Source organism: Pristis pectinata, chromosome 5, assembly GCF_009764475.1.
Source record: "Pristis pectinata isolate sPriPec2 chromosome 5, sPriPec2.1.pri, whole genome shotgun sequence".
In the NCBI taxonomy this organism is placed as follows: domain Eukaryota; kingdom Metazoa; phylum Chordata; class Chondrichthyes; order Rhinopristiformes; family Pristidae; genus Pristis; species Pristis pectinata.
The window spans coordinates 66038984-66111072 of record NC_067409.1 but is presented as its reverse complement, the minus strand read 5'-3'; the positions used below and the strand labels follow the sequence as shown (position 1 = coordinate 66111072).

General features: G+C 40.5%; 1 protein-coding gene across 1 annotated transcript; it reads left to right on the top strand.

Annotated features, from left to right (window-relative positions):
- The first annotated feature begins 31507 nt into the window (after positions 1-31507).
- Positions 31508-59957, top strand: LOC127570969 (transmembrane protein 196). The gene is made up of 5 exons (XM_052016937.1): positions 31508-31651; positions 35868-35924; positions 41185-41436; positions 57896-58009; positions 59895-59957. The coding sequence occupies exons 1-5, from the start codon at positions 31508-31510 to the stop codon at positions 59955-59957; spliced, it is 630 nt and encodes a 209-aa protein (XP_051872897.1).
- The last annotated feature ends 12132 nt before the right edge of the window (positions 59958-72089 follow it).

The window sequence follows — 72089 nt, the reverse complement described above, 5'->3', positions numbered from 1 at the left end:
GAAACATTTCAAATGTTGAAAGGATTGGACAGAGTAGATGTGGCTAAGTTGTTTTCCCTTGATGGGTGAGTCCAGGACAAGAGGGCACAGTCTTAGAATTAGAGGGTACCCATTTAAAACAGATATGAGGTGAAATTACTTTAGCCAGAGGGTTGTGGATTTATGGAATTCGTTGCCACACACAGCTATGAGGGGCCCAATCATTGGGGGTGTTTAGGAGGAGAATGATAGGTATCTAATTAGTCAGGGTATCAAGGGATATGGGGAAAAGGCCTGGAATTGGTCCTAGATAGGAGAATAGTTTTAGCTCATGCCTTAGCAGACTTGAAGGGCCGAATGGCCTACTTCAGTTCCTTTGTCTTGTTGTCTTGTGATCTTGCGGTGGAGGGAGTGCACTCAGATTGGAGGGCTGTGACTAGCGGTGTCCCACAAGGATCGGTTCTGGGACCTCTGCTTTTCGTGATTTTTATTAATAACTTGGATGAGGGGGTAGAAGGGTGAGTTGGCAAGTCTGCAGATGACGCAAAGGTTGGTGATGTTGTGGATAGTGTAGAGGATTGTCTAGATTGCAGAGGGACATTAATAGGATGCAGAGCTGGACTGAGAAGTGGCAGATGGAGTTCAATCTGGAGCGGTGTGAGGTGGTACACTTTGGGAGGACAAACTCCAAGGCAGAATACAACGTTAATGGCAGGATTCTGAGTTGTGTGGAGGAGCAAAGGGATCTAGGGGTCTATATCCACAGATCCCTGAAAGTTGCCTCACAGGTGGATAGGGTAGTTAAGAAAGCTTATGGGGTGTTAGCTTTCATAAGTCGAGGGATCGAGATTAAGAGCCACGAGGTAATGATGCAGCTCTATAAAACTCTGATTAGACCACACTTAGAGTACTGTGTCCAGTTCTGGTCACCTCACTATAGGAAGGATTTGGAAGCGTTGGAAAGGGTGCAGAGGAGATATATCAGGATGCTGCCTGGTTTAGACAATATGCATTATGAGGAGAGAATAAGGGAGCTAGGGCTTTACTCTTTGGAGAGAAGGAGGATGACAGGAGACATGATAGAGGTGTACAAAATATTAAGAGGAATAGATAGAGTGGACAGCCAGCGCCTCTTTCCCAGAGCACCAATGCTCAATACATGAGGGCATGGCTTTAAAGTAATGGGTGGGAAGTTCAAGGGAGATATCAAAGGAAGGTTTTTTACCCAGAGAGTGGTTGTGGCATGGAATGCGCTGCCTGGGTCAATGCTGGAGGCAGGTACATTGGTCAAATTCAAGAGATTACTAGACGAGTATATGGAGGAATTTAAAATAGAGGGATATGTGGGAGGAAGGGTTTAGGTAGTCTCAGGTGAGGTTTAGAGGTTGGCACAACATTGTGGGCTGAAGGGCCTGTATTGTGCTGTAGTCTTCTATGTTCTATGATGTTTTGATCGTAAGTGCCATGTAGGAGGAAAATCTCTGAATACTTGCAGAGGTGGTCATGAAGTTTCTATTGGATTATTGGAATCTTCCTGTATCAATGAAGGAATTGACAAAATTAATGCAGAAGCATCCAGCACTAATGCAAGTAAATGTTTGTACTTTGATTGAATCAGACACATGTTTAGATGAAAATATAAAATCTTTCCATCACAGACTGTAAGAACAGGACTGCAGAATGGAGAAACTTCACTCAAAGCATTTGAGCACTGCAGATCACAGCCACTGAATGTGCCAACCCAAGCTTCAATTGAGCCATGAAATCATTCCAGTGTGTCTACATTGACTACCCTGAGAAAGTGTGACCAACTTCATATTGTTGATGGACAGCCATTCAAAATGGATTGAGATAATGCATTTGAGGAACAAATATCCTTGCAGGGAAATTTGCTAGTGCTACATGGGATGGTTTAAACTAGATTGGCAGGGGGGTGGGACTCTGAGCAGGAACAAGTCATGGGATACAGCAGTAACCAGCCAGAGCAAGTTTAGTAATCAGGATAGCCATTAAAGGCAGGGAAAGAAAAACTCAGTTAAACCACATTTATTTCAATGCACGAGGTTTAACAGGTAAGGCGGATGAACTCATAGCATGGATTGGATCTGAGGACTGGGATGTTACAGCCATAACAGAAACATGGCTGAGAGAAGGGCAGGACTGGCAGCTCAATGTTCCAGGATACAGATGCTACAGGTCTGACAGAGGTACAGGTGAGCGAGGAGGGGGTGTTGCCTTCTTGATAAGGGAGGATATAACACCAATACTTAGAGATGATGTTCTTGGGGGATTATCCAGTGAGGCCACATGGGACCTGGAAACAAGAAGGGGAGGATCAGTCTAGTGGGGCTGTATTATGGACCCTCCAATCGTCAGCTGGAATGCAAGGAGCAGGTGTACAGAGAAATTGCTCATAGTTTTAAGAATAATAGGTTTGTATTAGTGAGAGATTTTAATTTCCTCAGTATGGACTGGACTACCCAGAGTGTAAAGGGCCTGGATGGGGTGGAATTTGTGAAGTGTGTCCAGGAAAGTCTCCTGAGTCAAAATATAGAGGGCACTAATCGAGAGGATGCAATACTAGACCTTCTGTTAGGGAATGAGGTTAGGCAAGTAAATGAAGTGGCAGTCAGGGAGCACATTGGCTTCAGTGCCCATAATTTTATTAGTTTTAAGATAGTGATGGAAAAGGATAGGACAGGTCCACAGGTTAGGTTCTGAACTGGAACAGGGCTAATTTTGGGGGAATTAGGCAGGATCTAGCAGAGGTTCATTGGATGAGCCTGTTTGGAGGGAAAGGAACGAATAGCAAGTGGGAGGCATTTAAGATTGAGAGATCAAGAGTCCAGGAGCAGCATGTTCCTGTTGGGGTGAAGGGTAAACCTGGCAAGTTTAGGGAACCTTGGCTGATGAGGGATATTGAGGCTCTGGTCAAGAAAAAGAAGGAAGCATACGTTGGATTTAGGAGGCTGGGGACAAGTGAATCTATTGGTGACAATACAAAGATTAAGAATACTCTTAAAAGGGAAACTAGGAGGGAAAATAGAGGGTATGAGGTGGATCTGGCAAGTAAAGTTAAGGAAAATCCCAAGAGGTTCCATAGCTATATAAAGAGTAGAAACGTGGCTAGGGAAAGGGTAGTGCCCCTTAGAGATCAGCAGGGCCGCCTACGTCTCGAGCTGCAGGAGATGGGTGGGACTTTTAATGAATATTTCTCCTTGGTGTTTACTGAGTACAAAATCATAGTTGCTCGAGAGATAACAGAAACAAGTGGAGATATTTTGGAGGAATTTCCTATTTCCAGGGAGGAGGTATTTGCAGCCTTACAGTGCGTTAAGGAGGATAAATCCCCAGGGCCTGACCAAGTGCATCCTTGGACTTTGTGGGAGGCTAGAGAAGAAATTGAGGAGGTCCTTGCAGAAATATTTGTTTCATCTTTAGCCACTGGTGAAGTTCCCAAGGACTAGAAGGTGGCTAATGTTGTTTGTTGTTTAAGAAGGGTAGCAATGACAAGCCAGGGAACTACAGGCTAGTCAGCCTGACATCAGTTACTGGAGGGAATTCTGAGGGACAGGGTCTACCAGACTTTGGATAGACAGAGTCTGATTAGGAGGAGTCAGCATGGCTTTGTGCATGGAAAGTCATGCTTGACAAACAGTTTAGAGTTTTTTGAAAAGATAACCAAAAAGGTAGGACAATGGATGTTGTCTATCTGGATTTTAGCAAGGCCTTTGACAAGGGCCTACATGGTAGGCTGGTCTGGAAGGTTAGGTCCCATGGAATCCAGGGAGAGCTAGTTAGGTGGATTTAAAATTGGCTCGCAGGTAGGAAGCAGAGGGTGGTGGTTGAAGGTTGTTTCTTGGAATGGAGGCCGGTGACTAGTGGTGTGCCCCAGGAGTTGGGGCCCTTGTTATTCGTTATTTATATAAATGATTTGGATGCAAGTACACAAGGCTTGATCAGTAAGTTTGCAGATAACACAAAATTAGGAGGTGTTATTGATAGTGAAGAAGGTTATTGTAGATTACAGGGCTGTCTTGATGAGTTAGGGAAGTGGTCCAAGGAGTGGCAAATGAATTTCAATACAGTTAAGTGTGAGGTGATGCTCTTTGGAAAGACTTATACTATGAATGGGAGGGCACGAGGGAGTATAATGGAACAAAGGGACCCAGGAGTACAAGTGCGTAGTTCATTGAAAGCAGCGTCACAGGTAGACAGGGTGGTGAAAAAGGCATTTAGCACGGTGGCCTTCATCAGTCATGGCATTGAGTATAGGAGTTGGGACATTATGTTACAGTTGTGTAAGTTGTTGGTGAGGCTGCACTTGGAGTTCTGTGTGTAGTTTTGGTCACCCTGTTATGAGAAAGATGTGGTTAAACTGGAAAGAGTGTAGAAAAGATTTATGACGATGTTGCCAGGACTAGAGGGCCTGAACTATAGAGAAAGGTTGGCCAGGCTAGGTCTTTATTCCTTGGAATGTAGGAGAATGAGGGGCTATCTTATAGAAATGTTTAAAATTATGAGAGGCACACATTATGTGGATGGTAACAGTCTTTTAACCAGGGTAGGGTTGTCCAAAACTAAGGGGAATCGAGTTAGGGTGAGAGGGGAAAGATTTAAAAGGGACTTGAGGGGCAACTTTTTCACACAGAGGGTGGTGAGTATATGGAACGAGCTGCCAGAGGAAGTGGTTGAGGCAGGTACAACAGTATCATTTAAAAAGCACTTGGATAGGTATATGGGAGCAGGTGGGTGGGCTGCGGGGTGGGGGGGCGGAGGGAGGTGGGGCTTAGAGCGATATGGGCTGAACGCCGGAAATTGGGACTGGCTGAGTGGGCACTGTGGTCGGCATGGACTCGTTAGGCTGAAGGGCCTGTATCTGTGCTGTATTGCTCTATAACTCTATGCTCTGTGGGATCAATGCACCAGCTCGGAATGCACTACAGAAAAAGCCAGATCAATTTTTACAAAACATGTCCTTCCTGAGGAGATTGCATTGGATATCTGTAATTATGTTCATTTCAATTTGAATAATTTGTGAAATGAAATGCTTTCAAACTTTGATTCCCATCTCCTTATTGCTCTGCCTCAAGCAGAGAAGCTGAGAGATGAAAGAGGTGTTGGAGAAGCTTGTCTTGCAAGGACAAGATACACTCATGCAGAAATGCTGATGCAAAGAAGATTAGGACTTGTCTGCATCTGGTTCAGCCTAACTAGAAGGGAAATTAGAAGGAAGATGGTTGAAACAAACCAAACATCAGGATACATTCTACAAATATTAAGGTTACATGATAAAATTTGCATGGCGATGCCACCAGGCAGGTCAGAGATAAGAAAGTGAGTAATTGGAGAGGTTGTGGAGATATACAGTTCCACAAGTTATTTTGTAAGAGTAAGTAAGAGATTTAGAAAGGTTCACACAGACTACTTGATTGAGGAAGATTATGAATCTGATACTCCTTAAGTGAAGGCTTGGCACAGAACATGTCTGAACAGAGTCAAAACATGATACCTTCAATGAGTTCAGAAATGGATGTAGCATCAACGATATCTATTATTTCTACAATGAAACCAAGTAAACTAGTGATGAAATGACAGAAAATTACTGTGAAGAGATTTTGAAATACAATTAATTGATTAAGCTTGTAAATTAGAATTATTGTTATACTAGCTTCAATCTTTACTTTCTTTTAAAAGGATGAATGGTATAATCTATGGAAGTATGTAAGTATGATATGATGTATCCACTGAAGTATTATTGTACATGTATGCATAGTCTGAAAAAAATCACAAATAAACCAAACATACCTTTAAAAGATCTCCTGGATTTTGTGTACTACTCTTCACTATCTGCAAGCTCTATGCTATTTCACTTTGGAGTAAGAAGAAACAGGGGAAAATGCACTATAACACCAGAGAAGAGCTCAGGAAACAAGGCTGACACTTGTGCAGTACTCAGAGGTTGCTGCATTTTTGGTTGTTCATTCTTATAGATAAGATGTCAGCTCTCCTGGTTTCAGTTGAACCATTTTGAAGAAAAGCTGTGGAGATCCTTACTTCCAGCCAATATTTTTTCTTTACTCAGCAGAGATTATCTGATCAATTTCACATTGCTGTCTGTGTGCAAATTGGTTACTGCATTTCCTATAACAGTGACTGCAATTCAAAATTACCTCATAGGCTATAGGATGGTGTGAAAGGCACTATATTAGATGCAAGTTGTTTTGTTACAGCAAATTATTTCAGAAATTGAGGGTTCTTTTTGAAAAATGGAGTAATACTTTAGAAACATAGAAACATAGAAAAACTACAGCACAATTCAGGCCCTTCAGCCTACAAAGCTGTGCCGAACATGTCTCTACCCTAGAAATTACTAGGCTTACCCATAGCCCTCTATTTTACTCAGCTCCATGTACCTATCCAACAGTCTCTTAAAAGACCCTATCATATCTGCCTCCACCACCATTGCCGGCAGCACATTCTACGCACTCACCACTCTCTGAGTAAAAAACTTACCCCTGACATCTCCTCTATACCTACTCCCCAGCACCTTAAACCTATGTCCTCTTGTGGCCACCATTTCAGCCCTGGGGAAAAGCCTCTGACTATCTACCCGATCAATACCTCTCATCATGTTATATAACTCTATCAGGTCCCCCCTCATCCTCCGTCGGTCCAAGGAGAAAAGGCCGAGTTCCATCAACCTGCTTTCAAAAGGCATGCTTCGCATTCCAGGCAGCATCCTTGTAAATCTCCTTTGCACCCTTTCTATGGGTTCCACATCCTTCCTGTAGTGAGGTGACCAGAACTGAGCATAGTACTCTAAGTGGGGTCTGACCAGGGTCCTATATAGCTGCAACAATACCTCTCAGCTCCTAAATTCAATTCCCTGATTGATGAAGGACAATACACCATATGCCTCCTTAACCACAGAGTTAACCTGCGCAGCCGCTTTGAGGGTCCTATGGACTTGGACCCCAAGATCCCTCTGATCCTCCACACTGCCAAGAGTCCTACCATAAATACTATATTCTGCCATCATATTTGACCTACCAAGATGAACCACTTCACACTTATCTGGGTTGAACTGCATCTGCCACTTCTCAGCCCAACTTTGCATCCTATCTACGTCCCTCTGTAACCTCTGACAGTCCTCCAAACTATCCACAACATCCCCAACCTTTGCATCATCCGCAAACTTACTAACCCACCTCTCCACTTCCTCATCCAGGTCTTTTATAAAAATCACAATGAGCACCTTAAAAATATGGCAAACTTCATTATCCATGATATTCAGGATCGTAACTGTGTCAATTTTTTCTGACTTTGTACATATGGTGGCAGAATCTTGAATTAACCATGGCTTTGTCGGGCAGTGTTTGACAAATACAACTCAGTTAAATGACGCTTGATGATTTTAAATTGTATTTTTCTCAGCAATAAACATCCTATTAGTTTACTTGCTTTGTTATGTAGTCAGTTCTCTTAATGATAACAGTATTATCCTGTGATTGAGATAGTTGAACTAAATAAAATTGAAAAATATATTGTTAAGATATTGGTAACCATTTTACTCAGTGCACATTTTGCAAAGATTATAGTTTCATTTACATGACTGTATATTGTTATCATTGGGAATAATTTTAAGGGGAAAATGTGCCTTGAGGCATACACATCATCATGCTCAAATTCAGGTAAACGGAAGTGCAAACTCCAATAACTCTTCCTTGTACTTCAACCTTAAATGTAAATGACGATGTAGCAGGTTGACAATTAATGTTGGATCATTTACCCACACCAAATGGTGAAATGGATGCATGACTCTAATTCCAAGTTGTACAGAGGTGCAAGAGAGTGCACATGCTGGAGTCTGGGGCAAAAAGCAAACTGCTGGAAGAACTCAGCAGTTTGACCATCCCTTTTCCTCCATGGATGCTGCTTGATCCATTGAGTTCTTCCAGCAATTTAATTTTTGCTTAAAGTTGTATAATGTTGTGAGACAAAAAGGCACTGATTGTAAACCTCATTGATGGTTACATATTTATCTAATGATCAGAGGCATTTAGAAACAGCTGAGAAACATTTAATTAATTAAAACATTTGAAATAATAAATCAATTTATAATCATATTAAAATATGTACATAGAACATAGAACATTACAGCACAGTACAGGCCCTTCGGCCCACAATGCTGTGCCAACCTTTTCGCCTACTCTGAGATCAATCTAACCATTCCCTCCACATAGCCATTTTTCGATCATCATGTGCGTGTCTAAGAGTCTCTTAAATGTCCCTAATGTATATGCCTTTACCAGCACTCCTGGCAGCATATTACATGCACCCACCACTCTCTGTGTAAAAAACTTACGTCTGATATCCCCCTGTACTTTCATCCAATCACCTTAAAATTATGCCCCCTCATGTTAGCCATTTCCTCCCTGGGAAAAAGTCTCTGGCTGTCCACTCAATCTATGCCTCTTATAATCTTGTACACCTCTATCTGGTCACTTTTCATCCTTCTTCACTCCAGAGAGAAATGCCCTAGCTTGCTTATCCTATCCTCATAAGACATGCCCTCCAATCCAGGTAGCATCCTGGTAAATCTCCTCTGCACCCTTTCTAAAGCTTCCACATCCTTCCTATAGTGAAGTGACCAGAACCGAACACAATATTCTAAGTGTGGTCTAACCAGGGTTTTATAGAGCTGCAACATTGTCTCGAGGCTTGAACTCAATCCCCCGACTTAAGAAGGCCAACATGCCATATGCTTTCTTAAGCACCCTATCAACTTGAGCGACAACTTAGAAGTTAATTAAAACATTAATATTAATCAACTTAATGAAATCAAGCCACTTACCTTCACTTCTCTTTTTATTGAAGGACAATTACCCCATAGGAAGAGCAGGGCTTTGCTCGGTGTGTAAATCCTGGCCAGAAGAGCCAGATACAAATTAAGTTACAGAACTACCATTAGACTCAATGTAAGGTCAGATGCATCACAGTCGACCACATTCCAGTCATTTGTGTGGAACTTTTATCATGACTAGAGGTCAGAGGGAGAAGTGGATGGGGAAAAGTCAGATCTAACGTGTAGAGAGGCTTTGAGGAAGGAGAAGCAGAGTACAGGCTATAAAAGTAATAAGGTGGATGGGCTAAAGTGCATGTACTTAAATGCAAGAAGTATCAGGAATAAGGGTGATGAACTGAGAGCTTGGATAAGTACATGGGACTATGATATTGTGGCTCTTGCAGAGACTTGGCTGTCACCAAGGCAGGAATGGATATTGAATATTCCTGGATTTCAGTGTTTTAAAAGGGATAGGGACGGGGGGGAGAAGAGGAGGAGAGGTGGCGATACTGGTCAGGGATACTATTACAGCTGCAGAAAGGGTGGATAATGTAGAAGGATCCTCTCTAGAATCAGTATGGGTGGAAGTTAGGAACAAGAAAGGAGCAGTTACTCTACTGGGAGTATTCTATAGGCCCCCCGGTAGCAGCAGGGATACTGAGGAACAGATTGGGAGGCAGATTTTGGAAAGATGCAAGAATAACAAGGTTGTTATCATGGGAGACTTCAACTTCCCAAATATTGATTGGCACCTGCTTAGTACCAAAGGTTTAGACGGGGCAGAGTTTGTTAAGTGTGTCCTGTCACAGTATGCTGACAGGCCGACTAGAGGGAATGCCATATTAGATCTAGTATTAGGTAATGAACCAGATCAGGTGACAGATCTCTCAATGGGTGAGCATTTGGGGGACAGTGACCACTGCTCCATAACCTTTAACATTGTCATGGACAAGTATAGGAGCAAAGAGGACGGGATGATATTTAATTGGGGAAGGGCAAATTATGAGGCTGTAAGGCTAGAACTTGAGAGTGTAAATTGGGATGACATTTTTGAAGGGAAGTGTACTATGGAGATGTGGTCGATGTTCAGGGATCTTTTGCGGGATGTTAGGGATAAATTTGTCCCGGTGAGGCAGAGAAGGAATGGCAGAGTGAAGGAACCATGGGTAACAAGAAAGGTGGAACAACTAGTTAGGAAGAAGAAGGCAGCATACATAAGGTGTAAGCAGCAAGGATCAGATAGGGCTCATGAGGAATACAGAGTAGCAAGAAAGGAACTTAAGAAGCAGATGAGGAGAGTAAGAAGGGGACATGAAAAGGCTTTGGCAAGTAGGGTTAAGGAGAACCCCAAAGGTTTTTTCTAGTACGTGAAGAGCAGAAGGATGATGAGATCAAAGGTAGGTCCAATTAGAGACAAAGGTGGGAAGATGTGCCTGAAAGCTGTGGAAGTGGGTGAGGTTCTCAATGAATACTTCTCTTCAGTATTCACCAAGAAGAGGACCGTGTTGCTAAGGTTAATGTTCTGGAGCATGTAGATATCAGGAGAGAGGATGTGTTCAAGCTGTTAGAAAATATTAGGACAGGTAAGTCCCTGGGCCCTGATGGAATATTCCCCAGGCTGCTTCGTGAGGTGAGGGAGGAGATTGCTGAACCGTTGGCTAGGATCTTTGAGTCCTCTTTGGCCACGGGAATGGTACTGGAGGATTGGAGGGTGGCAAATGTTGTCCCCTTATTCAAAAAAGGTAGTAGGGATAGTCCAGGGAATTACAGACCAGTGAGCCTTACATCTGTGGTGGGCAAGTCATTAGAAAGGATTCTAAGAGATAGGATCTATGAACATATAGAGAATCATGGACTGATTAGGGACAGCCAGCAAGGCTTTGTGAAGGGAACATCTTGCCTCATAAGCCTGATAGGGTTCTTTGAGGAGGTGACCAGGAAGATTGATGAGGGTAGTGCAATAGATGTGGTCGACATGGATTTTAGTAAGGCGTTTGACAAGGTTCCACATGTTAGGTTTCTTCAGAAGGTCGGAGGACAAGGGATCTAGGGAGGCTTGGCCGTGTGGATTCAGAGTTGGCTTGCCTGTAGAAAGCAGAGGGTTGTGGTGGAGGGAGTGCATTCAGATTGGAGGGCTGTGACTAGTGGTGTCGTGCAAGGATCGGTTCTGGGACCTCTACTTTTTGTGATATTTATTAATGACTCGGATGAGGGGGTGGAAGGGTGGGTTAGCAAGTTTGCAGATGACACAAAGGTCGGTGGTGTTGTGGATAGTGTGGAGGGCTGTCGAAACTTGCAGAGGGATATTGATAGGATGCAGAGTTGGGCTGACAAGTGGCAGATGGAGTTCAATCCGGAGAAGTGTGAGGTGGTACACTTTGGAAGGCCAAACTCCAAGGTGGAGTACAAAGTTAATGGCAGGATTCTGAGTAGTGTGGAGGAGCAGAGGGATCTGGGGGTTCATATCCACAGATCACTGAAAGTTGCCTCACAGGTGGGTTGGGTAGTTAAGAAAGCTTATGGGATGTTAGCTTTCATAAGTTGTGGGATCGAGTTTAAGAGCCGCGAGGTAATGATGCAGCTCTACAAAACTATGGTTAGACCACACTTGGAGTACTGTGTCCAGTTCTGGTTGCCTCATTATAGGAAGGATGTGGAAGCGTTGGAAAGGGTGTAGAGGAGATTTACCAGGATGCTGCCTGGATTGGAGAGTATGGATTATGAGGAGAGACTAAGGGAGCTAGGTCTTTACTCATTGGAGAGAAGGAGGATGAGGGGAGACATGATAGAGGTATACAAAATATTAAGAGGAATAGATAGAGTGGACAGCCAGCGCCTCTTTCCCTGGGCACCAATGCTCAATACAAGAGGGCATGGCTCTAAGGTAATGGGTGGGACGTTCAAGGGTGATATCAGAGGGAGGTTTTTTACCCAGAGAGTGGTTGGTGCATGGATTGCGCTGCCTGGGGTGGTGGTGGAGGCAGGTACGTTGGTCGAGTTCAAGAGATTGTTAGATAAGCATATGGAGGAATTTAAAATAGGGGGATATGTGGGAGGAAGGGGTTAGTTAGTCTTAGGCATGGTTTAAAGTTTGGCCAACAAGGCCTGTATTGTGCTGTATTGTTCTATGGTTCTATGGTTCTATGGTTTATCCCAAAGGGAGAACAGAGTCACTCCACAGAAGTTCAGGATCATTGCATTTATCCATGCTCTTCAGCCCCGCTGTCTCCCAATGAAAGTATCAGAGTTCATTTGTGAAGACCAGGAATCATAACACGTAAATTTAGAAATTTGCAATTTTAGTCTGCCAATTTCCACCGGCAAGAATTAGTGTACTCAAACAATCCTAATAATCTGCCTATGTACATATCATTCGACTTGAAAATGCCTCATAAGGATATTTTATCTTGTCTTATTTAACACGGAAATTAAAGAGTTGGCTTGAAAATAAGTCTGAGTTTAGACAATACAAGCTAACACCTATTATTGACTGCATGGTTTTCGGTCGGTTTAAATCAACATGAAAGTAATATTTTTAACTGATGCAGTAAAGCTCTCTTAATCACAGCACTGTTTGACTGACTTTTCATAAGCTCCACAAACTGAAGTTCACCATCTTTCATCTTGGCTCTCTTTGCTATTTCACCAGTCCTGTTATTCTAAAACTCCTCGAAGTACAACTCCTTCAGAGTCCCAATTCATTACCAAAGACTTAGTCAACATACTTCTCCATGCCTTGCATTACCCAACCACAATTGATAAGTGGTCAACAGGCGATGAAGCATAGAGACTAAGGTTTCCAGGTGTGGGTGTGGAGGGTTGGAGGTGGGGTGCGCAGGGGTTGAATCGCAGGTTCACATTGCCAATTGGACTGTTGAGATGATGATGGGGGATTGGGTTTGTTGTGAGCAGGAGGATTGTCCAAGTTTGCATAACAAACTTGGAAGGCCAACATCCCTGCCTCCCCTGAACTAAGCATCAGATAGGGGGACATTGAAATAAACTTCACAGATGTTTTATCTTGCTGCCATCATCTTTTAAATTGCCTTTTTATGTAGCAGAAGACTCTTTTATCCTGTTATTGCATCGTATCTCTTGCTTGTTGAGATACTTTCTGGCTCCAGGCCCTATTTGGCAGCCACCCAACATGTACTTTCTGCTTAATTCCAGCCTTTGCAATATTTTATTGCCATATTTCTTCCCTGTCTTGCTCTGGAATATCTGGGGAAATTCTGAACAGTCTTACAAAGCCTGCACGTGTTTCAGTATGTAAATTATCTGCAAGTTATGGTGGAGTCAGTAGCATGTCAAAATGGCAGGCTTCCAGTAGTGAAATGGCACCATCAAAATGCCAGCCAACATTTCTAATGCAGAAAGTTGATGAACTATTCAATCACAGTAGCCCCTGACAACATAAACACATAACTCATGAATTGTTGTTTTATATACTACTAATTTTCACTGCCTGATATAAATAATCAACTGAAACATATTTATGCTTCTGGTGCATAGATGACACTATTGAGTGTTTAATTTTATTGTAAATATTACCTTGTTTTTTTTACTCTTTTCAGAGTTTTTACTACATCTGTTTTAATAATTAGTTTATCAGATGTCACCATAAATTCATCTCTTTTGATCATTAAGGCAATGACAGCACAGTAGCACAGCAGTACGTGTTGCTGGTGCACAGTTCCAGCATCATCCCAGGTTTGATCCTAATCTGGGTAATTTGCATATTCTCCCTGTAATTGTGTAGGTTTCCCTTAGGTGCTCTAGTTTCCTCCCACATGCCAAAGACATGTTGGTAAGTTAATTGGCTCATGTAAATTGCCCCTAGTTTATGTGACAAGAAATTGGGAGGGACTTGACGGTCAAGTGAGAGAGAATAAGCTACAGGAGGATAATTGGGGGAATAGGACTGATGGGTGTGCTCTGAGGGCTGCCATAGACAATAGGCCAAATGGTCTTCTGTGTTATAAAGAAAGATAAAAATAATGTAAACTTAAATCTTCAGATGGGATTAGATTCATAGCTTGGTATACACCAACCTGCACTCCACTGCAGCCAATTTTATTTTCTAGAATTTTGACCTCTTCTCATTCAGGTTGCAACTATGCATTTCTGTCCGAATGGAGATATCTTCCTTCTGTGCATTGCCAGGTCATCCAGCTCATTAGCATTAAAAAAGACTGCTTGCCTCTTATTCATCAGCTGATTCATTCTAATCAATGACTATTTTTCTCTCTCCTTATTGCCTTCCTATATGTTATTTCTTACAATTATGCTTACAATTTAAATCCAGAAGAAGTTCAAACCTATTGTATTCGTAGCACAATTAATTTCTTAAATGTCATTAACAAGGTCATTGCTATTTTCTCATGTCTTCAGAGAAAAAAGAAGCACATGACGGAATATTATTCCCCAAATCTTGGGACAGATTCGAGATTCTCAATAATAAAAATGCAATTTTTTTAACTAAGTCACTTTAAACCAGTAACCTTGATCAGAAGACTAGATTTATGGCTGTTTTTGCAATCTTGGTAAGGCACCTTTCAGATCTGTTTTTAAACTTTCTAGGTTAACTTGGATCCTGCAAAATATGATTTGGTATAAAGCCATTGAAGCATAAACTCGGAAAGGAAGATTGTGTTGGAGTTTTGTTGAGCATCATTGGATTGTTGGAAGAGAAGATGTGAAAGAGTTGGTGTTAGGCCTACTGCAGTAGCATGGGAATGTGAGAAGGGGAATGGGTATTCATTCATATGGATGCATTCTTCTACATTTTCTCCTGAGTTGCCATCAGCCACACTTGGTATATTAATCCTCGATTTTGGGAAAATCACAAACATTCCTTATGGCTTTACACCTACTGTGACTAAGAAGCACTATTCAAGATTCGTCTAAGTACTAGGGTGCTCATTCTGAAGTTCTTTGAAGTCCTGAAGCAATATGGAATCACATATGAGAGCCATTAACATGGAAGATGTACCAAGGATGGTAAGAGAGAAGCAAAAAGATTTGAAGACCTTGTTGAAATCTCATGGTGTTAATGCTAAAAGTCTTCCTGGTTGCTGTTACAATCCTAACAAAGCCCTACAAACTAATTGAAATAGTATGGTCCATACACTAGAACTGATGGCTAGCAAGTATTACCCATCAGTCAAAAACAACATTCCTTTGAAATGACACTCATTTAATTGCTTCAGATTGCTGACAAACAGTAAGTTACCTTGTTGTATGTAAAGGTTAATGTATGACTATCCCATCCAGGAATCCAAATGTAGATAAGCACTAACTATAAAGGAAGTGCTGAAGCCAATACACTTAGAAGGGGGAAGCAAAGAGCTTAAACTATGGTCATTTTAAAGGAACATCCCACCATCTGTTATGTGGAGAGTACTTATTATGATTATTTCACTCGCTCTGAATACCTCCTAGTCTAGAGGTGAAAAATCGGAGAAAGTTATTGATTCTGCAGCCAATAGGCTGCCAGATGAAGAAAGACTGTATCAGACTATGAATAACCCTGAAGTTGCAGGCTGATGATTTGATGTTGTTACTCTCCCCTGCAAGGATTCAGAGCAGTAGAAAGCAGTTACTTGTTCAGAAATCTTACAGTTATTTGCAGCACAATCACTTATCTTAGTCACTTACCTCCTTCCCAATTCTAATTTTGGAAATAAGGGAGGACAGAAATGTCATCACTAAAATAAAGGTTACAGTATTGATAACCAAAATAATTTAAAAGACATACTTCTCCCAATCACAATCTTCATAGATTACAAATTTTAATCCACAGCAGGAAATTAATATTGTATTCCATTCCCAGCAGCTTGAGATCTCATGATGAAAATCGGAGATAGAGTATATTGGAAGATAAAGGAATTAATAAAGAAGAAAAAGAATGCAGAAAGATACAGATCTGCACCAAGCAAGGAGATCAAGAGTGACAGATTTTATGTGATGGAATAAATCAATCCAAAAACAGGGGAAGAAATGCCATATAATAGCAAGAGTATATATTGGAAAATGCATCTTAGAACATATCTTAATGGAAGTGTGCAAATAGCAATGTGGATTTCTTCTGCTGATGAAGCACCATCCTCTCAAGTGCATGGAACTATTGGTTTACATTCAAAATGTAAAATAGTTACTAATTTTCACTAGATCTTATGGAAGATTGGATCACTTGATTTGTAAATTCATCGTATACTCTGCTGGTATAGCTGAAATATGAGAAATTTGGAACAGAATGTCATTTGTAAAAGAATCAGATTTTTAAGTGAACAAAATGTTAAAAAAAAGATCTAAATGAACTTGTCACAAGTATTCTCTTCTGGTGCTTAAGTGCATGTTTAGCAAAACTAGTCGTTTTGCATATAAGTAGTTACTTTGCAAAGTCTGAATAAGATAAGATATCTACATGTACATCGAAACACGCAGTGAAATACATCTTCTACGTAGGGTGCTCTGGGGGAAGCCCACAAGTGTCGCCACACTTCCGGTGTCAACATAGCATACCCACAACTTCCTAACCTGTACGTCTTTGGAATGTGGGAGGAAACTGGAGCACCCGGAGGCAACCCACGCAGAAACGGGGAGAACGTACAAACTCCTTACAGACAGTGGCTGGAATTGAACCCGGGTTGCTTGTGCTACCGTGCCTACCAATGAGGGATTGGTTCAATCTTGAATGTACACTGATAACACAAACTAAATGATTTTATCATTTACAGATTGAACATTTTCAGTGATTCTGAAATTAGTTTCAGTGAAGTAATTGCATAATGTGCAGTTCAACTTTGGAAGCTTGAAATACATAAGCTGAAGTTCATAATTGAAATACAGAATAGTTGGCAGAACAATCTTATTCTTATTATGAAAACAAATATTTAAGAAACAAAACAACACTGTGTTATAAGGCTTCTGAATTAGTATGGTTTACAAAATAAATTCCACAGAAATTGCTTCTTTGTGTGTTCTTCATGATGGTGTTTGGAGGACCAACGTTGGGGTGTTGGAGTTGGAGATACTGAGTCACAGTAGATGGCCTCAGGATGCTACAGTTATCCATCATTTTACAACACCTCTCTGGTATAGTGCGACATAGAGAATGATAATCTTTCCCAGCAGTAGAATTTGAAATCTATTGCTTCCACAAATAATCCACGGCTGGATGAGACTGAAGATGTCTGCAACAGGAATAACGTATCATGTTGCTGGTTTTCATAGAATCATAGAACAGTACAGCACAATACAGGCCCTGATTTGTGGGTTGTTCTTACAGTCTGTGATGGAAAGATTTTATATTTACATCAAAACATGTGCCTGATTCAATCACAGTACAAACATTTACTTGCATTAGTGTTAGATGCTTCTGCATTAATTTTGCCAATTCCTTCATTGATACAGGAAGATTCCAATAATCCAATAATATTATGCTGAGGAAACTTCATGACCACCTCTGCAAGCATTCAGAAATTTTCCTCCTACATGGCACTTACGATCAAAACATCATAGAACATTGAACATAGAAGACTACAGCACAATACAGGCCCTTCAGCCCACAATGTTGTGCTGACCTTTAAACCTCACCTGAGACTATCTAACCTCTTCTTCCCACATATCCCTCTATTTTAAATTCCTCCATATGCTTATCTAGCAATCTCTTGAATTTGACCAATGTACCTGCCTCCACCACCGCCCCAGGCAGTGCATTCCATGCCCCAACCACCCTCTGGGTAAAAAACCTCCCTCTAATATCTCCCTTGAACTCTCCATTACTTTAAAGCTATGCCCTCTTGTATTGACCATTGGTGCCCTGGGAAAGAGGTGCTGGCTGTCTACTCTATCTATTCCTCTTAATATTTTATACACTTCTATCATGTCTTCTCTCATCCTCCTTCTCTCCAAGGAGTAAAGCCCTAGCTCCCTTAGTCTCTCCTCATAATGCATATTCTCTAACCCAGGCAGCATCCTGGTAAATCTCCTCTGCACCCTTTCCAACGCTTCCACATCCTTCCTATAATGAGGCACCCAGAAATGGACACAATATTCTGAGTGTGGTCTAACCACAGTTTTGTAGAGCTGCATCATTGCCTCGCAGCTCTTAAACTCGATCCCACGACTTAGGAATGCTAACATCCTATAAGCTTTCTTAACTACCCAACCCACCTGTGAGGCGACTTTCAGTGATCTGTGGATATGAACCCCCAGATCCCTCTGCTCCTCCGCACTACCCAGGATCCTGCCATTAACTTTGTACTCCACCTTGGAGTTTGTCCTTCCAAAGTGTACAACCTCACTCTTCTCCGGATTGAACTCCATCTGCCACTTGTCAGCCCAGCTCTGCATCCTATCAATGATCCCTCTGCAATCTAGACAATCCTCCACACTATCCACAAAACCACCAATTTTTGTGTCATCTGCAAACTTGCCAACCCACCCTTATACCTCCTCATCCAAGTTATTAATAAAAATCAAGAAAAGCAGAGGTCCCAGAACTGATCCTTGTGGGACACTGCCAGTCACAGCCCTCCAATCTGAATGCACTCCCTCCACCACAACCCTCTGCTTTCTACAGGCAAGTCAATTCTGAATCCACACGTCCAATCTTCCCTGGATCCCATGCCCTCTGACCTTCTGAAGAAGCCTACGATGTGGAACCTTGTCAAATGCCTTACTAAAATCCATGTAGACCACATCTACTGCACTACCCTCATCAATCGGTCTGGTCACCTCCTCAAAGAACACTATCAGGTTTGTGAGACATGATCTGCCCTTCAGAAAGCCATACTGGCTGTCCCTGATCAGACTATGATTCTCTAAATGCCAATAGATCCTATCTCTAAGAATCCTTTCCAACAGCTTGCCCACCACAGGTGTAAGGCTCACTGGCCTATAATTCCCTGGACTATCCCTACTACCTTTTTTGAATAAGGGGACAACATTTGCCACCCTCCAATCCTCCAGTACCATTCCTGTGGACAACAAGAACTCAAAGATCCTATCCAAAGTTTCAGCAATCTCCTCCCTCACCTCACGGAGCAGCCTGGGGAATATTCCGTCAGGCCCCGGGGACTTATCTGTCCTAATATTTTCTAACAGCTCCAACACATCCTCTCTCTTGATATCTACATGTTCTAGAACATTAACCTTACCAACACTGTCCTTAGTATCATCAAGACCCGTCTCCTTGGTGGATACTGAAGAGAAATATTCATTGAGGACCTCACCCACTTCCAAAGCTTCCAGGCACATCTTCCCAGCTTTGTCTCTAATCGGTCCTACCTTTACTCCCGTCATCCTTCTGCTCTTCACATAAGTGTAAAATGCCTTGGGGTTTTCTTTAACACTACTTGCCAAGGCCTTTTCATATCCCCTCCTTGCTCTCCTCAGCCCCATCTTAAGTTCCTTCCCTGTTACCCTATAATCCTCAAGTGCCTCATCTGATCCCTGCTGCCTAAACCTTATGTATGCTGCCTTCTTCCTCCTAACTAGATGTTCCACCTCTCTTGTCATCCATGTTTCCTTTGCCCAGCTATTCTTTTTCTGCCTCACCAGGACAAATTTATCCCTAACATCCTGCAAGAGATCCCTGAACAACGACCGCATCTCCATAGTACATTTCTCTTTGAAAATGCCATCCATATTCACACGCGCAAGTTCTAGCCTTATAGCCTCATAATTTGCCCTTCCCCAATTAAATATCTTCCCATCCTCTTTGCTCCTATCCTTGTCCATGACAATGCTAAAGGTTAGGGAGCGGTGGTTACTGTCCCCCAAATGCTCACCCACTGAGAGAGCTGTCACCTGACCCGGTTCATTACCTAATACTAGATCTAATATGGCATTAACTTTGTGACAGGAGTCCATCCTGGACATACTTAACAAACTCTGCCCCATCTAAACCTTTGGTACTAAGCAGGTGCCAATCAATATTTGGGAAGTTGAAGTCCCCCATGATAACAACCCTGCTATTTTTGCATCTTTCCAAAATCTGCCTCCCAATCTGCTCCTCAGTATCCTTGCTGCCACCAGGAGGCCTAAAGAATACTCCCAGTAGAGTAACTGCTCCTTTCTTTTACTTAACTTCCACCCATACTGACTCTAGAGAGGATCCTGCTACATTATCCACCCTTTCTGCAGCTGTAATAGTATCCCTGACCAGTAAGGCCACCCCTCCTCCTCTTCTCCCCCCCTCCCCATCCCTTTTAAAACACTGAAATCCAGGAATATTCAGTATCCATTCCTGCCCTGGTGAAAGCCAAGTCTCTGCAAGAGCCACAATATCATAGTCCCATGTACTTATCCAAGCTCTCAGTTCATCACCCTTATTCCTGATGCTTCTTGTATTTAAGTAAATGCACTTTAGCCCATCCACCTTACTACTTTTATACCCTATACTCTGCTTCTCCTTCCTCAAAGCCTCTCTATACCTTAGATCTGGCTTTACTTCATGCACTTCTTCCTCTGACCTATTCCTCCTGTTCCCATCCCCCTTGCAAACTAATTTAAACCCTCCCGAACCACACTAGCAAACCTGCCTGCAAGGATATTGGTCCCCCTCGAGTTCAGGTGTAACCCATCCAATCTGTACAGGTCCCACTTTCCCCAGAAGAGATCCCAATGATCCAAAAATCTAAAACCCTGACCTCTGCACCAACTTCTCAGCCATTTCCTCCTATTCTTACCTTCACTATCACGTGGCACTGGCAGTAATCCTGAGTTTGCTACCCTTGAGGTCCTGTTCTTCAGCCTTCTGCCCAGCTCCCTAAACTCACTTTTCAGGACCTCATCCCCCTTACTACCTATTTCATTGGTACCAACATGTACCATGACTTCTGGCTGCTTTCCCTCCTGCTCAAGAATGCTGTGGACCCAATCAGAGACATCCTGGATGCTGGCACCTGGGAGGCAACATACCATCCAGGATTCTCGCTCATGTCCACAGAACCTCCTGTCTGTCTCCCTGACTATCGAGTCCCCTATCACTGCTTCTCTTCCCTTCCCTTCAGAGCAGCAGGACCAGTCCCAGTGCCAGAGACCTGGCTACTGCCGCTTGATCCCTGTAGGTCATCCCCCTCAACAGCATCCAAAGCGGAATATCTGTTTTTGAGGGGAACAGCCTCTGGGGTCCTCTGCACTGTCTGCATGTTCCCTTTCTCTTTCTCTCTCATGTCAGTTACCCACCTATCTGCCTCCTTGGACCCTAGAAGTACCTGCTCTAAGTGGGGTGACTGCCTCCCGATGCACAGCATCTACATATCTCTCTCCTTCCCTGATGCTTCGCAGTGTTTGAAGCTATGACTCCAGCTCATCAATTCTGAGCTGAAGTTCCTCCAGCCTCCAGCACTTACTGCAGATGTGGTCACTGCGCACCCCAGCAGGGTCCACTAGCTCCCACATCATGCAGCTGCAGCACATCACCTTGCCCTCCATCTGAAACTATGTTTCTTCCTACCTAGCTGTAGTCTACTTAAAAGGTAAGTAAACCTTACCTTTACTTACCAGCTACTCACCAGTGTTGTTGCAGATGGCCTCTGCCTCTTGATATTGAAGCCTGTTGTGTCAAAGCCAGTCACTCTGACTCTGTCCACTCCAACAATGGCCGCTCCAAAATAGATTAAATGTTTCACTGCCCTATCCAGATGAGTACAGATCGACATTGAGCTCCATGATCTTTCCCTTCACTCTGCCTTGCCAAGCTATGCACTTACTCACATATTTATCAATCCATCCACCCACCAGACCGACAGTGGGGGAGGCAGAAAATCAGATATTATTCTCTACACACAACTCACAACTGACTTTTTTTTAATCATTTATTCACAGGTGCTCTTGAAAAGGTGATGGGGACATAGATTCATGAATTATAGAAGTCCATGTGATTAAGGTACTTCTATAATTCTGCTGATAGGGAGTTCCATGATTTTGACCTGGTGATGATGAAGGAAACAGGATATGTTTCTAAGTAAATTATGTGTGTCCTGAAGAAAGAATTGGAGGAGATGGTGACCCCACGGAAATGCTAACCTTATCCTTCTTGGTGGTAGAGGTCTTGGGTTGGAAGGTGCAATCAAAGAACTCTTGGCAATTTTCTGCAATTCATTTTGTAAGTGATACATGCAGGAGCCATGATGCACCAGTAATGAGAAAGATAATACTTTTGCTGGAACGTGGGGTGTTGATTGAGCAGGCTGCTTTGTTCTGGATGATGTTGAGCTCTTGGGTATTGTAGGAGCTGCATTCATCCATTCCTGATTTGTATCTTGTAGAAAGTTAATAAGTTTTGGAGAGTCTGGAAATGAGTCACCAGCCACAAAATGTTCACTCCCTGACTTGTTCCTTTTATCACCTTATTTATGTGGCTGATCCAGTTAAATTCTTTGTCAATGGTAATAATGTTGACACTTTGACATTGCTAATATAATGAAATATCAAGGGAACTTAGTTAGATTCTGCTTTGTTAGAAATGATCATTGCCTGGCAATTGTGCGGCATGAATATTACTTGCCACTGATCAGTTTAAATTGGAACATTGCCAGGCCTTGTAAGTGGACACAGATTGATTCATTACCTGTACAACTGGGAATCAAATTAAACACTATTCCATTATTAGCAAACATTCCCAACTCTGACCTCATTTCAGAGGGAAGATCATTATTGAAGCAGCTGAAGATGATTGAACCTTGGATATCGTCCTAATGAACTACTGCAGCAATAGCCTGGGGCTGAGATGATTTGCCTCCAACAACTGCAGCTCTCTTCCTTTGTGTCTAGTGTGATTCCTGTTTTTATTGAGATTTCTCCCTGATGTTAACTCATTTCAATTTTGCCAGGGTCCATGATTGCAGACAGATTAGTGGAATCTACCTCAACTGTGATCTCCTTCCCCAGAAGCAAGTAGCCATCATCACCTTGCAAAGCCATTAAGAACCTGGCAGGAGGCTGAAGGCTGAAATCCAGTGGCACACCCGTGACATGATAAACAACTTGTGGGTGCAGCTTGTGCTCAATATTTAGGGTCAAGTTGACCAGTTTGATATGCGTAACTTCTTTCAGGCTACCAAGACAATCTATAGATCCCATTCATTTGGACAAAGCCCTCTCTGATTGCAAGATAGCTCCCTGCTCCTGAGGAAATCAATCCCATTGTCAGTATTTTGAACTCCACCTCAACCATGAGTGCACCATATCAGAAAGGACCCTTCAAGACATCCCATAACTCCTTGTGAAGAACTTCCTGAAGTCGGCCACCTAATAGATGAAAGCCAATATAGCCTGTGGGCTAGATGGTACATCTGCAGAGATCCATTATACCAGCATTCTCTACCTCATTATTACAACTCCACATCCTCCACCTCTGGACAGAAGAGGATATTCCTGTTTATCTCAAGATTGTGACCATTGTGACAATCTATAAGAAGGAAGACCAATCTGACTGGAGGGAACTACAGGGAGGTTCCCCTCTTGTCCATTGTGGGTGAGACCCTGGCTCACATCCTCCTTAATTGCTTTTGCCCCATCACTGAAGCCCAATGCTACTTCAGTCTGTCCCAAGGCACAGCTGACATGGTCTTCATTGCCATGCAGATCCAAATAAAATGGTGGGATCAAATTCAAAAACTGTTCTTTGACTTCATTGACTTCTTTGATTCCTTAAACTGGGAGGTTCTTTGGATCATCCTGCATCTCCTTGATTGCCTGCTGAAGTTTGTCACCCATCTGTACCCAAAGTCCTTCCAGGAGTCATTACTTAAATACTGAAGGGTATGCTTGAATCTCAGCATATAGCGTGTGTTGGGAACCAGAATGAAAACATTAAGACTACAGCTGGGAAACAGGACACAGGCCTACGTGACTCAACTGTGTTCATAAACAGATGGAACATTAAGTGAATGGAATATTGTCAAGTTTGACACACTCTATTCTTAATGGTTCCAGTAAATGCCATTAGGAAATCACAAACATCAATATCAAGTATGATGTTTTTATTTTACTATTCTACTTTACTCATCTAAAGTTAAAACTTTCAAATCAGTTGCACATGCTCTTCCTCCTTCTCCATAACAATCACTCTCCCTGTCCTAATCCAAGGCAGTTCAGGCTATTTAATCCCCAGTTTTGCCTTCCATTAATCATTGACATTTTGTTTTATATATTTTAATAATAAATTTTACATTGCTCACTGAGTATGAAAACTGGAGTACTTTATAATGCTCTCAGCAGCGTAAACATGACAGCAGCTTGGCCTTCACTGTAAAGCATCATTTTAAATCTAAATGATTCTGTTGTTTTTGCTTTCATTATCTTATCCAGAAATCTTCTAGAGTCATAAAGTCATACAGCACGGAAACAGGCCCTTTGGCCCAATGCATCCATGTTGACCAAGATGCCCATCTAAGCTGGTCCCATTTGCCAGTGTTTGGCCCATATCCCTCCAAACCTTTCCTATTTATGTATCTGTCTAAGTGTGTTCTAAATGTTGTTATTGTACCTGCCACAACCACTTCCTCTTGCAGCTCATTCCATATACGTCTGCCCCTCAGTTCGCTTTTGAATCTTTCCCCTTTCACCTTAAAACCTCTAGTTTTTGAATCCCTTTCCTTGGGAAAATGACTGTGTGCATTCACCCTACCTATGCCCCTCATGATTTCATACACCTCTATAAGATCACCTCCTGTCTTTTGCGCTCCAAGGAATAAAATCCTAGTCTGCTCAACCTCTCCCTGTAACTTATCTCTTATTGGTTTGAACTTAGATTCCATTGCTCTAAAATAATGGCTTCATTTCAAGTAGGATTGAGGATCTACCCTTTGGATCCACTTTTCCCATTTAATATTTCTATAATGCTGTATTTTATGAAAAAAAAACCTTCTTTCAAGGCTGAATAAGCTATGTTCATCTTCACTGTATTTAAAGCTGAGTCCTCTACAGCCAGGGATTAGACCTGCAAATCATTGCATCTCTTTCCTGAACTGCCCCCTGAACATGATTGTTTCCTATGGTTTCTTGTTTCTTGTCACATCCACAAAAAAAAGCAGCATTATGGGTCTATGTCCTTCATTGCAGGTTTGTTGCATCAAGGGGAAAGGAACTACTAAAAAGAAGTGGAGTCTGTATCAATTCTGGTGACTTAGAAAATCTATTCATCATATGGAATCTCCAATCTGTTCAAAATGGTGGCAAACACTGTCGGGTCAAATCCAAGTGTCAAATATGGGGCATATCAAAATGAGCAGCAAAGTACTTGACTTAGCTTCCTCTTCCCATAGCAACACATTTGTTCTGGAGTCCAGAAAGTTATACTCTGCACTGCAATTTGTGAGATTCTGGAAATATCATTTAGCTCACATTTATAAAAGGCAAAATTTTGAAGGACAATTTATGTTAAAGAGTTTATTCATTTCCCTCAAGATTACTCCAGCTCCCATATGTTCACCTCCACATGTCTATTAACATTCCAAAATCCCATCAGATCTTCTCCGGATTCCTTTGGAGATCAGCCGTGTAGCCAGTTTCTCAATAATCACTTGAAAATAGATTTCTACCAAATAAAACTAAGCAACAAGATTAAAATGAGTGAAGAAAAACTGAAGTGGATGTGAATTTAAAGATTTACACATAGATAGATGTAATCAAAATATGTAAGCCTTTATCATCATGGCAGCATGGGTATTTGGCCCACAGAAAAGGGGGATTTTTGGCTCTGGCTGAGTTTCCAGGATCTGAGGTGTTCAGAGGGGATGGCTCCACCTAACTTCAGAGACCTGGTGCAGCATTGCAGATTCTGAGACAGTTAAAAAGAGGCAGAAACAGCATTTCCTTTGCAAAGTTGCCCCCAACATCACTCCCTCCTGCCCCCTGTCAAAATCCTGATGGTCTTCTTTCACCAGAAACTCAGTTGGTGAATAACGTGGCTATGAGGGCAACACAGAAGCTGTGCGTCCTGTGGGACTGACTCACCTCCTGACATGCCATGTACAAGATGCAAGTCACAAGCATGATGGAATAACCTCCATTGTCCGGATAAGTGCAGCTCATGTTTGATATTATCCAGGACAAAGAAGCCCGCTCAATTGGCATCTCAACTATCGTTCTAAACACTCATTCCCATCACTACTGACATATTGTGACTGCATTTATAAAATGCACTACAGTTATTCACTGAAGCTACTTCAACAGGACTTTCCAAGGCCATGATCACTACCGCCAATGAGGACAAGACTCACACATGCATGGGAACATACATAACACTCAAAGGTCCTTTATCAAATCACACACCAAAGCTTGGAAATACATCATCATTCCTTCATCACTACTGGTCTTAATCTTGGAACTCCATGTCTTCACAAAGGAGGACTGCAGTACTCCAAGAAGGGAGTTCACAATCACTTATTATGGGAAATTAGGGATGGACAATACATATTTACCATGCTCACGTGCAGAAAAATGAATGAAGACATAGAATACTTTTAACTGACAACAAAAACTGCAAATGCTGGAAATCTGAAATAGTAACAGAGAATGCTGGGATTACACAACAGGTCAGGCAGCATTTGTGGAGTGAGAAACAGAGTTAATGTTTCCCCAGCATTTTATGAGGATATTTTAATGATTATTGACCCACAGTGTTTAATCAATTTATCCTTGATTAATTAAGAACTTAAAATTTAAAATGTTTATCGATTTCTGCCCAACTTAATGGTAGATGCCTGGAGCACAAACTGCTTCCTGCATTCACCATTGAAAATAATGGGAAATGTAACATATCAAAAGTCAGCAAAAATATGAAGAGAATTAACATAAAGTTAATTTGGGTAAAAATCAAAGACTGTATTTTCTGAGCACAATTTATAGTGTATAAATTGCAAAACAAATGATATGGAACAAGATAAAAGGAAATAGACAGGGCCACAGATAAAGGCATTGAAGTAAATTTTCAATCTTGTATATAAATGAGGCTGAGATATTTACTAAGTGTAAGAACTGTACTGAGGTCCAGCAGATGAATAGTGTTAATCTGGCAATCATTCTGCTTAACAATATGATGCAAAAATCTATTGTGAATTATACTTGTCAAAATGGTAAAGAAAATCACTGACAAGCTGTAATATCTTCATCAAAACTGGCAGTGATGATTGATGAATCAGCAATTCTAAGTAAGGAGGCAGCGTAACTACCTCATGTAAAGACTGAAATGAGAGAGGTGAAATTCTATTTTTACATTCCTGGAACTCAATGAGCTTGTCGCAGAAACTGCTGAAGCTACTGAATTGGTGTCTCAATCTGCTTGAAATCAGCTATATTCCACAAGCACTTTCTAGAAGGAAGTGTCATTCACCAGTGACGGAGCAAGTGTGATTTGAGGAAGAAAGTCAGGAGCAGCGAAGGGGTTTTTGAATTTGAAGTGACTTCTTTTCACATGGCATTGCCTGAACAATCATGTTGAGCTGGCAATTGCTAACGCTGTACATAACGCTACCAACATTAAACAGACTTTTATGGAAAGCATTCATAATCTTTTCTGTCAGTCCAGCATGAAGCAGTGTGAATAAAAAAAAGCATTTGTTGAACTTCAGATGCAAATTTAGCATTGCGGCCATATCCCAGATATACACCATGAATGAAAGCAGTTTATCTTGGAGCAACCTGTGTGTCCAATTAGGCTTTTCAAGCATTTCAGAACTGGTACATTGGGAATGATTTGAGAGAGAGAATTTAATTGTAGGGATGGATTTGAGAGAAAGAATTTTGAGGGTTTAAAGCTACTTGTCATTTATTTCCAAATTCCTGGCCATCTTCTGCACTGCCATGTTCTGCATGGGCTGTTAAGTTGCCACAGCAGCTTCAAACCTGTACTGGGACATAGTCACACCCCACTGACTCCTAGGAATCTTGGGCCCAATCTGCTCAAAGTATTGAGAACCTCTGTGTGCTCGCTATACTGGGAGCACACAGAGGCCTTGTGCAACCAGTATAAGGAGCAGAGCACCTCACACATTACCCACCAGCCCTGGCAACCACCAGCTGCCCCATCTGCAGAAGAGCTTGGAGTTCTCACATTAGCCCCATTAGCCACCTTTGAACCTATAAAATGGGAAGGGAATCAAGTCATCTTCAATCCCAAGGGACTACCTAATAAGAAAAGATGCATAGCACCTAATTGAAAGGACCATAGGTGTACTTTCTTCTGAGGAAGTTTCAAAAGAACATTGGGAAGTTCAGCCAAACTGAAAACAAGCATTCACTTGACTAACAATATGATGCTTTGTCTTCAGTAAGGAGCTTCCTTATAATGAAAATAGACACTTCGGCAATCAAGCAAAAAAGATTCACGATCATCATCCTTGCCAGAAGTGACTGACAGATGAATTATTAAAAAAGTTTATTTTGTCAAAGAGCAAAATGAATTTGTTCTGATTTCTAATTTGTTTCACAAATAATCTATGGGCAATATTCAAAGATTCGCTCTGAAGTTTAAAAGATCTTATTGCTCTCAGAAAATATAGTTTAAACTAAGTCAAATAAACTATCAGATAATTAGAATACATACAAGAATTACTATAACACTTCATTCTTCAGTTCATTGGTTTCTATTACCTTGTATATGGGATCACTTAATAAATTCTGTTGCTACATGCCGTAAAATGCACTTATTAAAATGACAACATTTCCTGGAGCACTTCTTAGACCTATTGCAAACTCTCTGAGAAAATGTTCATTCCTGACAGTTCATTTGATACATTTATTAATATCCTCACTGCTAAAGTAGTCACTAAAAATAACCATATTCCAAATGTATAAAATAATATACCAAAAATGAACATTTTCTGCAGAGCATGCACCCAGAGCTCCTTAAATGTTACAGGTCATAGTAGTTTAAATAATGGAATTTCATCCTTACTGAATTCATAAATCGCTACCAAAAAATCTGAAATATGGAATAAAAATTTTCTCTCACTGAACTTATGTGGCAATCTTATTTCAACTTGCACTCCTTGATTTCTTGATGCATGAATATACGATGTGGAAATTATGCTTTATGGAAAATTGTGGTATGGATAGTTTTCTGGAAACACAACACCCCATCACCTGTGCTTGTAAAATTTATGACATATTTGGGCGTCACTTTTCCAACTTTCATTTTACTCTTTTGACTGTAAAATTTTCAAGTTGATTTGTTGGTTACTACTCTAACATTTGGAAATGATGAGGTAGGTTCCCCTCCCCTTACTCACATGCAAGCAGGGGACAATGACATTTAACTTACATTCTTAAATCCAAGAAAGTATGTGTAAGGTACATAGGACAGTTGATCAAATATAGTTATGTCTTCTTAAGTGAAGGTTAGCTTCAATGATAAAAAGACAAGCATATTCTTAAAAGTCAATTGCATAAAAGGGTGGACATCATTCCTTGGCCTATCTACTAAATTATCAGCTTTTGAGATTTTTTTTAATGGTTTAGCAACTGGAGAAAATGATTCTGAAATTCTTGGGTCAGATTCACTGCATAGCAGCAGTACAAACAAGTTCATGGTCTGGAATTTATGATGAAACTCATTACAGGCCCTCCCTGGGTTATGAATGCCCAGCTTATAGACACCCATACATACATATGAGTGAGCTCCGATAAATATTATTAAATTCAAACAAGAACCAATCTTTAATAAAAACCTGTTTACATGCAACCTCCCCGCAGTAATCAGACAACATTGTCTCTGAAGAACATAGACTGCCAGTTTCATTGCGGGGGGCTATATAAGAAAGTTGCTTTGGAAATTGACAAGCAATGACTTCTATTGGCACTTGTGCAATAAAATGCTGTTAAACAATATAACATCCACTAATACTTCAAGCCTACTAAAACTGGCCATTAAGTGTGGGACATCCTGATTCTGTATCATTGTAACTAGGCAGGGGAAGACAATAAATAAATCTTCATGTTAATTGGTCCTCATCAACACCAATCATTTATAATACAGTGGAGGTATGGTTACAATATTGAGTAATTTTGTATATTTTCCGACTTATGGACAAAAATGACTTGTGGACTTTCACAAAAAAAACAGAAACCAGTTTGTAACCCAGGGATGGCCTGTAATGCCTAACACATTAATACTAGTGAATTAAGTCAGACATACAGTAACTGCATAAGTCATTTTTAATGGAGAAAAGACCAACACTACTACCCATACACTGGAAGTGTAACTAGACAAAAAAAAATTAATGCCAGACCAGAAACAGCATTTGAGAAGACCAAAAGCATTGCTAAAGCAGGAAGCTTTAAGAGTTTTGTAATAAGTCTTAGACTCTATTAAAGGGTTGCAGGTTGGTGGTGGTGTGGGGTGGGGGAAGAGTTGAGGGTAGGGGGCATTGGGATTATGGTGGTTGGATTTTGTCCCAGTCAGCAAGATATACGTGGGCAAAGACATAACTTCCAATGATGAAATGAAGAGTCATAGATTAATGGGGTCGTACAGCAGAGAAACAGGTCCTTCAGTTCACCACGTCCATGCTGACCATAGTACTTATTTATATTAATTCCATTTACCTGCAGCCTTCTATGTCTTGGTGGTTCAAGCACTTAGAATTATAGAAATACAATCATTGAAATGTACAGCACAGAAATGGGCCCTTACAGAACACTGCTGATAGTTGGAGAAACAGGGAGCATGGTGTGGAAGGGCAATGGTATTGAGAGGTTTGAAAAATTGAGTAGGATTAAGGCCACAAGAGTATTTAAACTGCAGAATGAGAATTTTACCTTTGAGGATTTGAGGGAAATGAACAGATATAACCTGCAAGGTCAGGGCAATGTGTTGAACAAGATTTCATCTGGATTAGAATCAGGCAGTTGATTTAGATGAGCTAAATTCTTCCTTGGTAGATGGAAGACTGGGCAGGAGAGAACATAGATAGTCTAGTCAGCAGGGAACTAGGGCATGGATGAATGTTTCTGTAGTAAGTGTGCTGAGTGGGTGAGCTAGATATTATAATTGCATTTGGCGATCTTTGTGAAGAGAGAACTTGGGGTCAGAAGTTCAGTTGGCGTCGTTGGGGAAGAGAAGGAGGATGCAAAGCACAAATCCAGAAAGATTGGATTTGACGGTATGTCTATTGATTCAAATAAATGCGCTTGTTAATGCTTTCGTGGGAGTTCTGCTCGCGCAACCCATAAAGTTGGCATACATCAGACCAAAAAAAAATCACCCAGGTCGCGTTACGTGATGCAGATGTGTCAGCCTGTGAGCTTGGCCACGGTGGAAGTGGTTGAGAGAAGGCAGCTGTGACTCCGAGTGCTGTTACTGTCAACTGGCTGATCCGATGGAAAGGCTGGTTGTGCTTAAGCGGCCGTGAGGTCACAGCTGCCTGGCGAAAAACTAGCGCCGTGCGCTACTTCGGCGAGAAAGGTGATTTGCCCACACACGGTAAATGACACATTGGACAGCCTCCACTGTAATAAGTCTCCGTGCATTTGGCAATGAGAGGATGTTATTACTGGATTTGGCTGTGCATGCTATTTTCCCATCAGCTGAGAAAGGATTGACTGAAACTGATGGAAGCTTTTTAAAGAAATAATTTTGAAAAATATATATATTTAATTGCATATTCAATTGTGTTGGCAGGCGTGTTGGTTGGTATTTCTCGAGAGAATGCTGGTGGGTGCACCATGTGCACCAGGGGTCAGATCATTGCCAGTCTCTTCGTGCTCTCTGCTATGGAAATAGGCTTCGGGGTCACCAGCGTGGCTTTGGGTGCAGTCACCATCGGGGGGAGCCGGGCTCGCCAACCCCAGCTCGGGGACTCTTCACCGGTATGGAGCGGTGTTTGTGTACGTTGCAAACTGTTTCTCCTGCATTTCTTGCATTGCGTTTGGTCTCGGTGAATGTTTTGTATTCAGTGCGGTCCGGGGGCACGGATAATGGTGATCAGGTGTACCGGCTTGGCTGGGAGAAGGGGTCCCAAGCTTCTGTTCGCAAACTACCGCTTATTAGAACAAAATCAATTGGATTAGAAGGCACTCTGAGCGAGTTTGCTGAAGGTACATAAATTGTTAGCCACGCGTTAAATTTGATTATTTTACTTTTATTTCGCACAAACTGGAAGTGATTATATAAATGGAAAGGTGGAATCGAGTGCAGTGCACCGTGTGTACCTGAAATTCACACACTCGATCAGCCAGCAGATTGAGGATTAATTTGATTATTAATGCACACTCTGCAAGGACTTCATTTGTGGTGTTTGATATTAAATAGAAATAATGGCAAATTTGGATGTGACTGGGATCTGAAACCAACCTAAACCAGTCCTGAATATCACCCTTTCATTTTTTTTAATTTAACACTCTAATATCCGTAAGGCTTGCTGGGAATATCCCGGAACGAGTACTTGGTTTGAAAACTGCTGCGTGCGGATAAACTGGCGCCTGTGACTTTTTGCCTGGAGCTTAATTTGATTGACAGCATTGGGCACTGTATTCTGTAAGTTTGAAACATCAAGGAAAAGTGGGACCCGCAACAAGCCCAGATCAGATTCGAGCATTTCTATCGTATTTCTGTAAGCTGTAACCAAGTTGACAAATGCTGCTTGGTCAAAAACAGTAACGTTGCTGCTCGCCTGAGCCGCAGTCCCAGCAGCGCCGAGGGTGTGATTGTCCTCTCTGTGCTCGGCCGAGCCCCCGCTTGGCCTCCCATTCAACAGCTGAGACATCTGGTGCTCACAACACACGGCTGACCTTTGATAATCTTTGCCTTTTCTATTGTGTGTTCCGCAAAATCCATATTATTCTGTTAGGTTATGCTGAATGTATATTACTTAATGCATTTGGTAAATTATTTTCCCTTTTCAATTTCGGATCAACCTTTAATTGCCACCGAGCTATCCTTTTGAAGTTTTGAGTTTTTATTTGGTGCCTGAATGGTGGAAAGTCCTCGGGATTTTTTTCGTTAAACCTGGGATAATCGCTTAGATTGTTTCAAGCGAAAGCAGGTTTCAAGACACAAAGATTGGCATATTTGAAAATTCTTTATCAGTTTGAATTTATCCTTTGTACCCGGCTGATAAACCACTGGCTACAGAGGTTTTCAGGAACACTGCGGCCACGATGCAATTGTTTCACTATTTCAGTATCTCCCTTATTTACTCTGGAAATAGTTGGTAATGGCGACTGTCTATAAAGGTACTTTATTTATGAAAAAGCATATTAAGTGTTTGGCAGCAGTTCTTACTGAGGCTTTCTGTTTCCAGAACTCTCTTCGCCACAAGCTATTGCAACACTGGAAAGCATTTAGTCACAAGACTCAGTTCTTAAAGGGGTGATAGCATAACAACAACAACTATTGCCCATAGACTGATATACATAGGCACATGTCGCATCACCTTTATTAACGAAAACAAGAAGAAAAAACACTAAGAATGAAACTGCTATGTTGGCACTGGAAGCGTGGCAACACTTGCGGGCTACCCCCAGAATACTCTATGCAAAATACGCATTTCACTGTGTGTCTCGGTCTACATGTGACTATCTTATCTATGTGCTTTATTCTGGCACAAAATTTTTAAGATGCTTGGGTTGATCGGCCACCCTACATTTGAACACACTTTTGGTTGTATCAACCTTTTTATTGCTGAGAATAGAGTTCCAGTTCAACAATTTGTGGATCACTTCACAGCACTGCTTGTCATCCCTTTGTTGGCATATTGTGGGAGGCTAGGAAGCACAAGTCAGGTTCTGGCTGGGATGGCCACCATCCTCAGCAGTCCCATGGCCAGTGTTCTCTACCTTTCCATTACTCCGGAGAGTGAGGTGAAATTGTTCAGTGATCAAGCTACCCATCCTGAGAGACCTCATCTGAGACAGATGTCTGCTGTGCTCTGTGTCCCATTATCTGTGATCTGCCCCTCAGGCGTATCCTTTCTTACAAGTTGTCTTCTGAGCTTGCAAATGATGTCAAAGAATACAATGTTTATCTGCCAAAAATTTACAAAAACAATCAGCTGGCACAAGGTATATTTTCCCTTCCAGGTAATACAGATCTGACCCAACTTTGTCCAGATCCTTTCCAGGCATGATAAGAATGAAGTGTTTCCTTAGATTAGTACCTTTCTAGAGATTGGAAGGTCTCACATTTCTACACAAAGCTCTGATATAAGGAGTGGAAGTGTTTTATCATATTATTCCCTTGTGGCTTGGGAACAATCATTCGTTAACCTCTGAAGATCAAGTCACATTGCATGTCCATGTTCATCTCTCATGTCGGACTATGGTCTGAAGTGAGGTTCAATCTCATGCTTTGTTTCCTTTCATTCTGTCTACATTATTTGCTTCAGGTGCTCCTTGTCTGGTTGCAACCTTATTCTCCTCTATCAGTGACAGAGACGTTAGAATATTTCTCACCAAGTTAACAGTCTTATGCTTAGCTTCCTTGGTACCTTTAAAAACTTTAAGTTAGATGTAGCTCAGCAGATCAACTATGTGCATGTCTTTGCCTGGGCAGTACTGAATCTTTACGTTATGTTACGTTATCTGCAACCTCTTTGGTGCTCTACGGAGGAGCTTAACAGCAGTGATTTTGATTGGCTTGTCTATTCACCTGCCATATAAGGTTCCTCATTGTGGTCTGGTCAACAAAAATCACAGTTGTACTTGGTTGGAATCATACTCAACAATGCTTTATACACATACACATCTCCACTGGAAGCCAATGCTATTTTTGAAATATTTTCAGCTCAAGTTATAGCATCTAGTTTTTTTTTACACTTTATACTTCCAAGAAAATTACTGTGCCTGGAAATTACAAGAAACTCCCCTGCCAGTTTTTAAACTTTCTGTATTTCACACATCAAATCCAAGATGAAACAGCTTCTCAGAGCTTTGTGCTTCATTCTAAGACCTCTTTCCAGAGTTTAGCTGCCACCTTCACACCACAGAAAACAGTACTGTATAATAAGCACCTGACCAGTGAGGAGAGGCAGTGATGAATGGCAGCTGAATATGTTTTTATCGCAAGCGGGTTTGGTTAACAATGGTTATGACTATCACAGCATGTTGAAATGGGTCTTCAGTAGTTAAATAACTTTAATTAGACATGCATTTCTCACAGCGTTTGTGAGAACATATCACAGTGTGCAATTTACTGCAGTAATTGCAGATCAGGGCAAATTCTTTTTGTGTGGCAGATATATTTCATTGAAAAGTGGTAAAATTTATTTTAGTATAATGGTCCTAAATAATGAAACAAAACTTGCATTAATGAAGGATGAACCTTCCTGCTGTGACTTCTTCAACAGGGATTTAATTACTGTGATGTATTTTCACAATTGCATTGATGGCTACTTAGTGGAAAGATGTAGGTCCTTGGTAAGCTTGCACATGGAATATTGTGTGCACATCTGGTTTTCTAACCTGAGGAAGGACATGCACTCTGGAGGAAGTGTTACAGAGGTTCACTGGATTGATTCTTGGGATGGGACGGAGGAGGGATGAGGAGAAATTAAGCAGACTGGACCGATAGAAGAATGAATGGTGATCTCATTTAAACATACAAAATTCTTCTAGAGCTTGACAGAATAGATGTAGCAGTGATGTTTCCCCTGGCTAGGGATTTAGAACCAACATTTACAGTCTCATAATAAGACATCACCATTCATAACTGAGATGAAATGAAATCTCTTCATCCAGAGGCAGCGGACCTTTGAAATTCTGTGCCCAAGAAGGCAGTAGCAGCTTAATTGCTGAGTATATTCAAGAGAGAGGTTAAAACACTCTTGAATATAAAAGAAATCAAGAGGTATTGGGTTTTAGGAAAGTGATGCTCAGCTGAAAGATCAGCCATAATCTTACAAAAAGTCAGGGTAGGCATGATGAGCTGAATGGTCTACTCCTGCTTCTATTTCTTATGTTATTGGAATGCAGTGTTCAGAATAATAAAGTCCCAAGATGAAGTTTTATTGTTGGTGGCAGTACAAACAAGATTCCTACTTTATGGCATTAACTTTTTATGTATCTAATACATTTTTTTTCTTTACAGTTTTTAATCTGTGGAATATGTGGAATTGTCTGCGCTAAAAAGAAATCTGGTCGGATAGTGAGTGATTTATTTGTAAAACATTCAGCCCAGTACTATACATGTTAATATCCATCATGTTGTTAATCCAGCATTACTATTATATTTCTTTCAATGTAAATACAAAATGGCTAATGAGTGTACATATTGTTCTTTTCAGCTTCTCATGCATTGAATTATTTTGTTGGGAAATACTTTTACTTTGTATGTTCATAGTACTTTTAATATGACTAGTTTCACCTTGAGTATGCAATGTAGATTTTATAATGGACCAAAGTCCTATTGTGGCATTTGTGTCATTAAGAAGTGAATAGAAGGCGAAAGAGATATTACTATTTTGTGCCACGCTCTGATCTATACTTGAGTTTGTTCCACTCTCCGACAAGAATACCGTTTCCAGACAAATCAAGTGGATTTGTCATTTTTTTGATATTTTGGGTAAATATTTTAAGCAATTGATATTGGAACAGAATTATACAGCATGAAAACAGACCCTTCAGCCCAACTTGTCCACGCCCACCAAGTTGCCTACCTGAGCTAGATCCATTTGCCTGTGTTTGGCCCATATCCCTTTAAAACTTTCCTATCCATGTTTATTTAAACATTGTAATTGTACCCACCTCTACCACTTCTTTTGGCAACTTGTTCCATATACTCACCACCCTCTGCGTGAAAAATCTGCTGCTCAAGTCTCTTTTAATTTTTTCCCCCTTAAACCTATGCCCTCTATTTTTAGACACCTCTACCCTAAAATACTGACCACTCAGCTCATCTATGCCCCTCATGATTTCATAAACCTCTATAATGTCACCCCTCAGCCTCCTTGGCTCCAGGGAAAACAGTCCCATCTTATCCAGTTTCTCCTCATAACTCCCAGCAACATCCTTGTGAATCTTTTCTACACCCTCTCCAACTTAATCACATCCTTGCTGTAGTATGGTGTCCGGAACTGCGCACACTATTCCAGGTGTGGTCGCACCAATATCTTGCACAGCTGTAACATGACGTCCTAACTCTTGTACTCAGTGCTCTGACCAATGAAGGTGAGCATGCCATACTCCTTCATCACCATCCTGTCTAAGTGTGTCTCTACTTTCAGGGAACAATGTGCTGAAAGTTGTGACTCATTTAGACAGGTGGTCTCTCTGTTTTACAACACTCACCAGGGCCCTGACGTTCACAGTGTAAGTCCTGCCCTGGTTTAACTTTTCAAAATGTATCATTTATGAAAATGAAAATTATTTTACAAATAGTAATATTATTCCTTGGAAGTCAAGTAGGGGCCAAATAGAATTAAATGATGTCAGCAAGTCTATCATATTCTTAATAAACAGAAAGTAGTTGTTGCAATCTCTTGAAAAATTATTGTGGTGTAAATACATTGTATTTGACAGAACAGAACATAGAACAGTACAGCACAGGAACAGGCCCTTCGTTGTGTTGTGCCGAACCAATTACATTAGTAATAAAATGCCCAACTAAACGAATCCCTTCTGCCGACACAATGTCCATATCCTTCTATTTCCCTCACATTCATGTGCCCATCTAAGAGCTTCTTGAATGCCCCTATCATATTTGCCTCCACCACCACCCCAGGCAGCGCATTCCAGGCACCCACCACTCTCTGTGTAAAAAAACTTGCCCCGCACATCTCCTTTGAACTTTCCCCTCACACCTTAAAATGCATGCCCTCTGGTATTAGACATTTCAACCCTGGGGAAAAGATACCGGCTGTCTACTCTAACTATGCCTCTCATAATCTTATAAACCTCGATCAGATCTCCCCTCAGCCTCTGCCGCTCCAGAGAAAACAACCCAAGTTTGTCCAACCTATCCTCGTAGCACATGCCCTCTAATCCAGGCAGCATCTTGGTAAACCTCTTCTGTACCCTCCCCAGAGCCTCGACATCCTTCCTATAATGGGGCGACCAGAACTGAATGCAATACTCCAGATACGGTGTAACTAAAGTTTTATAAAGCTGCAGCATAACTTCCTGACTCTTGAACTCAATGCCTCATCTAATGAAGGCAAGCTGCCATATGCCTTCTTTACCACCCTATCAACCTGTGTAGCCACTTTCAGGGAGCTATGAACTTGGACCCCAAGATCCCTCTGCTCATCAACACTGTTAAGGGTCTTGCCATTAACAGAGTACTGTCTCTTTACATTTGATCTCCCAAGGTGCAACACTTCACAGTTGGCTGCGTTGAACTCCATCTGCCATTTCTCTGCCCATCTCTCCAATTAATCTATATCCCACTGTATCCTTTGCCAATCTTCTACGCTATCCACACCACCACCAATCTTCATATCATCTGCAAATTTACTAACCCACCCACATACATTTTCATCCAGGTCATTTATATACATCACTATATACATCACCAACAGCAGAGGTCCCAGTATGGATCCCTGAGGAACGCCACTCGTCACAGACTCCAGCTAGAATAATTCCCATTGATCACTACCCTCTGTCTTCTAAGGGCAAGCCAGTTTTGAATCCAAACAGCCAATTCACCTTGGATCCCATGCATCTTAATCTACTGGATGAACCTCCCATGAGAGACCTTGTCAAACGCCTTACCAAAATCCATGTAGACAACATCCACAGCTCTACCTTTATCGATCACCCTTGTCATCTCGTCAAAAAATTCAATCAAGTTAGTAAGGCACAACTTGCCCTGCACAAAGCCATGCTGACTGTCCCTAATTAGGCTATTATTTTCCAAATGCTCATAAATCCCATCCCTAAGTATCCTCTCCGATAACTTCCCTACCACTGATGTGAGACTCACCAGTCTATAGTTATCAGGATTATCCCTGTTTCACTTCCTGAATAATGGAACAACATTAGCTACTCGCCAGTCCTCCGGGATCTCACCTGTGGCTAGAGAGGACACAAAGATATTGGTCAAGGCCCCGACAATCTCAATAACCTGGGGTATATCCATTAGGCCCTGGGGACTTATCTTTCTTGACTAAATTCAGCACCTCTCGACATCCCAGGTTCTCTTACCCTGCCATTCATGTCCTTCCTTCTTAACTGGAACTCTGTGCAGTTGGTCTTTAAATACCCTTCACATGTCAGATGTGGACTTGCCTAAAAACAGCTGTTCCCAATTAATTTTCCCCTAGTTCCTGCCTAATGCTCCCGTAATTTGCCCTGCTCCAACTTTATGCTCTCCTGCCAGGTCCTTATCTATAGCTATCTTAAAACTTAAGGAATTGTGGTCACTGTTCCCTAACTGTTCTCCCACTGAAAGGTTGGTTGCCTGGCCAGGCTCGTTACCCAACAGCAGGTCCAGTACGGCCCCTCCTCTCATTGGACTAACGACATATTGATTTAAGAAACCCTCCTGGATGCACCTCACAAATTCTGCCCCGTTTAAACCTCTTAAACTAAGGAGGTCCCAGTTTATATTAGAAAAGTTGAAGTCCCCCATGACAACAACCGTATTAGTTTTACACCTTTTCCTAATTTGCCTGCATATCTGTTCCTCAATGTCCCGGTAGCTTTCGGTGGGGGGGTTTGGGGGGGGGGGTGGGGTCTGTGGTATAATCGCATCAGAGTGTTCTCACCTTTCTTATTTTTGAGTTCTGTCCATATCGAATCAGTGGATGAGCCCTCCATTATGTCTCCTCTAAGTGCAGCTGTGATATTGTCCTTGATTAGTAGTGCAACTCCCCCCGAACCCTTTTACCTCCTTCTCTGTCTTTTCTAAAACTTCGAAACCCTGGAACATTAAGCACCCATTCCTGTCCCCCTCTCAACCAAGTCTCTGTTATGGCCACAACATCATAATCCCATGTACTGATCCATGCTCTAAGTTCATCACCCTTACCCATAATACTCCTAGCATTCAAATACACACACTTCAAACTGTCAGTCCCATCGTGTCTATTACTTTGCTCCTGCCTGTTTTTACTGGTCAGGACATCTACCTTCCTCTCAATTCCTCCACCTTCTGACCTGGTGCTCTGGTTCCCATCCCCCTGCCAAATTAGTTTAAACCCTCCCGAGTAGCACGCGTGAACCTCCTGGCCAGGATATTGGATCAAGATGTATCAAGTTTACAATCAGATGTATTAAGTTTTCTAAAATAATTGTGTGTAAGAGCTAGGACTTTGGTTGTATGGCTGAAACTTATTGGCCCAGAATTTGCAGTGGTTATGATGGTGGCATCATAATTGACAGTAGTTTCTGTAGTACACACATGCACAGTTATACAATGAAGTCCAAAAGCTGCTATTGGTAATTCTATTGATGAAAGCTACTTTATAGCCTTTGCCAATGAAACCTGCAGAAATCAGTGAACTCGAGCACTTCAGGGGGTTACAAACTATTCCATCTCCTTAAAAAAAATTGAAAATATTAAGCTTTGTCAGAAAAGGTGTAAATCAGTCTTTAATTTTGTGCTAAACCATAATTAACACTTTCCAGTTTTATTAGCCTGAAAAGGTAATTTTTTTGCATGGTGGCTTATTATTCGCTTAGATAATTGTTTCACAATTCCATAATTTACATGAATAATAAAAAATTATTTTGAGATTAATTTTTAAAGTATTTACATAGGATATTTCAGCTTTTGTGTTAGCCTCACCTCTATGTTGAATCTTCTTTTGCAATCTGTAAAATAGTGTAAAGAGTTTGTTAAAGATGAGTGCTTCTTTCGTCTGGTTCACCATGTATAAAAAGTAATCAATCTGATAGATTGTATATCCTGCTTTTAAACTAAGCACAATGATATCACTGCTTCTGAATGCCAGATATTCCTCTTTGCACTGATGCCTGGCAGCAACCAAGGTAGGGAAAGTTGAAATCCATTCACAGAGATCAGAGTCATTAGTTTATAGAGAGATACAGCATGGAAATAGGTGGACAGCCTTCTTCAGGTTCAGTAGCAAGTGCCACAATACCAGCTACAAAATGAGGGCAACAATTATAGCCAGTGGATGTTTAATTTTTGTTAGCATTCCTTGAATCAAAATTCTATCTCATGGATATTGAAAATCACCTGCTGAAGAGAATAATTTATCACATTGGGAAATTATAAATAGAATTAATTTAAGGAATTTCTCTTTAACAGTGAACCATATTAAATTTATGGGCAAGGATAAATAAGTATGATTAATTAAAATAGGATCATTATGCCTCATTTATGAACCTTCATTAAGTATTTTTTTATTATATTAATTAATGGAATATTCATTTTACCTTCTAATTTTATTTCTAATCTGCTGATGTGATGCCTGATTTTAATCTTTCCTCTTTCCTGCCAGATGATATTATTTTCTGCCTGTTGTATCTGTGGACTGATTGGAGGAATACTAAATTTTCAGTTTCTGCGAGCAGTAGCAAAAAGGACATTTACTTACCCCATTTATCTGGCTTCCATGTCGATGGCATGCCTGGGCATTGCGGGGTGTACCCTGTCTGCCTGGCTCACCTGCCGCCTGGCCAGCAACGAGCAACAGAGGATGTTCTTGGAAAGAGATCACTCACTGCATCACTCTCATGAAATGACAGAAAAAGTATGTAACCTTTTGTAACTGAGAATGAATATAGATTTTATGAACTTGATTTTAACTTTGCAGCAAGGTGGAAGTAAGAAAATGATATTTATGTTTGATTTTGTAGTGCTTGATGCTGTAGAAATTCTATTCAATCATATTAACAGAAAATGTTTATTATTTTTCAAATCCACTTTTATACTATCATAGTAATGGAATAATCTGATCTTTGATTCAAACAACTGCATGTATCAGGTATCGCCTAGAAAAAATCCATTCAGTCCAGCTGAAGACCATTCATATTGTGATTCTTAGGGCATCAGTATTATAGAAAATTAATCATTAGATTATTTTACAGGATGTGAAGAGCAATTTGGCTCATCACTTTTTGATCTGTCATTTAATACTATTTGTTTTTGTTGCAAGCATGTAATACTGAAATCAAATCAAATAATTTGTAATAATAGGAATGATTTTTGCCTCACTTTTGAATTGATTTTCTCTTCAGTTTTTTTTATGCATTCTTTGATTTCATTTTTACAGGTAGCCAGTAGGTGAATTTATTTACCAACACATGACACTTCCATGTCATTAAGACTAATTTCTACTTTTTATTCAAACGCATCCATGACCTGGATTTCAACCTGCAAAATGCCTGGTCTTGCACAGCCTTCTCTTAAAATTCAAAGACTCTTAACACACCTAACCATTCCTTTGCTGTTAGTTGTTTTCCCCTCTGCTCTTTGCAGTTTAGTGGACTTCCGTACCACAGATTCTTAGTCTTTGATCTAGGATGCTTTTCTTTAAAACAATAACAGTTTTTTTGTAGGAAGTGTATAATTTGGCCTCAGCCCTTATCGATTCCCATCGTGAAAACTCACCACACTTTCTCCAGTTCCTCTTCCTGCCAGTCCAGGTGAACCTGGTAATCCACCCTGTGAGAAATCATAGGTGGGATTCCTAATCCCACTGCTGGATGGCATGGCTTTCTTTTTATCATCCATAGAACTGCACTTTCACTTGCTAATCTAAACACTGAAAACACTGTACATGATACAAACTTTGAAGTTACAAGACTGTCATTGCATTTTGAGGTTAATTTCATTTTTGTACAATCTGCACAATGCACCAAATATTATACCTAGATCCAGACCACTTCCAGCCAAAACAGTCAAACAGATGGGTTAAAGAAGGCCCACATGATAAAATTCATTTTACCCAGACCTGAATTATGAGCAAAATCTCAAGAATCTTATTCTGCAATGGAACTGAAGTTCAGATGCGGTGTACATTATACATATACAGTCAATACTATGCAACACATTTAGAGCTACAGATCGAACATGAAATTCTGCAAGTAATGTTATGGTGTCAATTTTAATCTTAGCTTAACTTGTTGCTTAAACTATAAACAAAATTCCATTTTTGTTGCAACTGATCTCTATATGTGGTTAAAAATAGCTTAGACTTAGATAGTGTGGGATTGCATTAGGTCAGAACTAATTGATCACCAACAAAATCACTACAGTACACATGTGGCTTCTGAAAATAATTGTTAGAAGTAGGGACAAACTAAAACAATCAATTATGATAAATATACAATAATACTTTAATGCCTTCCAGGCAGCTAACATGTCAGTCATCTAATGCAAATATTGGCATTTCATTTATCCAGCCGTGGAAACCATTACAATTAAGTTCCTAACAATTGCACGAGAATGTAGGGCTTAGCCTCAACAAAGGAAATCTCAACATGTGATTGATGATGTGTGAGCTTTCTTGAACTCTCAGTGAAATGCCTGATATTTCTGGTGGGAAAGTGCAGCCACCAAATGCAAGTGAGAAATTAGGAGTTTGGACTCAATTGCTGGAAGAATGTACATATATATTTGGCATATATCTGAAGATGGAAATCTATAACTGCAAAATATAAATACAGAAAGAGTCGTTATTAGCAGTATTAGCACAGATTTTTGTGTCAAAATATTGGTGTGGTTAATGGGGCTTTCATTATTTATGCATGAATAAATATCAGGTTCAGGTGAAAAGCAGAAACAGTTTTAAAATACTAAAAAGTTGCTTTCTGAGTTAGTCTACCTCACCGTGGCCACACAGGAACCACTTCTTGCTGCTTGTTTCACCATTGAAATGCATTATTGGCAGTTATTTTCTGTACTTGTGCAGCAGGTACAAACCAAAGTTACCACAGAAAGTTAAGCCCCATCCATTCCAAACTGTACCTTTTTAACTGCATGCTGGATCTTAATTACAGTTAATCAATCTCTCTGGAATAAAAAAATATTATTGCAAGTTCAGAGCTTCAGTCCTTCAGGTTATAATTGATAGAGATTTGCAAGATACTAAATTATATTAAAAAGTCTTTTATACATTTGCTTTCAATGTATTTTTTTCCCTCTCTCAATTCAATCTTTCACTTTTTATTTCTCCTTATGTACTTCATTTAGAATAGAATTCATCTCCTCTACACTTCCTTCTTTGTCACCATGCAGTTAATGGCACAATCCTTCGCTCAGACTAATTTCAGGAGATGAATAGTTGCTTGTCCTGTTCATTCAAGCCCTAAGTGACCTTTTTTTTCCCTTTTTCCATGTGCAGTGAGGTATCAACTTACACGTCGATTAACTTGCTATTAGTTTTTTTAAATGCAGGAAAAGTCTAATTAATGATGCCATCAGATGGTACACAACTTATCAGCAAGTAATTACTTGAACAACAAAATTACAGAGTTATGCAAATTACTTTGTACATACTATTGACAGAGTGTAAACAACAGAACACACAACAGAACATGGGCTAATTCACCATGTCTCAATCCTAATTATTTTTATGTTTAAAGGCAAACCCAGCACATAATAGGCGGGCAGTAACTGCAATAGGTGATGGACTTCAGACCATAACAACCTGATCCTATATGAGGAAACTACTGTCGAACTATTCAGGAGAGCTTGAAAGGCATGGGATCTGTGGAGCTTGGAGGCAGCATAGAAATTATGGTTTGTCCCATAATATTCAAATATTTGTGCTTTGCAGTGTGTTACATCATCATGCACATTCTCTTTGGCTCTACCTAAGCATATTGAACAGCACACAACAATAATGCTGTGCTCACATGGATGCAATAACAATGCATTACCCCTGTGATACTGCATTGTTATGTCCTCACAAAACTTCCCCATTCACTATAAATTTCAGCTGAACTAGAATACAAATAATCATCAGAACAGTTTGACTCACTTTCTATATTTGAATAGCATAGATTTCACAGAAAGTAGATAGAAACATTAAGGAGGAACATTGATGGTACACAACAATGAGCCCCAAGGATGAAGTGTGAAACAAACTGTGGTCGATGAGTTCTACTGTTGAGGGCAAAGGGCCGTTATAGTGAGCACCCATATGAATCACCTGAGATGAGATCTTATTGGACCTGCTTTGTAGAAAGTGTAAAAATGCCTGTATAATATGAAAGAGCCAAACACATGGATGTTTAATGCTGTCTCTCACATTAGCGACAGTGCCATCTTCTGCATCAATGCTATTGTGGAACAGCAGTTCTATGCATTGTAATCTGATGCTGTGCATAAAATTCTTGGCCCACTAGAAATGTGTCTCATGAAAGCTTCCCTACTCCTATGAAGCCTTTAGGGTCTATATTCTAAGAAACTGTCCTAGCCACACGCCACACATTCCAAGACATCATCGATGCCTATTGCTCTATATTCAAATTGATTATTAGGTATAGTAATCAATTGCACTCTGGCATTGCCATGTTAGAAATAACAAAACAGCTACTTTAATTTTCATGAGTGGCAGTTCAGCATTGTCGAATGGTTTACTGCAAGCTTCAGATAGAATGAGCCCACACTGTGAACTCTCATCAACGGTGATTTACGTTGATAAAGGAATGCATCCTTTGGAGCAGGGCAGTAGGCTTTGTAGTCAATCAGGAGTACTACTGTTTCAATTAGGTGAGATTTAGATATGGCATCAGGATATACAGAGCAAATAAAGAGAAGCACAAAATTTAAAACAAAAGAAACACATAGAGCACAACTGAACAGCATTCATTCACCTTCATTATATCTTAGTTTGTTTTCTCTTTTTGGTACAGAAAAGAAAGTATAATTTGTTCAAATAAACACAGAACATGTGTTCTCTGCAAGAAATAAACATGTGAAGCACATGGTAGATCTTGGCCTGTAGATTTGTTTAATAGATAATTATGACCATTGCTGAGAAATTAGAAACCAACATTGAAAAGAAATTCTTGTCCAAAATTCCTCTCACAATCTAAAATTTAAATATTAATAGTACTTCATTGACAATGGCTATATTGTTTAAATATTTACATTTGACCAGATCATGCTGAAAAAATAACTAATAAAGTGCTAATTTTCTCCCCTGATATTAACATGCAGATTAGTCAATAAATTTACAAGTTGCAATTTCCAAAACTTACTAGTCAATTTACAACATTCCACTGTGTGATTTGCAAGCACGGTCTTCCTGTTACTTTTCAGAAACTGCCAGATTTGCATATTAGTTATGTATTAAACTCAATAGTTAATTCTGTCAGTGAAGGGCAAAAGAACTCCGCTAATGATTTTATGAATACTTTGAAACTGTCTTCACAAAACACTGTAGTTACGGAAGAGAGTGAAATATTGGATGTGATAAACATAGGCAGTATTAAGGTGTTTAGCATTTCTGAAAGTGGATAAATGGCAGACCTGAATAACATGTGTCCATGATATTAAAAGAAGCAAGGGAAGAAATTGTAGAGACTATGACCATCATTTTTCAATCCTCCCTGGCTACAGAAGCAAGCAAGAGCATTGGAGGACTGCTAACATTATATCATTGTTCAAAAATAAGAAGGGATAAGCCAAGTAATTACAGGCCAGTTAATTTAAATTTAGTAGAAGATAAATTATTAGAATCAACTCCAAGAGACAGGTACACCTTCATTTAGAAAAGCACAAAATAATATAGGATTTAGCATGGGTTAAGACTTGACTGCATTTTTGAGGAGGTAATACCAAAGATTGAGGGCAGTTTTAATGCATCAATTTTAGCGAGGATTTTGAAAGATACCAATGTGGCAGGCTCATAAAAAAATGCTCCAAAGATACAAGGGATAATGTCAAATTTGATGCAAAATTGTCTCAGTAGCCATATTCAAAGTGCAATGATTGATGGGTGTATTTTTGTCTAGAAGGCTGTTACTATTAGAGTTCCACAGTGCTCATTACTAGGTCGCTTGCTTTGTGCATTGTATATTAATGATTTAGACAAATGTAAGGATGATAAAGCAGGTTGCAGGTGATACAAAAATTGGCTGTGTGGTTGACAGTGAGGAACAAATGTTTGGACTGCAGGAGGATACAAATGGTGCAGTCATTTGAACAGTAAGTTGGCAAATGTATGTCAATCCAGAAAAGTGTGAGATAAGACAAGAGAAAATGGAAGGATACACAGAGATGTGAAGGAACAAAGTGACCTTTGAGAACATGTCCATTTAGCCTCAAAGGTAGCAGGACAGTTTAGTAAGGTGGTTAAGAGGATGAATGGAATGCTTTTCTTTACTAGTTATGGAACATATGAGCAGGGAGGTTTAGATGCTGCCTGGGATGCAGAGCATGCCTTATGAAAGCAGGCTGAGGGAACTCGGCCTTTTCTCCTTGGAGAGACAGAGAATGAGGGGGAACCTGATAGAGGTGTATAAGATCATGAGTGGTATTGATAGGGTAGATAGTCAGAGGCTTTTCCCCAGGGCTGAATTGGTGGCCACAAGAGGACATAGGTTTAAGGTGCTGGGGAGTAGATATAGAGGAGATGTCAGGGGTAAGTTTTTTACTCAGAGAGTGGTGAGTGCATGGAATGGGCTGCCAGAAATTGTGGTGGAGGCTGATACGAAAGGGTCTTTCAAGAGACTGTTAGGTAGGTATGTGGAGCTGAGTAAAATAGAGGGCTATGGGTAAGCCTAGTAATTTCTAGGGTAGGGACATGTTCGGCACAGCTTTATGGGCCAAAAGGCCTGAATTGTGCTGTAATTGTTCTATGTTATGCAAAAACCGTATACAACAACTGTATACAACACTAGTATATAATAATAGTACCACTTACAGTCCTGGTCACCTCATTACAGAAACAGTGTGATTGTACTGGATTAGGGGGAGAGAGGAGATCTATGAGGATGTTGTGAGGACTCCAAATTGAAGTTATGAGGAAAAATTGCAATAGGTTCTGGTTTTCTTTAGAAGAGAGGAGTCTGAGGGGCTCTGTAATTGAAGTGTATGAAATTGGTAGGGGGACAAGATAGAGTATCCTTAGCAGGGAGATCAAAAGTCAATGAGGATAGATTGAAATTGATGGAATTAGAGATCAGATGAGGAAACATATTTTCATGCCGAGGGTACAGGGAATCTTGAGCTCACTGCATAAAAGGGTGGTAGAAGTAGAAACACTCACTGCATTTAAAAAAATGTTTGACGTGTGCTTGAAGTTCTGTGATCTGGAGGGCTAAAGACCTTGTGCTGGTAGATGGGATTAGGCTGGATAGCTCTTTTTCAACTGATACGCAGACGATAGACTGAATTGACCCCCTTCTGTAGCTTAAATTTTCTATGATTCTGACACTATTATTTCTTCTTAACTCCACAGAATTGATTTTATAAGAGCTATAGTCTTATTCCATTAAAGGTATCAATCATCAATCAGTAACTTTTACAGTCTGGAGTTATTAATTTATTTTTCTCATAAACATATGCCTGTCTGGATGCAGTAGTAAACATTCTTCACAAGAAGTAACCATCACAAAAATATGCTTTTGAAAGGTGATCACTTAGGAATTTAGGTGCATCTAAAACCAATTTTTGATTTTTGACTTTTCCTGCTCTATAGTACAGACACAGGCGTATTTCTTTTTTGTATTCTTTATTCACAAATCTTTGTTGAAGGAAGGTATTTTAAGGTAAGTACTTTCAAAATTATTTCTTCAGGTTGATGTTTTCACTCTCCTTAATGCTCAATCAAAAGAAAATCTTTAAATTCTTGTTTGGAAAACTATTTCAGTAAGATGGAAGATCTCATTAATTTTGTAGCATCCATGTTACATAAATAAGGGTGAGTAAGAGGAATTAGTTGAATTTAGACTCACTAAGAAACATATCATTTCCAAGGAGACTACACGTTCAGTTGGCTAAATAAATCCAAACATCATGCACAACTTGCAAATGCACAGTGACTAGTTTTGTCAAATTGCCTTCCCTCAAAAATCAAGTATTTTATATCTTATTGGTTATTATTAACATTAGAAATTGAAAAGGAAAGATCAGGGTAGTTTAGTTAATGAAGTGATGGAGTTAAGAATTCTTGTTGACCAAACACATCTTCAAAGCTGCTGATTATGGTGAACATTTGTGAAGACCAGGTCCTTTGAGAGTTGTGCAGCTGCTGCTAGTTGCTTATCTACAGGTTGGCTGCAAATATCATCTCCACGCTGAAACTGATTGTTGAGATTGGAGTGCTACTGGTTCTGGAGTGAAGGTGACAGAGTTTGAATGTTCTTCTGTTATGTCCTGTATATTAACTCCACTCCAGCAGGAAACTCATGGGTATTGACACAAAGTGCAATGATGAGGAAAATTGAGGAATTGATGCAATGATACATCCTTCCTTGACCCAGTCTCAGCTGGGATTGTATTTGTGGTGGATTGGTCATTGAGGATCACGGCTTGCTTGTTGTCAGGGAGCAGATGGAGGAGGGTAACGAATTGGTATGAATCTTGAGAAGGACTCTTCATGGTTCTTCACAGCCAACCTGTAACTGTGCACACATTTGGATGCTGAGTTGTAAGCTAAGATAGATAACTTCAATGATGTATTTGTTGAATCTCATGCTAAGCATCTGTAAGGCAAAGGACATTCACCACCCTGTCTATCCCCAAACCAAAACACCACCACAAAGAGACCTTAAAAAATATTGGTTTGATAGAAAAGAAATTGGTTTGGCAGTCATATTCATATTCCTAACTATTGATGTCAGGATCAGGTCTTGCTTGTTAATTGTATTACGGTTGATAATATTATTGACAGGATATTCAGATACAATAGGTGCTAGTTGAGCATGGACCAAGGCTGCACTACATAGTGGTAAAACAGTTCTGGGATTCTCAGGAAGTACAAAGTGTTGAATTCAAAATCTGGTCATCAGGAGGGGGCTAAACGTTGAGAAAGAATTCTTATGAAGTAACATCCATGAAAAGAATTTGTGGAGAATAAATGAAATTTCAAAAAAAAACACGGCAGGCGGATTACAGGAAATAACCAAATTAGAAATTCTATCCTGATACAGTTTACTGGAAAAAATTTCAACAGTATTCGAGAAGTATACTGAAGAGAAGTTTTTTTTTAATTTCAAAAATAAATGTTATTCATAAAAAATATACAAGAAATATGAAAAACAATGCATGGCTTTCTTTAAATTCACAGTGTTGTCCAGTCTATAAATGCATAGTGTTATCAGGTCAATACATTTGTAGTGTTAGCACATTCTACATACAAAGCACCATTGCTATTCAAATGGCCTCTTTAGATGATACAACATCAGGTGTTTGAAAGACCTGTACGCAGGACCCAGCCCCTCGAATATCTAGTGGCAGCAGGACAATAGACTGCAATCCCCACAAAGATTTTGCATTGGCTGCATCCAGCTTCATTGCATCCCTTAGCACCCAGGCTGCTGCATTCCCTAATGGAAATCTCATTGTACTGGAAGGCCAACAAGTTTCAGGCAGACCAAAATGCATCTTTCACTGAATTGATGATCTTCCAGCAGCACTTGTTGTTTGCTTTGGTAACAGCCCGTAGACAAGGACCCCTGTATTGTTTTCCAGACTTTCTTTGCAAATCCACAGTTCACAAAGAGGTGGACAACCGTCTCATCCTCTTTGCAGCCATCTCAAGAGCAGCATGCGCTGCAGGTGAGACACCAACTTTGTAGGAAACATCTGGCGGGGAGGGCCCTTCTCACTGCCAGCCAAGTGAAAAGATTTCAATTACCTCATATAACTTGCAGCAGGTTTCTATGCAATTTTTACCTTGCATATTAGTGGACAGAACCTAGAGCAATCCATGACTTTAGGTAACATATTTGTTAATTTGAGAAGTATCAATTCAGTTAGTGGATTTGGACCTGACTTATGGTGATGCCAGCATATTGAAACAAATCCAGAAATGATCTTCAATCACAAAAAAGTTACTATAATCTATAATACCATAATACTAATTTAATCATTTTTTTAAAAATTGAGTTTAAGATTCTACATTGCAGTGAACCTTTCAACCGTTCAACAAACCTGTTTTGATAAGTTATTTTTCCCGTGTAAGTGTATAAAAAGATATTCTACAAATAACCATTTGAGAAGAATATCATTTTGTTTGGAATAATTATCATCACTGGAAGCAAACAGGGGCTCTATTACTTATGCTGAAAACCATAGTGCAAATTTAAATCCTTTCTATGGCAACTATTACAAATACCCTAAATGTAAGCTACACCTGAGAAGTCAGAAACAAATGCGAAAATGCCATTACTGTCCTCGAGCCTGCTGCACTTTTCAATAAGATCGTGCAGATCTATATCTTAATCCTGCCTTGGGTTGCATAATGTCTTATCCTTACAAAAATCTATCAATCTCAGTCCTGAAATTTTCAATTAAAAACTTCCATTATCTTTTACGTGAAGAAGTATAGCCCCACAAATGTTCTACTCAGCTTTTTCAACTTTCACCTTTTACAAGGTTGCCTGAACCTTTGTGAAATCAGAATGCCTCCAGCAATACTGTCATCTTACTGTTCCATACATACTGTAAATATTGTCACCCAATAAGCAAGATTTCATGATAAAGATAATAGTAGGACTAATGAGGTCCACCGTCAATATCAGAAATCAGACATCAATATCCAATGAAATAAAAACAGAAAATGCTGTAAAAACTCAGCATGTCAGACAGCATCAGTGGAAAGAGAAGTAGTTGACGTTTTAGGTCCAAGACCTGAAACAAGATGGTCTAGGTAGTAAAGAAGCTCAAACCTTATCCAATGGCCATGCCTGTGCAGTTAAACACATAAATCTAGAAACTGTGGGCCTCCAAAAGCTGTGTAATAAACAATTTATGTACATTGTTCAAGTTCAAGTTTTTTGAAGAGGTAACCAAACAGGTAGATGAGGGTAGGGTAGTGGATGTTGTCTATTTGGACTTTAGCAAGGCCTTCGATAAGCTCCTGCACGTTAGGCTGGACTGGAAGATTAGGTTACATGAAATCCAGGGAGAGCTGGTATGGTGGATTCAAACTTGGCTCAAAGGTAGGAAGCAGAGGGTGTTGGTTGAAGGTTGTTTCTCGGAATGGAGGCCTGTGATTAGTGGTGTGCCGCAGGGGTCGGTGTTGAGACGTTTGTTATTTGTTATTTATATAAATGATTTGGATGCAAATGCACAAGGCTTGATCAGTAAGTTTGCAGATGACACAAAATTAGGAGGTGGTGTTGATAGTGAAGAAGGTTATTGTAGATTACAGGGGGGTCTTGATCAGTTAGGGAAGTGGGCTGAGGAGTGACAAATGGATTTCAATACAGATAAGGGTGAGGTGATGCATTTTGGAAAGTCAAACCAGTGTAAGATTTGTACTATGAATGATAGGGAACTAGGGGGTGTAATGGAACAGAGGGACCTAGGAATACAAGTGCATAGTTCATTGAAAGCAGTGTCACAATTAGACAGCGTGGTGAAAAAGGTGTTCAGCATGCTGGCCTTCATCATTCAGGGCATTGAGTATTGGAGTTCGGACATTATGTTGCAGTTGTATAAGTTGTTGGTGAGGCCACATTTGGAGTATTTTGCACAGCTTTGGTCTCCCTGTTACAGGAAGGATGTGGTTAAACTGGAAAGACTGCAGCAAAGATTTACGAGGATGTTGCCAGGACTAGAGGGCCTGAGTTATAGGGAGAGGTTGGCCAGGCTAGGTCTTTATTCCTTGGAGTGTAGGAGGATAAGGGGTGATCTTATAGAGGTTTATAAAATCATGAGGGGCATAGATAAGGTGGATGGTCGCAGTCTTTTCCCCAGGATAGAGGAGTTCAAAACCAGGGGGCACAGATTTAGGGTGAGGGGGGAAAGATTTCAAAGGGACTTGGGGGGCAACTTTTTCACACAGAGGGTGGTGAGTATATGAAATGAGCAGTCAGAGGAAGTTGTTGTGGCAGATACAATAGTATCATTTAAGAAGCACTTGGATAGGTACATACAGGAGAGGGGCGTAGAGGGATATGGGCTGAACGCAGGAAATTGGGACTAGCTGGGTGGGCACCACGGTTGGCATGGACTCATGGGGCCAAAGGCCCTGTATCTATGCTTTATGACTCTATTGAGTAAAGGGAGAACTGAAAAGAACTCAAAACTTGCCCATTCCAATCCAATTTAGTAGCTTGTAAAGTATTAATTTCTGCCAAGCAATCTGTTGGACGCTATGAATTTGCCTCATTGATTTTGAATACTGCAAGAATATTTTTTAAAATTAAAACAAATAATATTACGTCTACTTTTAGTATCTCTGTTAATCCAAACATCCTTTTCATTTCTTTATTTAACTTTCATTAGTTCAGGACTTCCTGAATGCCTGTTCATTAATCGTTCTTCAATCCAATTAGTTAAGAAGATACACGATTTCTTGTTCATACAGGTCCTAACTACACTGCAGAAAATCCAGCCCTTTTTGTCCCTTTAATTTACTGTGCAAAACTCTGCATCAGATCTATAGGCATTTGTAAATGGAATGAATGGCTAAGTCTGTCCAGCCCAACAGCCCAAAAGTTACTTACAATGCTTTATTATGGTAAAACCCATCAGCACTTGCCATTATTACTGTGTAATGCTGCCTACAGCTGCTAGGATCCATGCATGCATGCTTATCCACATGAAAATCCTGAAATAATAGGCTAATATTCCACAGGGTAGACCCACACAATCAACATAGACTCTAACAGGAACATTTCATGCACTGTTCATGGTGTGAAAACCATCAAAAATGCTAAGCATTGTTCGGTGAGAAATATCTCAGTTTTTAATAGTACACATAATTATTGCTGAACAGAACTCAAAGGCTTGTGGGCAATTTTCTTGTGTTATTTTCTTCATTTCCTCATAATTCCATACATTTATTTTAAATAGAAATAATGTTCTCTATTTTTAATGTTTCAGCTAGATACCTTATATTACGTGTACCCATATGTTTTTGTTTTTGCAAGATGAGTGAAATGTTAATTATAATCTGTGCAAGTATTTTCCTTCTGTATTGTCTGGAATTCTTCTGTCTGATTGGCTGCTCAGCCTGCTTGATGGCTGCACTATTCCTGGATGCCACACATAGCCTGTAGAGTGTACCAGAAAGCTAGGGTCATCAGAATAGGGAAAAGTGACAATACTGGAGTCTTTGCAGAATTTTTTTTTCAAGATTAGTTGTCTGTCCCTTTGCCACTGACTGTAAAATCTGGTCCATTATGTTAATTTTCTACCATTGCCAGTTGGCAAACAAATTTCTGTTAATGTTATAAAATCTTGTGACATAATTGCTTTGAATGTCCAGGGTGGTTATTCAGTATTGCAATATCCTATTTTATTGCTTATATATATAGTTATTCCTTCTCCCATTTTGTTTTGTTCAAGCTGATACCCCATTCCTTTAACCCACTCTTTTTCCTGTTTATAACTGATGGATTTGATCATATCCTTGCATCCATTTTATCCTTTTCACAAATTAGCCCTTTTGCAAACCTCCTTTATGTTGTAGAAGAACCTATTCTACTTCTAACTTCTGTTTTTCCTCATTGCCTTTTATTTTCTCAGCCACTATTCCTTCCTAAAGTTGCTAATTGTACTGTTCTGATCTGGGCTTTGGGCGGCACGGTAGTGTAGTGGTTAGCGCGACTCTATTACAGCGCCAGTGATCGGGGTTTGATTCCCGTCGCTGTCTGTAAGGAGTTTGTACGTTCTCCCGTGTCTGCGTGGGTTTCCTCCAGGTGCTCCGGTTTCCTCCCACATTCCAAAGACGTACGGGTAGGTTAGTTTAGGTTTGAAATGGGCGACGCGGATTTGTTAGGCCAAAAGGGCCTGTTACCATGCTGTAAATAAATTTTTTTTTAAATTTAAAAAAAAATTTAAAAACCTCAATGACCTAATCATTTACAAACTAAGTGTTCATCTGATTAATGTTTAGAATAAGCAGCAATATAAGAAGCACTTGGTACCCATGATTTCATTAACAAAGCATTTGAACAATTTAGGGAGTGAGATTGATGTGACCAAAATTTATTTTGGTTTATATTTATGGTTCTAAAATTGATCTTAAATCTGCAGTAGATCACATCTAATACTTAATACTATCTTGTTAAATTCAGGAATTAAAATGATTTGACATTTTCTTAAGAGGTCTTCAATACGTCATTAACCATGATAGGGGAGAACAAGGAGATTACAGCTTCCATAGCACACATCCTTCCGAAACAGACTGACATGTTTATTTAGACCGCTGATCTCTGCTTTTGGCAGCTCAGTTTCTCATGCTAATGGAGCCAAAATCTATGGAAAAATAGTTGAGATCAGCAGACAGGTTTAGTCAACTCCAATGAAATCGGAGTACACAGAAATCATTCAGCAAATCTGTAGAGAGAAAGCAAGTTGGGTTTAAACCTAAAACATTAACCCTGACATGCTTCTCCATAAATTTATTTCAGATTTCTAGCTTCTGCATTTTTTTTGCAGCTTAGCTTCAGGAAGTACTGCAAAGGCCATGTGGCATGACCATAAATAGATTGTAGATATATATTATATTTTGTTTTTGGGAACTAGCTCATACTGGTTCTTATGATTCCAGTGGATTTTTCCATTACATAAATATATATTATTAAATCACATTTTATATTAAAATTATATAAATGAAACTCAACAAGAATTATACTATAAACAGCTTCAAGTATCATAAATCTCTGCTTAGATCATTATCCCAATATGGATATGCAGACATACAAATATAATAACACTACAGAATTGGTCTTATTTGTTGAAAGTACATGTAATTGGATTTTGCTAGGTTTGCTGATAATGCGTATCTTAATGTGGCTTCTATGCTGCTATTTTGCCATTCTCAAAAGTAACCAATGTGACAAATTTTCTTTTACAAGGCTTCTTCATTTTTTAAATCACAATTCAATATTGCAACAAAACCTCTGTGTAAAAAATATCCACCATGCTTAACCGTGAGATACTAGTATTGCTAAATGTATGAACAACCTATTATTATTTAATCCATATGTATTTACAATATTGTGCTTGAATTTATAGGTTACTGAAAACACATTTTTTCCTCTCACCCTTTAGTACCCATTCTATAATATAAGCATCTATTTATGTACTTTTGAGTTTTCTCCAATGTTTTTGTCTCTACTGTCCTACACCGCATCTTGTTCCAAGAAGTTGACAATCTTTAAATAAAAGTTCTTATTTAATATCTATTTTATATGACATTTTTGTCCATTTATATTAGGAATTATATTGCTTGTTCCTTCTTTCCTACCTGTTTCAGAAGTAATACTCTGGGTTTACCTAATTTATACTGTTAACTCTTCTGCGTGTTTCGGAGACACACCCTCCCCCTCCCTCTTTCCCACCCCATAACTTTGCTTCTAGGCTGCAGAACTGAACTTTTCCCTCTATCCCTTGTGTATTTGAGAACAACCTGGTTATTCTTTTCTTTTAGCTACTCCACCATGATACTGCCCTACATATTAGGCTGATGTAATTGTTAAATTGACGTGGCCCAGAATAATAAATTTTCCTCAATCTGCCTTCCTTACCAGGTTTGCCCTATATGTGACTCCAGACACAGACCAATCTGGTTCACTCCTAAATGCCCAGCAAACCATTTAGTTGTACCATAACCTCAAATGTTAAAGTAGAAAAAGATTAAAATCTGCTAGACCACATAGTATTGACTAAGGCACCAAGATCAGAAATGGCAAAATCACTGTCAGTGCAGTTGACTTCACAAAGTCTTCCTCACAAATATTTGGGGACTGGTGTCTAAATTGTGAGACCTGCCCCAAAGACAAGTCAAGCAATAGCTTGACATTTTCATCTATACAAACAACATGCCAGACTCTTCCATCATAATCTCTGGGTATGTTCTCTCTCACTGCCAGGAGGGACCCACTAGAGGGAGCAACACATTGTTACACAGGTGGGAAGGAGTCACTCTGTGAGTTCTCAACATTGACTCTAGACACCCCATGAGGTCTCATGGAATCAGGTGAAACATGGGCCAAGAAAACTCTTCCTGATTGTTTTCCTACCACCTTACCCCAGGTAATGAATCGGTGCCCTTCCATATTTGAATAACTCTTGGGAGAAGCAGTGAAAGGAGAAATGGCAGAGAATTTACTCTGGGTGGAGGACTTATGCTTGCTAGCTGAATCCTGAAAGGCAGAGCTTCTAACATGCGTCTTCAATGATAAAAGTGACCACTGTGCAGTCCCAGTGGAGACAAAATTTCACCTTCCCACCAAGGACATCATCCTGCTGTATGCATTAGAATTGTGCTAAATAAGATAGACTTCAGAACAAAACTGGGCATCCATGATGTGCTGTGGATCACTAGGAGCAGAAATATACCCCACCACAATCTTTTAACTCATGGCCCACATATCCCTCTTTCAAGTCAGGGGATCAACCTGGCTCATTGAGGAGAACAGAAGGTCATGCTAGGCACAGCACTAGTGTTTGCTAGAAATAAGGAGGCAACTTGGTGAAACTGCAATATAGGACTACATACTAAACACCAAAAACAGCATGGAGTAGACAGAGCTACATGATTCAAAAAAAAACAACAGATAACAACTCTGCAGTCTTTCTACATTTTGTTATGAATGGTGACAGGAGAAGGAAGCTTTTTTCATTGATGGAAGGGACCAGTATATGAGTGCTAAAGGGAAGACTGAAAGGTTTACAGTCATGTTCATCTTGAAGTGGCAAATGTGTGGTCCCTCAGGGGCTTGACAGGATGAAGGCAGAGTCGATACTTCCCCTGGCCAGAGTGTCTAGAACCAGGAATCATATTCTAAAAGGAAGGGGTCAACCCTTCAGAACAGAACTGTGAAGAAATGTCATCACCCACTGGGGAATGAATCTTTGGTATTCACTGCCCACTGAGCTTTAGTTACTGATTATATTCCAGACTGAGATTGATGGATCTTTAGAAACGAGGGGAATCGAGGAATATCGGTATTATTGCAGGACAGTGATACTGAGGTAGAAGATCAGGCATGATTCTTATTGAATGCTGGAGCTGGCATGAGGGGATGAAATGTATACCCTGCTTCTATTTCATATGTTCATCTTGGCTTCAGGCTGAGATCCTCACCGTTACAGAAGACAGTCTTAAGCCAATTCAGTTATCTTGGCACGATATCAAGAAACAGCTGAGAGCACAGGACACAGCAAGAGCTGTGGACATCCTGATTGTAAGTCCAGAACTCACTGTACCTCTAGCCAGGGTCATCCAGTAACTTGGAACATTAGCGGTACTAAACAATGTGGAAAATTGCTCAGGTACATCCTGTTCAGAAAAAACAGGACAAATCCACTTTGGTTAATTACCTCCCAATCAATCCACTCTCACTCACCAACAAAGTGATGGAAACTGTTCTCGACAGTGCTATCAAGTGGCACTTACTCACCAATAACTTACCCACTCATGTCCAGTTTGAGATTTGCCAGGACCACTCAGCTCCAGATCTTATCGAAGTCTTGATCCAAACATGGACCAAAGAGTTTAGTTTCAGAGGTGAGGTGAGAGTGATTGCACTTACATCAAGGCAACACGGGACAGGGCGAACAAGAGCTCTGGTTAAAATTAAAATCAATGGGCGCCAAATGGAAAACAATGGTTGGAGTCACGTCTACCACAAATAAGATGGTTGTGATTGTAAGAGATCAATCATCCCAGCTTCAAGACATCACTGCAGGACATTCTCAGGGTAGTGCCCAAGGACTAATTATCTTCAACTACTTCATCAATGAACTTGCTTCCATCATATGGGTGGAAGTGGAGCTGTCCACTGATGATTGTACAAGATTCAATTTCATTCACAACTCAGAAAATGAAGCAGCCCATGCCTGCCGGGAGTAAGACCTATTCAACGTTCAGGCATGAACTGACAAGCGGACAATTACGTGCCACAGAAGTGTCAGATAATGACCCTCTCTATACTGAGCAACTCCAACTACCTCACCTTGACGTTTACCGGTATTACCATTGTTGAGTCTCCAATAATCTGGGAGTCACCAGTGATCAGAAATTCAACTGGACCAGCCACAAAAAAATACTGTGGCTACACGAGCAAGTCAGAGGTTGGTTATCCTGTGGTGAATAACTCATCTCATTTCATCCAAAAGTCTTTCCCTCATCTGAGAGGCACAAGTCAGGAGTATGGCGGAATACTCTCCACTTGCCTGGATGTTTGAACAGCTCTCAAGAACCTTGACACCATCCAGGAAAGAGCAGCCCATTCGATTGGTATCCCATCCACTACCCTAAACATTCATTACCCTATCACCAGCATATTGTGTATGCCATCTACAATATGCACTGCATTACCCACCCTGGCTACTGTGACTGCACCTCCCAAGCCTGCAACATCTGCTACCAAGAAGGGCATCAGAGGCATGGGAACACCACCACATGAAGGGCCCCACCATCATGATTGATCCTTCATTGTCACTGCTATCAAACCTTGGAACATCCGACTAAACAGGGCTTTCTCCAGAAGGACTGCAGCAGTTCAAGAAGGTGGCTCACCCCAACCTTCTGAGGGGTGATTATGGACAGACAATAAATGCTTGTCTTCCAACAATGCCCAAATCCTGAAAATGAATAAATAAATAACTATTATTAGCCCTTTTAATTCCTTTTTTATTTTGTCTAGATTTTGAAATTACTTTAAGGTTCTTGGTTTCAATAATTATTCAGCTCTGTTCACTGTATTATTGTGATGAATAAGCTTTTGAACCAATGAACAACTGGCAGCACATGGCTGCAACTGGGGGAACCTTGGTAGTGGTGCCAGGCAGTCATGTTGTGGACAGGCTGCAGATGGGGGCTTGGAATAGTTGATTCATGGCATCCAACAAGAATGGAGCCCTAGAAAGTGGGGGAGGGGAGATTGTTGGGTGGCAAAGTTGTCAGTTGCTTGGAGTGACGGATCATTATTTCGCTTCCTTAATATATGCTTCCCTGGTCCTACTGCAGCTAATGCCAGCCGTATTTTAATATTGCACCAATTCATCTTTGATAACTACATAGAAACATCAAAATAACTTTTTTGCTTGTCTTGTTTTCATGTACAGGACATCCCAGATAACCTAAGCAATGGAATGCCACAAATTGTGCAGAATGGGAGACCAATTTGATCAAAAGAATACTTCATAGTAAAGAACTTTACTGCAATTTAATTCTGCATGAGGAATGTGATATTTTTGCATATCCTGTATTTATTAATACCAAAATCTGGAGTTCAGGTTTGCCCAAGACCAACAGATGAACACCAGCCAGTACTCATTGCAATAGAATGGCACTACATCCACAAGGAGGCTGTGAAGGAAAATTAAGTGCTGAGCTTTCAGGAAAAAAATTAGAAGATCCAAAAGAGCTAGGTATGCCTCAGTTAAGAAACTTCTTGAGAAAAATCAAGCTTTAAGAAATAGTACTAAACAAACTTTCCCAGAAGCATGCAAGAATCAATTATCCTCAGCTTTCAAAGAAAGCACTTGAATAGAAAGATCATTGATTTTCAGAAGTAATTTTTATGGAATGCGATTAATATGAAAACAAAACAATCTTGAAGTTACCTTATTTATGCTGAATGCACTAAAATATGTACAAAGTGCATAAGAGACGTACAATATAACTATTTGATGTTTAATTCTATATTTAAAATTATGAAACTATTTTTCTATGGATATATGTTCATGACAACTAACATGATAAATAAACATTGTTCTATCAGCCCACAATTTGGTTTCTCAATCTCAGTTTTCTTTCTCTTAAAATGTAAAGTTAATCATTGCTTGTTTGTGGAGAATTAAGAAAATAATTAAGATTATTTATTTCATGTAATGGATCATTGGGATCTCTTCAGGGGAAGGTGGGACCTGTACAGAGAGGACGGGTTGCACCGGAACCTGAGGGGGGCCAATCTCCTTGCAGCCAGGTTTGCTAGGGTGGTTCAGGAGGGTTTAAACTAGTTTGCGAGGGGGATGGGAATTGGAGGTGTAGGTCAGAGGAAGAAGGGGATGGGGAAAGGTCAGATCTAACAAGTAGAGAGGCTTTGAGGAAGTAGAAGCAGAGTACAGGCTAGAAAAGTAGTAAGGCGGATGGGCTAAAGTGCATTTACTTAAATGCAAGAAGCATCAGGAATAAGGGAGATGAACTGAGAGCTCGGATAAGTACATGGGGCTACGATATGGTGGCTATCACAGAGACATGGTTGACATCAGGGCAGGAATGGATATTGAATATTCCTGGTTTTCAGTGTTTTAGAAGGGATAGGGAGGGGGGCAGAAGGGAGGAGGGGTGGCGATACTGGTCAGGGATACTATTACAGTGGCAGAAAGGGTGGATAATGTAGAAGGATCCTCTCTAGAGTCAATATGGTGGAAATTAGGAACAAGAAGGGAGCAGTTGCTCTACTGAGAGTATTCTATAGGCCCCCTGGTAGCAATAGGGATACTGAGGAGCAGATTGAGAGGCAGATTTTGGAAAGATGCAAAAATAACAGGGTTATAATATTTGGAGACTTCAACTTCCCAAATATTGATTGGCACCTGCTTAGTGCCAAAGGTTTAGACGGGGTGGAGTTTGTTAAGTGTGTCCAGGACAGATTCCTGTCACAGTATGTTGACAGGCTGACTAGAGGGAATGCCATATTAGATCTAGTTTTAGGTAATGAACCGGGTCAGGTGACAGATCTATCGGTAGGTGAGCAATTGGGGGACAGCGACCACTGCTCCATAACCTTTAGAATTGTCATGGACAGGGATAGGAGCAAGGAGGATGGGAAGATATTTAATTGGGGAAAGGTGAATTATGGGGCTATAAGGTGAGAACTAGAGAGTGTAAATTGGGGTGACATTTTTGAGGGGAAAATGTACTGTGGAGATGTGGTCGATGTTCAGGGATCTCTTGCAGGATGTTAGGGATAAATCTGTCCTGGTGAGGCAGAGAAAGAATGGCAGGGTGAAGGATCCATGAGTAACAAGGGAGGTGGAACAACTAGTTAGGAAGAAGAAGGCAGCATACATAAGGTGTAAACAGCAAGGATCAGACAGGGCTCGTGAGGAATATAGGGTAGCAAGGAGGGAACTTAAGAAGGGGCTGAGGAGAGCAAGAAGGGGACATGAAAAGGCTTTGGCGAGTAGGGTTAAGGAAAATCCCAAGGCTTTTTACTCGTACGTGAAGGGCAGAAGGATGACTATAGTGAAGGTAGGTCCGATTAAAGACAAAGGTGGGAAGATGTGCCTGGAAGCTGTGGAAGTGGGTGAGGTTCTCAATGAATACTTCTCGTCAGTATTCACCAAGGAGAGGGGTCTTGATGACGCTGAGGACAGTGTTGGTAAGGGTAATGTTCTAGAATATGTAGGTATCAAGAGAGAGGATGTGTTGGAGCTGTTAGAAAATATTAGGGCAGATAAGTCCCCGGGGCCTGACAGAATATTCCCCAGGCTGCTTCAGGAGGCGAGGGAGGAAATTGCTGAACCGTTGGCTAGGATCTTTGAGTCCTCGTTGTCCACGGGGATGGTACCGGAGGATTGGAGGGTGGCGAATGTTGTCCCCTTATTCAAAAAATGTAGTAGGGATAGTCCAGGGAATTGCAGACCAGTGAGCCTTACGTCTGTGGTGGGCAAGCTGTTGGAAAGGATTCTTAGAGATAGGATCTATGAGCATTTAGAGAATCATGGACTGATTAGGGACAGCCAGCATGGATTTGTGAAGGGAAGATCTTGCCTCACTAGCCTGATAGGGTTCTTTGAAGAGGTGACCAGGAAGATTGATGAGGGTAGTGCAGTAGATATGGTCGACATGGATTTTAGTGAGGTGTTTGACAAGGTTCCACATGGTAGGCTTCTTCAGAAGGTCAGAGGCCAAGGGACCCAGGGAGGCTTGGCCGTGTGGATTCAGAATTGGCTTGCCTGTAGAAAGCAGAGGGTTGCGGTGGAGGGAGTGCATTCGGATTGGAGGGCTATGACTAGTGGGGTCCCACAGGGATCAGTTCTGGGACCTCTTCTTTTTGTGATATTTATTAGTGACTTGGATGATGGGGTGGAAGGGTGGGTTAGCAAGTTTGCAGATGACACAAAGATCAGTAGTGCTGTGGATAGTGTGGAGGGCTGTGGAAGCTTACAGAGGGATATTGATAGCATGCAGAGCTGGGCTGACAAGTGGCAGATGGAGTTCAATCCAGAGAAGTGTGAGATGGTACACTTTGGAAGGACAAACTCCAAGATGGAGTACAACGTAAATGGCAAGATTCTGGGCAATGTAGAGGAGCAGAGGAATCTGGGGGTTCATATCCACAGATCACTGAAAGTTGCCACACAGGTGGATAGGGTAGTTAAGAAAGCTTATGGGATGTTAGCTTTCATAACTCGTGGGATCGAGTTTAAGAGCTGCGAAGTAATGATGCAGCTTTACAAAACTCTGGTTAGACCACACTTAGAGTACTCTGTCCAGTTCTGGTCGCCTCACTTCAGGAAGGATGTGGAGGCATTGGAGAGGGTGTAGAGGAGATTTACCAGGAGGCTGCATGGATTAGAGAGTATGGATTGTGACGAGAGACTAAGGGAGCTAGGACTTTACACATTGGAGAGAAGGAGGATGAGGGGAGACATGATAGAGCTATACAAAATATTAAGAGGAATAGATAGAGTGGACAGCCAGCGCCTCTTTCCCAGAGCACCAATGCTCAATACAAGAGGACATGGCATTAAGGTAATGGGTGGGAAGTTCATGGGAGACGTCAGAGGGAGGTTTTTCACCCAGAGAATGGTTTGTGCATGGAATGCGCTGCCTGGGGAGCATATGGAGGAATTTAAGATAGAGGAATATGTGGGAGGAAGGGGTTAGATAGTCTTAGGAGTGGTTTGAAGGTCGGCAGAACATGGTGGGCCGAAGGGCCTGTATTGTGCTGTATTGTTCTATGGTTCTATGATTCGAGTAAGAGTTTTGTTATGTGAAGTTATCTCCAATTATGGTCTCCATGGAATTCAAGAGCACAGTGGCCATGAAGGTTCTTCTTGATACGCCTTGCAACCAATGAGCACAAGCAATTAGACCCAGAAAAGCCATCTAATAACCAGACATGTCACTGAGTAAGCCATTGACATGGTAATGTTACACTTCAGAACCCTCAAAAGGTCTTGGGGCACCCTTAAAGTATACATATGTCAGAATGGTGGTGAAGTACTGCAGCATTCTGAGCATTGCACATTGGTGACCTGCACAGTACACAAAGCACAAGGCACAGAATGTCTACAGACATGAAGGGGGAGGAGACATATATAGCACGGGAGTTATTGCAAAGTTCTCTTGGATTTCATCAATAACAGTGTGAGAAATGGTGTTTGCTTTGCCATTCATCAAGATCATGACTGATCTTCTACCAGTCTCGTTTCCCAACTCCATACCCCTTCATTCCCATACTGCCCAAAAATCTTCCAATTTCAGTTTGAATGAACACAGCGACTGAGCTTTCTCAGTCATCTGGGATAGAGAATTCCAAGGTTTCAACATCTTCTGAGTAAAGATATTTCTCCTCACCTCAGTCATAAACAGCTCGGTCTTTATTCTTGAATTGTACCTCCTAATCCTGGACTCCTCAATCAGGGAAAGCATTTCCCATGCATTTAGCCCGTCAGGGCCTTTAAGAATTTTGTAAGTTCCCATGAAAACTCCTCTCATTTTTCTAAAATTACAGTTCTAATTCAGGCAAGTGGTAAGAGTGTAGGTGGGCAAAATGATTGTCATGAACATGATAAACTGAAGGGTCTGTTTCTGTATTGTACGACACTATGACTCTGAAGAATACAGTCCCAGTCTAATCAGCTTCTCATATGAAAAACTTGCCATTCCTGGAACCAGTCTAGTAAATGATAACTGCACTCCCTCTCTGGCAAGTATATCCTTAGGTAAAAATGATTAAGGATGATATTTTGCTTATGATCATTTCCTTGCTGCAACATCAAATTCCTGTGTGTGAATTTTGTAAGTGATGAGACTGAAATTGAATTGTGTCAACAAGCCTACTTCTCCCTATCTCTAATGGGTATGCATACAGACATCCTGTACATCCCATTGCATGTGCAAATGGTGATACTTGCAGGTGGCCACTCCTTATTGTTCCATGCACTCATCAGCAAAGAAGAGAGCTATGAGTGAGATTAATGGTTTGAAGTGATCTCACTGATTCCAGGATCCTGAGATCCAAGAAATGAGCAGAAAACACATTAGTCCTGGAGACTGTTCTTCACCTCTGACAGTTGAGCATTGCCAGGTTGGCCAATTATGAAGGGCATCACAGCTCTGCCTGATCTTGTCATCCACTTGCATCTTGCCCATAATCATGCTTGTCATTTGGGGCATGCAGTGCTCTTATTTACAGATGTTGGCCTTTCAAACCACTCTGTGTCAAGTTGCTTGTGTTTCCATACACAGAAAGGTTGCCATGTAATGTAAACATCAGCTCCCATTTGCAAATTTACTTCAACAGAAGTAAATGAAATGAAAATATGTGTATAAAATATAGAATGTAAAACACGTTTTAATATATAAAACTCCTGGAGAGCACCAACAGTTCTAAACTGACTATAACATGGAAAACTTAATAGTGGCAGAACACATTAGTATAGGGAAAGAAAAACATAGATGAGACCAATTAGCCTGGACTCTTCTAATCAGCACTATTTTAGCCTCTGTAGCAACTCATTTAAGATAAATAGAATACAATCAGTGCTAATCTAAAGGCACTACAATAAATATATACTGTTATGTCTTACAAAGTAACTCATCTATTTAGCTACAGAAAGATAAATACTGATAGAGTCTCAAATAAATTTATCCTACATGCCCTGAAACACTCAAAACTAATTAACGTTGTTGCTAAGGCACCAGGAAAATAAGAATTTATGTATTTTAAAATCACACTAAAATAAGGAAAAATAAATTTGAAAGGCAGCAACATCAATGATCAACATGCCCAGATAACAATGCTTAATCAGCAGAACACTCTATCTCCATTTCATAAGTCAGTAAATTAAGTTGAAAGTTTATGGCTGTGAAATCAATGGAGGACTCTGATACCTGCACTGTTATCTTAGTTTTCATGCATTACAGCAGAGCAATTTGGTGCATACTTTTTTGAAAAGGCGGTCATAACTAAATTATTATTAACCTTATTTAATCACATTAGCCATTAAAGTGTCAATGTATAATTTATACCTAATCTTACTGATTGAATTTTATGAAAAGTAAGCATAATATAATTAATGAAGTGGTTTAGTACGAGATCTGATGTTAATGTTGAGCAGATCAATTCTAGTTAGCTTGTTGTAGTATATAGATTGTCAGCACTTTTTTGTTTCCAAAATAACAGGAGATATTGTGCAGATTTATTTCTAATATTAACTCTTCTGTTGAAGTAAATTTGCAAATGGGAGCTGATTGACTTGCTCATAAGTTAGTTTGGTGATCCACAATGGTTTTCTGTGCTTTTTTCATGTTCCAATTCTGAGGCACAAAATTTGAAAACTGAACCTACCACTGCTTGTTGCTTATTTTGAGAGATTTTTGACTGTTTTTCCAGAGACATAACACAAAAAATGTAATTCCTACTAAGGATTGCACTTAAAGTGCATTCACAGAAACTGTGCAGATTCCCTCTGTCAAACGGATATTAAGCTGAGGCTCTGAGGTGAACCAAAATCATCTCATAGGACTATTCAAAGAAAAAGAAGCTGGATCTCCATGTATTCTGGCTGACATTTATTCCTTAACCAATATCACTGAAATGGGAAGGTAAGAATTTGTCTGGGAATGGGTTTTAGGAAAGAGGAGTGTCAACTTTTCTTGGCATTATGAGGTTGAAGCCCAAATCACTCTAATTCAGGACAATTGCTGTGAGTGAAGATAAGATGCAGAGACAGTTTCAGTGAAACTTCAGTGGACTCTTACAAATGGGAAGGAGAAGCAGCTAGGACACTCAAGGCTCATAATTTCCATGTGTGGCCAAGAGAAGCACCCTTGCTCTTCTGGACCCCCAAGTTCTGGTCCCTCAAGATCAACCTTTGAGGGTTTCTGTTGTTGCCTTGACAGATGACAGAGGAAAGCCCCATTAATAACTGAATTAGATCATTGGAATGTATTTTTAATTATTAATGTGATTCTTACCTGGCAAGTATGAAGCAGTTGTGGGCCGGAGTGAAGTGGAGGCAAGAGGATGGTTTTCAGAGAAACGCGAGACTGCAGATGCTGGAATCTGGAGCAACAAGCAATCTGCCGGAGGAACTCAGAGGGTGGAACAGCATCTTGTGGGACAAAAGAAATTGTCACATTTTATGTCAAAGCCCTACATCAGGTTTTCAGAAGTAGTTTTAAAATATGGCTGGCCTATTCCAATTAGGCAGAGTGCTTTACAATCTTTCCCAGATCATTTGGTCATTTAGCCTGTTGTTTAGTCATCAGATCTTCCAAATTCAAAGTCAGTTTGCTTCTTCCTCACAGTTCACTATAAATGCACTTCACTCAACTCTAGAAAACAGAGTGGAAGTATGCCAATCAGTCTTTCAAGCCAGATCTGCCATTCAACAAGATCATGGCTGATCCAATCCTGATCTTAACAACACTTACCCACTTTCTCTCCATACGTCTTGATTCCCTTGCAGTTTCAATGCCTTATTAATCTCAGTGTGAATATATTCAAAGACTCTGCTTTCACAGATCTCTGGGGCGGAGGATTCCAAAGATTATGACTCTCTGAGAGAAGAAGTTCCTCCTCATCTCTATCTTAAGTGGACAACCCCTTTACCCTGAAACTATGCCCCCTAATTCCTGATACACACCTGGTCAATCCCACTCAGAATCTTATATGTTTCAATATTACCCCTCATTCTTCTATACTCTAATTACTATAGGCCCAACCTGCTCAACCTTTCTTCATAAGTCAACCTCTTCATTCCCAGGAATCAACGTAGTGAACCTTTCCTGCACTGCCTACAATGCAATCGCATTCTCCTTAAATATGGAGAAGAAAACTGTATGCAGTACTTCAGGTGCGGTTCCACCAGCGCCCTATAAAATTGCATCAAAACTTCCCTACTTTTATACTCCATACCCCTTGTAATCAAACTCAGCATTTCATTATCCTTCCTAATTACTTGCTGTACTTCATGTCCAACCCACTAGGATAAACTGTTCCTTCGCACCACAGCATTTTGTAGTCTTGCCCTATTTAGAATATAAATAGTTGAGGCCCCAGCAGTAATCCCTGGGGCACATGTGTAGTTACTAATTGCCAAACCAATGATGACCCATTTATTCTGACTCTCTTTTTCCTGTTAGTTGGCCCATTCCCTATCCATGCCATTATATTAACCCCAATCCCGTGCACAATTTTTTGTGCAGTAACTTTTATATGACTCATTATCAAATGCCTTCTGGAAATCTAAAAACACTACATCTATGATTTTTTTTTATCCAGTCAATTATGTCTACCACTATTTTGATTCATTGTCTTATGAATCTCTGAATGTCCTACTTTTGCCTCCTTAATAATGGATTCCAGCATGATTGACCCCTTATTCTGAAATTATGTCCCTTAGTTCCAGAAACATGCACTAGGGGAAACCTCTGTTCAACAGTTGCCCTGTCAAACCCCCTCAGAAACTTACATGTTTCAATAAGATCACCTTTCATTCTTCTACACTCCAATAGGTTTTGCCCCAACCTAGTTTAAATTGGAATGGCCCATATTCAAGTTTTTGTTATCATGGAATCATAAAATCAGTACAGCACACAGCTAGGACATTCAGCCCTATGTGTGGAGCCTCAGGAGGTGGGGAAGATCTTAAACAGTTTTTTTGCGTCAGTATTTACTCAGGAAACTGGCATAGTGGATATGGAAGGAAGGGAAACAAGCAGTAGTGTCATGGAACATATAGAGATTAAAGAGGAGGAGGTGCTTGCTGCCTTACAGCGAATAAAGGTAGATAAATCCCCTGGGCCTGATAAGATATTTCCTTGGACATTGAGAGAGACTAGTGTAGAAATTGCAGGGGCCCTGGCAGATATATTTAAAATGTCCTTAGCCATGGGTGTAGTGCTGGAGGACTGGGGGGTAGCTCATTTCGTTCCATTGTTTAAAAAAGGATCTAAAAGTAAACCAGATAATTACAGGCCAATGAGCCTGACATCAGTAGTGGGTAAATTATTGGAAGGTGTTCTGAGAGATCGGATATACAAGTATTTGGACAACCGAGGGCTGATTAAGGATAGTCAGCATGACTTTGTGCGTGGTAGATTGTGTTTAACGAATCTTATAGAGTTTTTCGAGGAGATTACCAAGAAAGTAGATGAAGGAAAGGCTGTGTATGTTGTATACATGGACTTTAGTAAGGCCTTTGACAAGGTCCCACATGGGAGGTTAGTTCAGAAGGTTCAGTCACTAGGTATCCATGGAAAAGTTGTAAACTGGATTTGAAATTGACTGTGTGGGAGAAGACAGAGAGTGGTAGTGGATGATTGTTTCTCAGACTGGAGGCCTGTGACTAGTGGTGTGCCTCAGGTATCTGTGCTGGGGCCATTGTTGTTTGTTGTATATATCAATGATCTAGATGATAATGTGGTAAATTGGATCAGCAAGTTTGCTGATGACACTAAGGTTGGAGGTGTAGTGGACAGCGAGGAAGGCTTTCAAAGCTTGCAGAGGGATCTGAACCAACTGGAAAAATGGGCCAGAAAATGGCAGATGGAATTTAATGCAGACAAGTGTGAGGTGTTGCATCTTGGAAGGACAAATCAAGGTAGGACATACACAGTAAATGGTAGGGCACTGAGGAGTGCGGAGGAGCAAAGGGATCTGGGAGTTCAGATACATAACTCCCTGAAAGTGGCATCACAGGTAGACAGGATTGTAAAAAAGGCTTTTGGCATCCTGGCATTCATAAATCAAAGTACTGAGTATAGGAGTTGGGATGTTATGGCGAAGTTGTATAAGACATTGGTGAGGCCAAATTTGGAGTATTGTGTGCAGTTCTGGTCACCTAACTATAGGAAGGATATCAGAAAGATTGAAAGAGTGCAGAGGAGATTTACTAGAATGTTGCCATGTCTTCAGGAGTTGAGCTACAGGGAAAGGTTGAACAGGTTAGGACTTTATTCCTTGGAGCGCAGAAGAATGAGGGGAGATTTGATAGAGGTTTACAAAATTATGAGGGGTATAGACAGAGTAAGTGTGAGTAGGCTCTTTCCACCTAGATTAGGAGAGATAAGTATGAAAGGACATGGCTTTAGGGTGAAAGGGGAAAGGTTTAGGGGGAACATTAGGGGGAACTTCTTCACTCAAAGAGCGGTGGGAGTATGGAACAGGCTGCCATCTGATGTAGTAAATGTGGGCTCACTGTTAAGTTTTAAGAATAAATTGGATAGATACATGGACGGGAGAGGTCTGGAGGGTTATGGAGTGGGTACAGGTAAATGGGACTAGCGGAATAACGTTTAGGCACAGACTAGAAGGGCCGAATGGCCTGTTTTCTGTGCTGTAGTGTTCTATGGTTCTATTGAGGCTGTGCTGGCTCTTTCTAGTGAAATCTAGTCAGTCCCATTTCCCTGTTCTTTCCTTGCAGCCTTACTAATTATGTACATAACTAGCCAATACGCTTTTGAAAATGCAGATTTCCTGCACTTTGTCACCACTCTCTGCATAAAAAAAAATTTCCTCACATCTATCTTGCCAATCACTTTATATCCATGTCTTCTAAACCTTGATCCATTCTGTAAGAGAATAGCTTCTCCCCATTTACCCTAACCAAACCTATTATGTCATAGCATATCTCATCAAATCTGTTAATCTTCTTTGCTTAAAGAGTAACTGAGTTTCTCCAATAAAACAATATGCCTGAAATCTCCCATCCCTTGGAATCAATTCAGTAAATCTCTTCTGCACCCCTCTAGTACAGTCACTCTTTTAAAAATGTGTTGACCAGGATTAGAAACAATGCTCCATTTGCAGCCTGATTTTTACAGGTCCAACATAACCTCCCCGCTTTTGTATCCTGTGCTTCTATTTATGACATGTTTCTCAACATTCCCTGACATTTTCATACACTAATTCACGTATATAGTAGTCCCCTCTGCTCCTTCACCTCCTTTGGAACTCTGGTGTTTGGTCTGCACTTTCTGTCCTTGTCTTTTCTGCCAAAATCCATCACATCACATCTCTGTAATAAACATTGTCTGCCACTTGTCAGTTCATTGTACCAAATCATCTGTGTCCTCTGGCAATTTATTACTATCCTCTTTACTTTTACTACACTTCCTAGTCTTGTGTCACCTGTAAATTTTGAAGTTTTACCCTGGGGACCCTTTATTCAAGATACTAATGTACAGTGTGTCAAAAAATGATGTAATCTCAGCACTGATCATTGCTATCCATATCTTCTGGTTTGAAAATGACTGTTTACCACAACTCACAGGTTTTAGTCTTTAACCCAATTTCTTATCCAAGCAGCGACTGACCCTTTTACTCCATGGGGCTCAGATTTTGCTAACCAGCCTTTTTTTTGGGACTTCACAATACACCTTCTGTAAATCCAGAAAGATGACATCACCTGTATTCCCTTCTCTATTACTTCATCAAAACAAAATCAATCAGATTGCCTCAAAGGCACAATGTGCCTTTTGCTAATTCATACTGGCACTCCTTTACCAACATTTTATAAGCGTCCATTAGTTTTTAAGGACATCTCCATGGCTGGGGATGAACTCGGTGTCCTGCAGTTGCCTGGCATGTCCTTAGGCCCCTTTTACAACAGGGATGCGCATTTATCATTTTCTCATCCCCTGGCTCTTCCTCTGCATCTGGGGAAATTTGAAAGATTATGGCAAGGCCTTCTGCAATGCCCACCTTCACGTCTCTCAGTAACCTAGGGTGTATCCCATCCTGAACCAAGTGATTGATTCAGTTTAAGAAGAGCCGGTATTTCTAACTCTTCTTATCAACTGTGACCTTATTCACTTTATTATTTCTTTATCTACTGTGCCTTTGGCCATATTTTCTTCCTTGGTGAAGACCAATTTAGTCATTGAGTATTTTAATCATGCCTTCTTCCTCCATACATAAATCACCTTCTTAGTCCCTAAATAGTCCCCTTCTCCTGTTACCATCTGCATACCAATTACATGTCAAGGTACTTGAAGCTATGAAAAATGCAAAATTACTTGATGGTCAAGAAAACACTCCTCATTGTGAATAAACTACTTGTCCTTGTAACCTC

Bases quoted from the DNA above. Each gene is read 5' to 3' on its own strand.
- LOC127570969 (XM_052016937.1), top strand. From the start codon at position 31,508: ATGTGCACCAGGGGTCAGATCATTGCCAGTCTCTTCGTGCTCTCTGCT. The intron at 31,652-35,867 runs GTATGGAGCGGT...TTTTCTTTACAG, and splicing joins AGCTCGGGGACTCTTCACCG to TTTTTAATCTGTGGAATATG. The intron at 41,437-57,895 runs GTATGTAACCTT...TCTTGGCTTCAG, and splicing joins CTCATGAAATGACAGAAAAA to GCTGAGATCCTCACCGTTAC.